The 72,089-nt window shown below is 41.1% G+C and overlaps 4 protein-coding genes across 7 annotated transcripts in view; 2 read left to right on the top strand and 2 right to left on the bottom strand.

Annotated features, from left to right (window-relative positions):
• LOC123756759 (uncharacterized) overlaps window positions 1-6,109 on the top strand; it is a 6,834-nt gene extending 725 nt beyond the window's left edge. The window contains exons 1-6 of one of the 2 annotated variants that reach the window (XM_045740063.2): window positions 1-35; window positions 1,673-1,944; window positions 3,099-3,249; window positions 3,920-4,083; window positions 4,577-4,803; window positions 5,304-6,109. The exon at window positions 1-35 is cut by the window's left edge and continues 725 nt beyond it. In XM_045740063.2, coding sequence (XP_045596019.1) covers window positions 1-35; window positions 1,673-1,944; window positions 3,099-3,249; window positions 3,920-4,083; window positions 4,577-4,803; window positions 5,304-5,382 — 928 coding nt within the window. In that variant the 3' untranslated portion in view covers window positions 5,383-6,109. Of the gene's footprint in view, window positions 36-1,672; window positions 1,945-3,095; window positions 3,250-3,919; window positions 4,084-4,576; window positions 4,804-5,303 lie in introns of both variants that reach the window. The other variant, XM_045740062.2, reaches the window with a different exon arrangement.
• A 3,854-nt stretch (window positions 6,110-9,963) lies between these two features.
• Window positions 9,964-20,070, bottom strand: Rfk (Riboflavin kinase). Of its 2 annotated transcripts, none has more exons than XM_045740065.2 (4): window positions 19,886-20,070; window positions 17,924-18,075; window positions 12,709-12,811; window positions 9,964-12,225 (listed from the first exon to the last, which is right to left on the bottom strand). In XM_045740065.2, the coding sequence occupies exons 1-4, from the start codon at window positions 19,977-19,979 to the stop codon at window positions 12,020-12,022; spliced, it is 555 nt and encodes a 184-aa protein (XP_045596021.1). In that variant the 5' UTR covers window positions 19,980-20,070; the 3' UTR covers window positions 9,964-12,019. The 2 variants fall into 2 exon arrangements, with proteins under 2 accessions (XP_045596021.1, XP_045596020.1); XM_045740064.2 differs by having other exon boundaries at window positions 12,709-12,829; window positions 19,886-20,069.
• Window positions 20,071-36,802: 16,732 nt separating this feature from the next.
• LOC123756758 (glycerol-3-phosphate acyltransferase 3-like) lies at window positions 36,803-52,271 on the top strand. The gene is made up of 10 exons (XM_045740061.2): window positions 36,803-36,940; window positions 38,746-38,880; window positions 46,374-46,663; window positions 47,081-47,251; window positions 47,677-47,925; window positions 48,227-48,329; window positions 49,483-49,598; window positions 50,189-50,297; window positions 50,404-50,591; window positions 51,962-52,271. The coding sequence occupies exons 1-10, from the start codon at window positions 36,818-36,820 to the stop codon at window positions 52,215-52,217; spliced, it is 1,740 nt and encodes a 579-aa protein (XP_045596017.2). The 5' UTR covers window positions 36,803-36,817; the 3' UTR covers window positions 52,218-52,271.
• Window positions 52,272-52,387: 116 nt separating this feature from the next.
• Window positions 52,388-56,941, bottom strand: LOC123756757 (uncharacterized). 2 transcript variants are annotated; one of them, XM_045740059.2, is made up of 3 exons: window positions 56,838-56,941; window positions 55,559-55,958; window positions 52,388-54,917 (listed from the first exon to the last, which is right to left on the bottom strand). In XM_045740059.2, the coding sequence occupies exons 2-3, from the start codon at window positions 55,805-55,807 to the stop codon at window positions 52,971-52,973; spliced, it is 2,196 nt and encodes a 731-aa protein (XP_045596015.2). In that variant the 5' UTR covers window positions 55,808-55,958; window positions 56,838-56,941; the 3' UTR covers window positions 52,388-52,970. The 2 variants fall into 2 exon arrangements, with proteins under 2 accessions (XP_045596015.2, XP_045596014.2); XM_045740058.2 differs by having other exon boundaries at window positions 55,559-55,815; window positions 56,838-56,937.
• Window positions 56,942-72,089: the final 15,148 nt, after the last annotated feature.

The raw sequence follows: 72,089 nt of genomic DNA, 5'->3' as shown, positions 1-72,089 counted from the left end.
ACCTGCCTCCATCACCCTCCGCCACACCCAGCTAGGTAAGTCTCGGGAGCCACACTACCTCCCTCCCCCCCTCACGTGTCACTCGTTTGAGTTTCCTGTGCAAGAAGTGATTTATTTACTCAGAGCTTTTAAAGCTGCAGTATGTTGTAAAAAAAAAAAATGTGCTAAAATGATAAATGGAGGACCTTTGACAAGCCATTGTCTTCCTGTCCTCATTGAGGGCTCTAGTACTCTCAACAAGGGCCCTCGGGTAAATTGAGGTAAATTCATAGCTACTCTTTAACACAGACCTATTCTAACAAAAATAAAGAGTTTTGTTTTATGTGTGCGATGTCACAGACACCTGACATCATTTGCATTTGGGGATCTACGACTGTGATAGTGCACGAGTGTCACCTTAATGATTATTGCATTTGCTATGTGGTTTGTAAATCCTGACATATAGGATGTTTGTTTGGGCCTACTCACTTTTTGGTTCTCTTTTACTCAAATCTGTGAATTTACATCCCTGTGGCAGGGGCCAGGATTCAGCAAGCATTTACACAACTTACAAACCTGTACAGCTTTCTTCAATCTTTGGTGGCTTTGTTTACATTTATTGATTTGGAGATGTTGTTCATAGTTTTGCAGGCCAGACACTGACAATGGGCCAATTGTGCTACAGGTATTATCTGGTGATATTGTTCATTACTTACAATGCACCTTCCTAGGTAAGCTAAACCTATTTATATATTTACTTTGTCTCTTACACTTCTCTTGTCTCTACACACTTGTCTCCTGCACTTCACCCCCTGCTTATAGGTGGCAACCCTCTGACGTACCCAAAAAAAAAAACATGGAGCCATTGGCCCATTAGCTCCTAGCCAGGCATGGGGTAGGAGTTGCCGTGAAGATATTTTTACATACTGTACTGTATGTCAATACTGTATCTGTTTTTTTTATTAATAATATTATGTATCAGAGATTGGACATCGGAATGGTCAAATATATTTGTGTCACTAATACCGTATATGCGCCATATTATATTCTTAGCATGATAAAATAGAGTTTTGCTGTTATTAAAATGTACAGTACTGTACTTGTATACACACTTTCTATATAACTACATACAATATCTACAATGAGAAAATCAGTAGAAGCCATAACAGAATTCCAAAATGCCCAACAAAAAATTGTCACATGCGTTTGAAGGATTAAGCCACATAAATGTAAGATCTCTGTTAGGTCTTCCTTTTCTTAACTCCTGAGTTATCACCACAGTTGGTGTTGGGAAAGTAGCACAATTTGAATGCAAATTCATTCAGTTTATGTACCTGAAATGACCATGTTTCCTTGAGAGAAATTTACTTTGATTGCCTACGTAATTTGCTCACATAAAACTCGCTTGAATTATTGGTCTGACACTTATCTGTTGTATTTAGATTGCGGGCAGTCTGCATTCATTACGTGAAGTGCTTCTACTGCCAGGATAGATAGAGCACATGTGTTACCTGCAAATACCAGGCCAAAATAGTGGTGTGAGGTTTAATGTGGCAGGTTTTGTTTCTAAATTTTGTTATTCATTTGATTTCTAGTATCATTACTACCATTTTTCACTTGAAGGCTCATACTGTTCATGTTAACTTCCAAGAGATTATGTATTGTGTAATAAGTGCTATATTGTACCCCACAGGCAACTTGGACAACTGGTCAGCAACAATCAATCTGCCGTCTTCGTTTCTTTCTCCGACGCCCTCGCCAGATGAACTTATCATTCGAGGGCGTGGGAGAAGATCACTTCCCTTGGAATGGTCTCCAATTCCAATAGAGAGTCCTATTAAGAGATCAGAAAAAACTCCAATCAAGAGGTCTCCTGGGAAGGGTATGATTGTTCTACGGTCATCCCCAAGGAAAAGGCTGCAGTTAAATGATACTCCACCAAAAGACTTGATGGAACACCGACGGGTAGGCCTGTTATAAATCATGTTTTTCATTTTTTTTTTTTTGTGACTTGTCTAAAGTGTGTGTATCAAACACAAAATACAGCAGCCTTATTTGTAAATAGCTTTATGAGTAACCATTGAAAAATACTTAAAAGTGTGTGTTCATTGCAAAATTGGTTGAGGAACAGCAGATTCAAGATATTTTGGGGTTGTGCACCTGATCCACTATTTAGAAAACAGTACAGTATATAGTGAATAAATAAATATGTATTGTAGATTCCTCCTGAATATTTGAGTATTTTTTTCTACCATCCAAGATTTTTTTTATATACTCTGTAACCTTTAATAAAGTATACTTTATTTTAATTTGTTACATTACATTACAGCTTACAGAATGCATATACTCTATATGGCAATCACTGTTCAAAAACCTCATCCAGCTCCACAGAGGTGGAGTGTGTGCCTAAGATACAGTGGGCATTTTCACCCTGGCTTACACCATTGAGGTGCTGGAGCAGGAACAAACATGGTCACTCTTGGGTCTCGGGTTTGCCTAACGAGTTCCTTTCCCACCTCCTTCGGGAACTTAAGTGCATAGTTACCCCAGGTGTGCAGGGTCTCCGAGTGTATTGGCATGAACTTGTAACAATCATTCAAGTTACTATACTGTACAGTACTTGTTTTCTGGGTCTCTGAAACTGACAGTTCCACCACAGCAAAACGAATTCCTAAAGCTCGGTGGTACAGGCGGGAGCACAGGGAGGGATTGGGAAGAGCCATCAGGAAATCCCCAGCATTGAGAGGTTGGCATAACAAGAAATCATGCTATATCCACTTCAGAAACTGCTGCTACCATAGTTAAGGCAATGTTCTCCATGATGGTGGCCATCCCAGTTGGTCTGTTTGCAGTCATTAGAAGTTAGTTGGGGTGAAGGGCCTGCAAGTCATGTCCTCTTGGTTAACTCCTTCAGTGAATTTGGGTAAATGAATCTCACTGGAGTTTCTTAAGTACTCTGGTGGATCTCCCACTAATATACTCACAGCACTGGTACATAAACACACAATGCACATTTTATGTTTACTTAACTGAACAGAAAATAACATACAGTACACAGGTATGGTGATGATGTCCAGGGTTATTCAACTTGACTTCCAGTTTTTTCTTTGATGCAGAAGATGATGCAGATGTCTCCTATTGTGAAGAAATGCCGTAGCTTGACTGTATCTCCCATGCAATCCCCACCAGAAGTGGCCATTAAGGGACTGTCAAAGAATCAGTTGGTTGAGGTTCTCAATCGCGTTTTGACAAAACATCCAGAGCTTAAAGGTAAATGTCCTGATAAACTTCATTTGAAGTGTCAAGTTACATTAATATATAGTATGACCTTCACCAAATTATATGCTCTCACTTTCTGCCAGATTCATATTGCTGAAATATCATTTAATATATATATATATATATATATACAGTATATTTATTTTTATGAGCATTACAAGTAGAGTTGAAGGTATTGCTGTAAGTTTGTGAAAAGAGAACCTTACACATATAGGCTAGAAATGTGCACGACTCCTAGATGGTAGATTGTAACTTGTTCGACTGTATTGTCATAAATTCTTATTCTTTTAAAAGGTATATGCAAAACTGAAATTAGATTAGAAATGAGCAATTTAGTGTTGATGAAGTAAAAATGAGGAAATTTGTGTCTTTCCATTGAAAGATGCGTGGCTTAAAACTGCATTATAATGTAGATTTATGGAGTGGCAGTTTGTTAAATTTTTATAGCTCTGTGAGAGGTAGCAAAATTTACTTTAAGTACCGTTCATAATTATGAGTAATATAACCATAATTGTGACAAATAATATGCTATAAAAGTTGATCAAAGTTTTATGGGTTTTTATTACTAATTATAATAATGCAATGTGTGTGTAAGCGTGTATGTGGGAGTGATTAAGATCAATAATGAGGATAAAGTTAAGAATGCCTGGTGGTTTTGCAGATGAAATATCAAACATCTTGCCACAGCCTGACTTAAAGCAGATGGAGGAGAAGCTCAACTTTCAGAAGAAGTGCATATTCAAGGCTCTCCCGATTTCACGTCTTGCATCCAGGACAGACTCGCCGGCCTACAACAAAGCTGCACCTCATCTCGCCAACTTCAAGGTTGGTCTTCATGCTAGGCAGCTATGTTAGATTCAGCACTTTACGGTGTCTGAGAAAATCTGGCCTTATGGCTCGGCCTCCTAGATGTTGTATCTGTTGGGCATAGACATTCTAATGCTGTTATGTATGCTTTTGAACTTGTGGATAGAGGTAGCTTTCGTGACAGTTTTACTTCAAGCGCTACGAGAACAGTGTAACCCAGGCCTCGGTTATTCTCATTAATAGAAAATTTATACTGATAAAAATCTAAACAGTCAAGTTAGGACATGAGCCACATGTATTTCAAACTATTATTCACAAGGCAATGAAAGTAAAAAGTATGACTATGTAATAGGAATTTTATTGTTCCTTTGAATGTTCAGTACTTTCTGAACATTATATATTATACATTGATAGTATTGATATTAATACATTTCACATTGATATTATACACTTTGTGTATAATATACATTTTTTCTTGTATGTAAAATACTGTATACTTGTTTTCATACAGAAAATTATTGAGGAACAGTGCAACCAGCTAATGGAAGCTGAGCAGTGGGTGAGTGTTGTGGACTACACCCTCCTGGCATGGTCTTATGTACGGGCCACTCCAATTTGGGACTCCAACCAACACAACAATTGCCGCCGATCGAGTTTCAAAATTCTTGCTCGACACTGCCTCCAGGGACTTAAAGAAGTGCACTGGAGTCCAGAACAGCTGGAAAGTCTTTTGAAGAAGTAAGTTACTGATCTTGAATAAATATGCAAGTTTATGTTGTATTATTGTGTTTGGGTATTCCCAGAATGAATCCATGTTTTTCATAGTAAAGGTCCTGCTGTTTTCTTGGAATTAAAGTATTCACAGTCGAGGGCATGTCAATATTTCGTACTGAAACAGTAGGAATCTCTTTAAATGCCCCCACTAGGGATTTCTCAATCTGGCCTAGTTTTTTTTTTTTTTTTTTTTTTTTTTTTTCTTCTGTCTCTTTTTAGTGGCCTGGTTATTGAACTATTCAGTCATCACAGTTTGAAAATGTTTTGAGTATGTTAGGGCATGTTAATTTAACAACTAAAAAAAAAATGATGAAAAGATTAGTTTTGTTATTTTGTCAAAAACTACTACTGTTGCTTGTAACCCTTTCCACCACCGGCCACAGGATGGGTATGGGGCTCATAATATAGAAATGACAAAACGTTGCCCTTGGAAAGTGTAAAATGATATTTTCTCTCCATTTCAGATTAGAGCAGTGTGCTTCAGACCACGAGGAAATGTTACACTGCATAGAGCACGTGCGAACTGTCCAGAGCAATCTCTGATGAGTTAAAAGAATATCTGAAACTAATATTTATTTTGCTAAATTTGCAGGCGCATTGATGTGGGTAAAGGAAAAAGAGGGTAAGATAACTAACTCTCGGTAAGAGTTATGCCCTCTTTTATTTTTATTTTCATTTTTTTAAAGCTGTTTACTTATGGACAAATAATCATTAGTTTTCTATAAACATTTTCCTATTGGTAACCAAATAACAGGAACAGAGTAGTGTCAGTTATAACACTTGGTTGTTAAACTTGCTGATGCAGAGTCTGTGATCTTTCACCAAATGTTTGATTTTAGGTTTAGGGTAAATCGTTTGTTTGCGTGATGGCAGCGCGTGGTTTTGCTCGAGGTAAGAATATGTTTGATGCGTCTGGTGTTTGTAAAGAGGAATTTATGCCCTGCATAATGCTATAATATTCAGCATATGGAAATTCTTCCAGGATAATTTTTAGTTTTAAGCCTCCCCCCCCCCCCATATGTTTTTATTTATTGAGTGTAGATTTGTCTAATCAGCAAAAGGTCATTGAAGGCTTTCTGATTTTGTTGCTTAGAATGATTTACTGTACGGCAACGAAGGTTGTGTGCTATTTTTAGTGATCGCTTCGTCTACAAAGTTATAAGTTGTTGATATACTTTGCAGGAAGTTGGGAGAGGACTTAGTGTCTCCATCCCAGTAATGATTAATCTTTTGGAAGAATTTTCAATTGCAAGTGTTAAAAAAATAAAAATTCTAATAAAAATGATTCAAACTTTTAAATTACACGGATTAAAAACAGTTGAGAGCTCATAAAGCTTTCCTGTAATGTGCCATTTTTGGATACATTGCCACAGCCCGTCATAAATATTATATCCATTCTTTTATTACAGTTTTGAAATGGGGGTGGGGTTGCAGGTCAATAATTTTAACAACTAATTTTTTTTTTTTTTTTTAACTTGGATGTCAAATATTTATCATAAAATTTTTATAAATCATTTTTTACTTTTTAACAGTTGATTGTCAATACATACATATTCAATTTGCTTAATTTGCATACTAATAAATACATCTTGGTAATATTTGCTTTCACAATTTCTGTGTTACTCTCTGCTATCTTATTTTCTCCTCCAGAGAATCTGTGTATTGTATTCATATGCAATATTTGTATATGATTATACAATCATTGCCCTCTCATTTGAACATGTTGGGGTCGAGCTTGTATAAAAATCCAAACTTCTCATTCACTTAGGCACATCTGGATGAATAATTCTGTTCTTACCAACAGTTTTGTCTGCTCTGGCAAATGAACACATCCACAAGGGCCGTGCTGAGGGGTTCGAACCCCCTCATCACGGCCCTTGTGGTTGTGTTTATTTGATGCATCACGCTATTGTGATTTGTGTGAGTGTATTATGGCAAAGCTCGTAGTTTTCCAGTGGGTGAATTTGATGCAATGAGGTCTAAATGTATCGCTTTTGGTAGTGGTAAAGTATAAAATAAAATGAGGTTAGGATTACTTTTTTTTTTCTTTACCACTGCTTACCTTTTGTGAGCATTGCAGACAACACAGCACTTAATGATCTAAGTTTTCTGCATTAGTGGGAATTATACAAGTTTCCTCTTCACTGGACTGCTAGTTGAAGCTTAGATCGACACAGTCCATGTGTTTTGTGCCAGTGTATTCCATTTTTTTATTATTATTATTATAAAATCTGGAGATTGTATAGCATGTCATGTGCCGTTGGGCAGCATAGCTGAACAATTTTTTTTAGGCCTTTCCCACAATTTGTCCATAGGAATAACTGCATGTTATTCCTGTGTGCTTTATTATGAAATTGATGATTGTATACTATTGACAGTTTTTTGTTTGTAATATTTTCCATAGTTCCTTAGAGCTTGCACTTCCAGCTTGGGTTGGAAATGCACCCTATTTGTCTAAGACTCAAGTACAGAAGTGTATATTCAGTTTCAGTCCTTTGGGAATTAATAAATGTGTCCTTTACCTTGTCAAAGTACAAAATTTACTTGTATTATGGATTTAGTACTAATACATTGCCTTGTGCATGAAGTCCATTCTTTAACATTTTTTGTAAATTTTGCCATTTGTGCTCATTACTAATATATAATTGGGATGGTATTTTAATCATCTAATTAGCTATGATTACAAATTTCCTCAAAATGCAGCAAGCCTTATCAAACTTCATCACACCATTCATTGAAGGAAATGTATTAGTAGATGTTGATACTTGGGATTTTAATTGCCACAATAAGGATTGAGGCATCAGACACGCTGTCCAATACAGTTATTGCGTTCGTCTCCAAACAGGCCTCGTTCACCACACACACATTGTAGGTGTGTGTTGCACGACAACGTAAGGCAATTGTTCTGATCAAATCGCATGCTAAACCTTTTACTCGCCGCATACCCTGAGATGTACAAACTTAAATTATAAAATGAATAGAGTATAATTGAATCTATATACGTAGATGTGAATATGCTTGTGTGTATTTGGAAACACCTGCCTTCTCTGTTTGAGAAATGGTTTCATTTTTAGTTAAGAGAGAAAATTCAACTTTGAAATAATTTTATAAGTTCATAATATAATTATAATGGTTTTTATTTGTTGGGGAAAAAAAATGATTAAGCAGCAAGTAATATTTAAGCTTCTCAAGTAGTAGTAAGAGGTTAATGCTAGTTTCTGCTGCATTAAAATTTGCCATGATTTTAAGTCTTGTAATTTTGAGTTACTGAGAGTGTAGCCACTTGTAATATTACGTGAAGAGTCGGTGAAGCAAGCTTTTTTATTTGGGTGTGATTACATTACAGTAAAAGTTAAGAGTTTCATTCTTGCTATTATTCAATAATGGAATTCTCATTGTGCCAGGTCCACTGGGAACAATAGTGAACGTGGTTGCTGAAGTGCCTTGTATTAGGGTGATAAATAATTTGTGCGTTCAACGTTTTATTTAAGAATTGAAATAGTTTGTATGGTAAAATTATTAATTTTTTTAAGTGAAATAAACGAGCATTGCTTCTGTAAGTTACTCTGTTTTTGGCTGTTTTATACTTGTAGTGAAAGGTTATCCTTAAATATACTATGCAGTGTGTAAAATATTATATATGTATATATAAATATGTATGTATATATAATGTATATTATATAATACATACCCATGTATACATACTGTGTACACGCATTCTGAATTGTATCTAGTTTTCAAATAAAACCTTAAATAATTGATTAATTTTATTACAAATTATATATATGTGAGGCTTGCCAGGTTGAGCAGTGCACAAATAATGTAATATATAATTATCAGATATCTGTATGGAAAAGGAAAACTAATATGAAAGCCAAATTAATATTCTGACCATATCACAGGCACAACAGTGACAAGGCAAGGAGGCTGCTGTGTGGGTTTTCCAGACAGTCGAGTGTGGTTTCTGCACTCCAATGATGGGCCATTGTGTAATGGATATACTTGCCTTGTGTCACGAGAATCTTGTATGGGTCCTTGGATCCACCTTGCAGCGGAGGGTTTTTATCGAGCTTGAATTCTGATGAATGGACGAGTATCTAAGCTGGAGCTCCAGCATGGAGGGGAAGCTTTTGCGCCAATATAGTCATACTGGGCATTTTATCTGTGGATTACACTTGGCCTGGACTTGAGCCTGGATATAAATAGAAGCTGCTTCGTATGGGGTCAATAGGCTTTCTGCAGGTACCTTCATTCTTATGTTCCTCAATGCCCTGGTATTTGGAGTCTATTGCAGGGGTGCAATATTAGGATATGAATATAAAATTGCCATTTTGTTATTAATTCTTTTGATTGTTTATAATGGGTGCATACAGTAAAGAAATAAGAACTGCCAATGTAAATGTACCAAACATGTCACAGAATGTTAGTGTGCATGGCACGAGTGAGCAAGATGCTGTAAAGACTCCCATGGGTATAATGAGGGATACAGGTACAGTATTGGTTATACAATGGTACCATATAAAGATTTAAGAGACAGCTGGTTACATGAGGCCACAAAGTAGGGATCACTGCCACACACGTGGCAGGGAATCTTGAGATGATTTCAGGGCTTAATGTCCCCACGGCCCAGTCCTCGACCAGGCCTCCACCCCCAGGAAGCAGCCCATGACAGCTGACTAACTCCCAGGTACCTATTTGCTGCTAGATAACAGGGGGCATCAGAGTGAAAGAAACTGCCCATTGTTTCTCGCCGGCACCCGGGACCACAGGATTAAGTGTCCAGTGTTCTGTCCGCTAAAAGGTGGTAGTGGTAGTCAGATGTCAAGAGCTATTTTGCCAGTAGAGTATCCCTCCTTTTAGGAGGAAAAACTGATCTTCCAGAGGCCCAATTCAACGGCCTGCTTGTCTGCCACAAGAGTCGGAAAGAAAAGTGGCAATTTCCAAGAATAAGATTCTGATCAAAATACCACAGTAAAATAGTTTCTACTAGGATGCAGAGCCAATGCTTTTGCCCGAACATTATCTACTTGAATTCCTGCAGCCTGTGTTTCGTTTCGCTATACATTACAAGATATATTTCGTTTGGCTATACATTACGGATAAATTAGGACAATAAATAATATGGGTATCAAAATATTTATTATCAATTTAAGAATTACATTTTTTTAATGGACATTGTATTGCCTATATATTATTTCTGTCCATTGTTCAAGAAACTTATCACAATATCAAGGCAAAGCTACCATATAAAACTTCTCTACCGACACCTGAATGAAGCAATTGATCGACCAATGCTATCACTGTACCACATGATATTATAGAAGTACTGTAATTCCCCGATTTAAATTTTAACAAGAGCTTTGGAATAAACTATAAAATGCATCAAACACCAATTGGCAATAGATAATGTACCGTGCGTCCCAAGTCTACTCGTTTAGTGCCGATAAGCATCCATGCGTGCACTGGCTAAGTACAGTAGTTTAATTGTGTATTTAAAACCAAAGTTGCAATCATGCATTAAGATCAATACTGTACTGTATATTGTAATGAGAATATCAACGGAAACTAGAATGCTATAATCATCTAGAGCTTGCACAATTTATTCTAAAAAAAAAAAGCCTTTGACAGCCATCACCGTACAAAGGTAGTTACTACCTATGACAGCCATATTTTAATAGAGGCCAATTTGACAAAAGACATTTTGGAACAGTCATTTCTAAACAAAATAATTTGTATGAAAAATATACATCACATGGCCCATGAAATAAAAGAAGTCAAGGCCATTTAATTTGCCTCCAATGCACTGTAAATTCATGGCTTTCAAACATTTAAACAAGCCACATCACAGCATTTTTGTAATATAGACAGTATGAAATTGGTTTTAAAGCCCAGAGGCATGAGCAGGTTGCCCCTGCAAGGGCAACTGTACTTATCCTTACAGCATCTGTACCGCCATTTCTGTAAATCAAGTGGATTGTGCATGCAGCCTAGTGTGTATGTGTTCCTCTCAAGTATTAACATACTTTATATTGCCCTTGGAAGCTGTGTAAATGCATGTTTATGAAGATCTGCAATTAAAAGGCATTAAATAAAACCCAAATCCAATCCGTGTACATTACAATACTTTCACTAACCCATAAAATGGCTATCACTATCTATGATTATGCCCTGTGCTGTAATTGCCAAATGCTATTTTTGTTATAAATTTTGCCAAGTACTTTTTGTTATGTGCACCAAAATAATAGGATTTAATTAGCTGGCCATTTAAGGGTTAAACAAGACGTTCATATATTTTTCCATCAGCATTACAAAAATATAAGCCTATATATACATGTACTTTCCTGGACTTTGATAATACTGTACTACTTAAATTATAATGTACATCATAAAAATTGAGATTGTTAAAATTGCATTAAACATACACATTCAGAAAACAATACTTTCACCCAAAATCAGCTATATCCCTTCACATACATGTATACGGTTTGGTCCTCCAACCTTAAACCATTGCAAAATATCATATGACATGCATAACATGAGGGTTTTAAATTCTAAAACCTACTGCAATAGCGGTCTCTAGTACAAGCTGCAAAACCACGATAAACTATATATTTTTTTTTTAATTAATGAGGACTGCACATGACATTGCAATTATAATACACCTCAAGAACCTTTAAGTGGCAATACTTAGTCCTCAAACTCTCAAGTTCACCACTATGTTTTTTTTTTTTTTGAGGAATTAAGTCATTGATGGACTAATACAACATTGTTGCGTCGAATTTGCAGTTATCGTCGTCCAACAGTAATTTAAACTAAATTGTTATGCCTTAACATTTTGTGAGAGTATTTGATAAATTGGCAAATCTCCAACTTGTAAAATAATTAAAACTTTAATATTCATCCTATTTATTAAACAAAAATAAAAAACTGAGTAAATTTTCTGTCCAGTTAAATTCTTATACAGAGTAAATCCATTCACATTCTGCATCTGGTTTAAAAGTTTATTCGGATTTGCTATTCTCATTGCATTTAGAATTTTTGGAATTGTGGTATACATTAAAATAAATGGCAAATCATAATGTAGGAATAAAAAATAAAAGTCAAAGCGATATGTCACTTATCAAAACCATACAGTACCAATAATTTGGCTGTATGCTAAAAGACTACATGAAACAAAATCTCAACTAATTGAGGTTCCATTATTACTTTCGTCATCATGCCCATTGCTGATGCCATTCGAGATTACTCCATTACTTAGAGAACCATTGCACCGAGGGTCAGATTTCCCAGTGAAAAATGCATGCTGTCTATAGTGCAGATTTTCTGGCAGAGTTAACTGCTTGTCCGATTCGGAAATATCATTGCGGATGGCGGTTATAAGTTCATCTGAAATAGTGAAAAGCAGACATCAATAGCTGAAGCAAGCTGTAGCTATCTACAGAGTAGAATAAATACACAATAGCAAAAATGAAAGTGTGCAAATAAACACAAGTTAGATATGGAACCTAAGATGGACATACTATATGTTTTACAAGGCATTGTACTTTAAAAGCAAACAAGCTATTGAAGAAAATTCTTGGGGAAAAGTAAGCCAAAATAACGACAAGCAACGAGAACAAAAAGTAACATTAAATGACGCAAGTATTTATGTTCATGTCAGATTTTTTATTTGTAACTGTACAACTTATTAAATGAATGAAAATTACGAACTCGGTAAATCAATTCATATAAATAGCTACAATATACCTGTAGTTTAACTTGTCCAAATGATAAAAATCAGTCTGCACTGCAATTTAAGTATTTCACGGGTACAAACTGGCAAAAACTCGGGCAGGTAGCAGCAAAATATCACCAAACCTCTAAACCCACCTAAAGAACTGAAGTTCTTCTCTGGCCTGATGTATCCCAACATCACAACCCTCAGTTCAGATCCATAGAAGTCTTCATTAAATACGTGCATGATGTGCGTTTCCTGAAAGAGATAAGTTTCCTGTAATGCGTGCACATGGGTGCGCACGCACACGAGTATTAGTAAGCAGTTAATATAAGCCAATTCAATCTGCCATGCATTAAGGTATCTAGCTACTAAGGAGTACATTAATGAATGATGATTATTATAAATTAATCTTATGCTGAATACTGTTACAGTACTGATTTTTTATCCTATTTCTATACAGAAAACTTAAAATACTGTATTGCAATTTTTAAATATTTAATTTATTCATCAACATTCATATGCAGCATTTAAAAAGCAAAGCATTAAAGATGGCAGAGAAAAAATGATTTAGACACATCAATACTGAAATAAGGATTAAGAAAACACAATAGTAATTCCATGCATGCAAAGCCGAATAATTTGTTAACATTGGCTGCAATGTTACCAGAAAAACAAGGGAAGAACATTTATTAATAAATGCTTGTCCCTTGTTTTTCAGGTCTAATGATTAATCAAGTTCTCAGTTCAAGTATTTTGCTTCACTACTGAATATCAAACAATGCCAGTATTGTAAACAAAAAAATAATAATAATACGTAGAAGCAATTTAAAGAAATGGAACCTTTATAAATATTAAGCCGCAGGTTACAACAACTATTTAACTATCACTACCAGCTTTCAATGATGAAGTGTTCTCTGCAAAGCACTTACAAGAGAGTTGTAAGTGCTTCAGTTGGAATGAATATAATGTACTTGTCTGATCAAATTTGCCATGCAACAAGTGAATGTTCCCTAACTACCCCAAGGACTCTTCCCCCATGCTTGATTGTACTAATCAGCACATACTTAGTCAAATGTACCAGAAACTTGTTCTAGCCATGCATTATATTAATCTAGGGGAAAAAAATAAGTGTCATAATGCTGAATCAATGTCGATTCAACTTTATTCCGACAGTTTACCTGCAGAGACCCACTCTTCTTCAACACTTGTCATGTACTCTGTCTTTCAATAATTATATTCTGCAATATCAAGCACATTCAGTATACTGTACAGTACATGTATGATGGCAATCATACGAGTATTTAGGGAAAAAAAATCAAAATTCCATGGGGGATGACTGGGGGGTGGGGGTTTTAACTCCCTTTGTGAGTAACTGTGACAGGTGCTTTTATCCACCTGGCCAATGCAGTCTACAGTGGTTGACGCACGCATCACCGTCGGTCAAATTAAGGTCAGCTCTAGATGACTGAATGCACAGCCTAACCTTTTGCTAGGGACTCCTAACTGCCAATACTTGCAGACAATGCAAAACTAACAAGCACAGTATTAATTGAGGAAGACCTTGGCAATCTACAAGAGTTGGTAGACAAATGGCACTATTTCAACACTAGGAAGTTTAAAGGTATTGAAAGGAAGGAAGGTAAAGAGGCAAGAACAGAGAAGAAAGCTACACAAAACTAAACGACTACAGGTATCAAATCAAGAAACTTTTGAAACGGACAATACCATAACTGGCAATCTGTAAGTGGGATAACAGCACCAGCACATGGGGAGCTAGAAATATAAGAAAATGTTCAAAAAAGCAAAACCAAGGACCCTCTTAAAACTATTCAGTACTGCAACTCACAATGTAGCTCCTCTATCTTCCTTGATGCTTCCAAAATGTTTGTCAAAGTTAAACATGCTAAACTTTAAAGTACTGCTTAATAGACAAGTCCTGTCATTTCTAGATATCTATATATTTCTTATCAGGTATGCAAATTAGCTGTATTATGGAGTAATGTCCTCTCTGAATATTTCTCACTAAAAAATGAAGTCAAATATGAAGCGGTTTATAGTCCTATATTATTTGCTGTCTACCTTCATCCATTGTTGAAAATGCAAAGAGCCAGTCGAGCTAGCTGTTGCATAGGCAGCACTAAAGCCAATTTTTTCCATTATGCTGATGATCTAATTCTACTCGCACCAATTGGAGACATGGAAACCTTGATAGAACATGCGATATATATGGTGCAAAATATAACCCTACTTTCAATCCAGCCAAACCTGCTGTAGTTCTCTAACTCAACATTCATTTTATATTGATCCTAAATTAAAATTACAGTACTAGGCATAAGGAATTCCATTTATCTGGTAAGTATTAAAGGATCAAAGTTCCTTAGTACTCTGTATTAGTTGACTGGTCTCCTCCCAAGTCAAATAGCCTAATTATTAAAGTTCTAGGAGTGGAGGCAGCCACTCCTAGAACTTTGTTTTGTGAGTAACCTTATCCTCCATCTGGCCTGTAGTAATTGTAAAGATATTTTCAACATCTTGGTTATTTCTCCCCCACTTCCTTCCATAACCGGGTTGAGCATTTTCTACTGTGAGGGTGGACTCTTCCCAGTTCTTTAAGGTTATCTCAATGCAATTATTACAGCCCATGGGTTACAAGTTATAGCAACCATTACAGAGTGTTACCACAATCATTACAATGGTAGCAGCAGTGTTTATGACAAATGTTATAGGCGACATCAGTATCATTACAATGGTGACTTCTCAATTTGTTACACTGTTTAGCTTTATCAGGGCCACTTTATACCCATCTGCCAGCTGCAGTGTTTGGGTATGTATCACCGAGGCAAGACCACCCTCTTTCCACACACTGAGTTTACCATAATATGCTCGAGGGCCACAATCTATTAGCCTGGACAGGACACAGGAAGCTGATTACTTGTCAAAGGTCCCCCCCCTCCCCCCACTTATTCCTTATTAAATGTATATGATACAATGACAAATACAAGAATTTAAATACAGTAAAATTAAGGAAAGAACAGGTGATGGCAACCAATTCACCTCCCCAAGGTCAGATCAGGCCAGTTTATACATGGCTCAAGTTACATGCCTGCACATTCCCAGACTGTACACTTGTGTTAATACATTATGGATGGGTGGTAGGAAATCAATAATGAGGTAGCGTTGGCTGCATAGCAGCACGGAGCCAACATGACAGTTCTATCCCATGAGAGTAGCTGTGAAAAAGTACCATTCATTCAATTTGGGGAAATGTTATAGTATATATTTTTAATATTTAAATTATTAAAACATTTGGTACTACCATTTTGCAATTAATGCCAAATACTAGTAATTACTATTACCCCTACCATCTTTGTCTCTTCTATGGACACTTGGTCACATACATACATGTGACTTTTATATATAACTTCTGTAATATTTATCTATAAACAGGCAGCATAAAACGGGTATATTAATAGTAATGTAGAGAGTACTTGCCACGCGTGAAAAACTAAAAACTGAAGGGGGACTGGCATTAATGTTGCTTGAATATCGAATATGTTACCATAAATTAAGTGTGGTAACCAAAATTCTCAGTGGACTCCTGGTAAACCAAATTATTTGGGTTGAAAGAAACCACATTTCTGGATGAAGAGCAATGGAGAATAAGAGTGATACGAGTGATGGGGTAATTTCATTTTTTTTTAAATTTAAAAAGGCACATCAATTTCCATTGCGACTATCTGTTCATGGGCTCAACGTTCCCAGAAGTCTTACTCAACACTTCTACAGTACAGAAATAGTTTTAAAAACCATACTAAATTATTCTGTACAATTTTGGGAATAATGACAAATGGACAAAATAGTTCAGTTGCATTTTTTTTTAACGTTAATGCGGTTCTTATTACCGACAACGACTTAAACAATCCATGTATCCTCAGTGGCACTACTTACTGCAAGGCATTTTAGTTTTGCAGGCTTGTTTTGGCACTTTTTTCAGATATGGCAGGCATTAAAAAACTGAACTTTGGATCAATAGTACTTTTCGATACTTTAAGAACCGCTGTATGATAAATCTACCTTATACCTGTAAAAAAAAAAAAATTACATGCTCTTTATTAATGTATAAAGTGTTTCCCAACTAAATGATACCCATCTAAGACTGCAAAAATATATTATTCAATACAATTTACAGACCACATTTATCTCTCGACATTCTACTAAATAAAGTATTGTACATTTTTCTTCCTCTATAGAGTTTAACAGCTTCAGTCTTATATAATTACAGTATAATAAATTAAATGTTACTATATAAACTATCCTTAGGCAAATGCTAAAGAACCTGTTTATAGAATCTAATCACATCTCTCAACTTCAAGCAAGTTCTAAAGCTCCATTCTTTTACATATTGTATATGCAAAAAAAAAAAAAAAAGCTCAATGTACCCCAGCGGGAAATGGCACCTCTATCATGACTCGTGAAATTCAATGATTCAACTATTCTGAACCTTATGTTCCAGCTCATAAGGTTGTTTTGTGTTCTAGCAAAGAAAAAAAACTACACTTCCAGCCTCAAAGCCCATGACGTGGCTATTACAGTAATCGCAGACTTCCCGGATGACCTCCGAGTGAAAATATCCATGGAGTGACTTTGCACTTCTCAGGTGCACTTAGTGTATGGACAAGCGATGAGAAAAAAAAAAAGCTACTACAATTTACTTTTTTTTAAGGTAGGATGAACAACAAATAGTATGTGATCAGTAACTGCAAGCTAAACTTTAGTTCTTGTTAGCACCCGTTCTCTTCCTCTCTAATACTGCAAATTATACAATATACTCTATATAGTATCGTGTCCCAGTATTAAGCTACAGTGCAATGTTGTGTAGAGCCACTTGCACACCTGCTAAGAAACCATTCTTGTGTTGTCACTCACATTCCATTCAGAACAAAATGAACAAGCACTTTATATTTTAATGATATCAAACATTCTATCTTCTACAAAGTGCTGTATTTACTGTATTCTCAATATTTTAGGCAAGAATATGTGGCTCATTTTTGGCAGACCAACTACATATATACTGAATTGTTGACCCAGAAAAAATTTCTCACAAAATGTTGAACAAGAGAAGACCTAATAAAGTTTTATTTGACAGCCAAAAGGTGGCATATTTATAATTATTGATCATAAAATAATGACAATCAACCTTGGTGTTCTTGGTTTTGCCCCATTAAATTATTGCATTTCTCAATAGGTTCCTTCTTCATAGGTACAAACTGCACGAGTTTGTACTGTACGGCCAACACTCAAAGTCTGAGACTTTCAGTCTACATACTGCCAGAAAATATATTAAATTTTACTCTCATTAATACTTACCATTGATTTTTTCTTGTTATTATAGTAAGGATTCCAGCCAATACTCATGACCATCTTGCAGGTGGGGCCATCCTCAACTTTTGCCCATCCGTAATATATTCCTGTCGTGACCTCTTCTGGGAGTTGCTCAACAACGTGTTGAGGAAAGTTTGCTGGAAAGTACAAGATACAATCAAATAAAGAAATTATTTATGACATTTAAAAATGGTTCTTCTATTCCATCTTCAGACTTAGACTAGCCTCAAGACCATACAAGCATGAAAAAAAAAAAAAATAATGTATACCTTTAAAGTTCTGATTGTAGTCAATACAGATTTTAATATCGATCTCTGCCAACATGATAGAAAAGTTGCTAGCTTCCTCTACAGTATGGATTCCTTTAAGCCAAAATGCCCACGATCACTAAACTCCCCGAGAATTACCGAGACTATGCCTCCACCTTTGGCCACATTTCCATTACTATGATGCTTACACTAACCTCAGTAATAATCATTGATGGTACTATTGACCACTATCCTACATTTACTGTAACAAACTTTATCAAACCACTGTTAGAAACTATGAAGATTAGTTTTAGAAATATGTTCACCATTTCTATCCTGCACGGGGTTCAAACCTGGGATCCTCGATTGCAAGTCAAGAACATAGACCTTTGTTTGCAAAAATACACATGTACCATAAAGGCTGGATGACTGTTTAATTATAGCACAAGAAAGGTAAATCTAGTTAAACGTTTCTGCTCCCAGTGAATTATAGTACCGTACTTAACAACAAGGGTTTCTGCTACAAGAGAAAAGACTGTACTGACAACTGCTTGCACCACACCTAATCTAAACAAAGCCAATTAATAATATATTTAACCCATCCTATTCTTCCTTATAAAGGAAGTAAAACAAATTAAATGCATGTTTTATGCAGCATAGCAAACCTATGTTACTTCAAACAGCCACCTTGGTGTTTGTATACAATGTTATGCTTATACAAATTAATAATAATTTTGATTTAAAAGAAGATACATTTGGGTTGGTGAGATTACACAAGATTGGTATTTTTACATTCTTGCAGTCAATAACATGCATTGCATTTTGGGCAGGTCCTTAATCTAACATATCAGGTAAGATGAAAAGGCACATTGTAGCAAGGTGTTATATCAACATAGAATACAGGTACAACTACAATGTAAATTGACAAGAGGTGATTACACTAGTGATAATGTATGTCTTAAGTACAGTGTACCAATATTGGAGAAGTGGGTAGTACAAGATACAGTGTGAGTTTGAAGCACAAGACAGGAAACTATGAGGATGAAAGCAGATACTTTTTGAATTTTACTTCTGAATAAGGCATAGGTTTGACAATTTGTTAATTAATCAGGGAGTGAGTTCCATAGATTGGGTCCTTTTATGTGCATGAAATGTTTGCACTGATTTAGTTTGACTCTGGGGATATCAAAGATATATTTACTTCTGCTGTGATACTCATGGGTTCTATTACACTTATCAAGGAAAAGTTCCAGATCAAGATTAGCATTTACATTAAGATTAATGACCGGATTCAATCGCATTACATGCACAAGGGACACAAATCCAAATGCCTAAACTTCCAATAAAGCAATACAACAGCTGTGGCATTTCCTCCCCAGCCTAACCCAGTCAGAGTGACGCAAACCTTTCCGGGAAATTTCTCGTCGAACGTTATCAGTGACGCAATATAACACCCTCATGGGTGCCGGCTGGGGGCACATACCCCTTCACGTCCTCCACATACCCATACCCAACAATTACCAAAAAGGCTTTTTTGGGGGCCCTGGTCAATCCGTTGTACTAATGGTTACCACTACGGTCACTCTGGCTGAGGTATACTGGGAAGAAATCGTAAACTTTCACCCAAGAAGCCCGTGAGTACATCTTGGTAAGGGTCGGTCAGCCACCGGATTGAAGGGGGTTCCACCTTGACACTCACCTGTAGGGATCCCCAGCTCCTTAGACCCTCGGCCGAAACCCTTAACGACGGTGCCGACGGCGAAGTGCGGCAGTCCTCTCCTCAGGGCGGCCATCTCTGCACTGGAGTATACCTCAGGGAGGTGTGTGTGTGTGTGTGTGTGTGTATACCGCCCAGCTGGTGTACCGTCGTCTGCTGCAGGGTTGCCAGATACAAATTCCTGAAAGTAGCGAGCTGACGGTCTAAAAGTAGCGAATTTGTAATAAGAGTAGCCCAATTTTTTGTTTAGTGACTGATACGGGTTTCAAAGTAATATATTTTGATATATAGAGTATACTACACGATGTTAATTGTTTTATTATTATTATTTCTGCACACACACACATATATATATATATTTTTTTTTTTTAACCTAAAAGGGGTACCACCTCAGGTGCAAGTGTAGGGCCTCGGAGAAGAAAATAGAGAGTACCCAGAGAAGACCTTGTGGATCCTCACTGAACACTTTTATATTTTCTTCGCCTACCACCCCTATTCTTTTAGTATGTGTGTATATATATCTAACTTTATTTTAAAATTTCATTACACAAAGAGGGTAATGCACAACTTGAAGCCCAAGTGATACCCAGGAACCCGACCAGCTGTGTAACCGGAGCCCGACCAGTTGCGTAACCGGACCCCGACCAGTTGTGTAACCGAACCCCGACCAGTTGTGTAACCGGACCCCGACCAGTTGTGTAACCGGACCACGATCAGTTGTGTAACCAGACCCCAACCAGTTGTGTAACTAAACCCCGATCAGTTGTGTAATGCAGACCCCGACCAGTTGTGTAACCCAGACCCCGACCAGTTGTGTAACTGGACCCCGACCATTTGTGTAACCGTAAGGCTAGCATGAATGAATCGAACAACATCCGAAGCACAAACATACACGAACCGAAGCCCGACTATGTACAACCCGAAGCCCGACCAGTTTTGTAACCGGAGCCCGACTAGTTGCGTAACCGAAGCTCGACCAGTTGTGTAACCAGACCCTGACCAGTTGTCTAACCTTAAGCCTAGCAAGTATACATCTCATCCAACCCCCACCAAGCTAAACAGTCCCAGAGCACAACCAAACTCCATTCCTAGCTCGACCAAACAATTGAACTATAAACAAAAAAAGAAACCCGGATTTCAAGCAAACATATAAACATAAAGCCTTAGCAAACAAACCTGGAGCACTAGTACACAAACAACCGCTGAAGCACAACCATGCACGAACCGAAGCCTGACCATGCACAACCCACAGCCTAAGTGACACCCCCGGAGCCCGACCAGTTATTTAACCGGAGCCCGACCAGTTGTGTAACCGAAGCTCGACCAGTTGTGTAACCAGACCTCGACCAGTTGTCTAACCTAAAGCCTAGCAAGTATACATCTCATCCAACCCCCACAAAGCTAAACAGTCCCAGAACACAACCAAGCTCCATTCCTAGCTCGACCAAGCAAAAATCTCATTAGCCTTACCTAAAATCCTCCATTTGCCCTAGACACCAACTATTGACCCATAACAAACAATTGAACTATATACAAAAAAGAAACCCGGATTTCTAGCAAACATATAAACATAGAGCCTTAGCAAACAAACCTGGAGCACTAGTACACAAACAACCGCTGAAGCACAACCATGCACGAACCAAAGCCTGACCATGCACAACCCACAGCCTAAGTGACACCCCCGGAGCCCGACCAGTTATTTAACCGGAGCCCGACCAGTTATTTTACCGGAGCCCGACCAGTTATTTAACCGGAGCCCGACCAGTTGTGTAACCGAAGCTCGACCAGTTGTGTAACCAGACCCCGACCAGTTGTCTAACCTTAAGCCTAGCAAGTATACATCTCATCCAACCCCCACAAAGCTAAACAGTCCCAGAGCACAACTAAGCTCCATTCCTAGCTCGACCAAACAAAAATTTTCTTAGTGCTACCTAAAACCCTCCACTTGCCCTAGACACCAACTATGGAGCCATATCAAACAATTGAACTATATACAAAAAAAAGAAACTCGAATTTCTAGCAAACATATAAACAGAGCCCTAGCAAACAAACCTGGAACACTAGTACACAAACAACCACTGGAGCACAACCATGTACGAACCGGAGCACAACTATGCACAACCCAAAGCCCAAGAAGTCACATCCCTGGAGTTATGTAATTGGAACCCGAAAAGTTGTGAAACCGGGGCCCGACCAGTTTTCTAACCGCAAGCCTAGCATGAACAAATCAAACAAACAACCGCTGAAGCACAACCATGCACGAACCGAAGCCTGACCATGCACAACCCACAGCCCAAGTGACACCCCCGGAGCCCGACCAGTTGTATAACCGGAGCCCGACCAGTTATTTAACCGGAGCCCGACCAGTTATTTAACCGGAGCCCGACCAGTTGTGTAACCGGAGCCCCACCAGTTGTGTAACCAGACCCCGACCAGTTGTGTAACCACAAGCCTAGCATGAACGAACCAAACAACCTCTGGATCACAACCATGCACAACCCAAGTGACACCCCCGGAGCCCGACCAGTTGTGTAACCGAAGCTTGACCAGTTGTGTAACCGGACCCCGACCAGTTGTGTAACTGCACGCCTAGGTCTACTTAGACTGTAGCTGGTGCGCCCCCACATGAATTATTGCATCCAGGCATGGAGACCTCATCTTCAGAAAGACACAGCTGCTCTGGAGCCATGTCTTACCAGAGCGTAGTCATCTGTTGTATCAGGAACGGTTGAGGGCCACAGGGCTAACAACACCACAAACCAGGCATGACAGGGTAGACTTCATAGAAACCTTTAAAATACTAAACAATTTGGAGAATGTCGATCAGGACAATGTCTTCAAAAGGTCAGATGTTACACGAACAAGGAACAACGGGTTCACACTCAACAAGCCAGAATGCTTTTTCACCCACAGGGTTGTAAACCAGTGGAACCGCTTACCCGCCGAAGCAGTAAACGCCAAACCTCTGCTGGGTTTTAAAATAAAGCTGGAAAAGATCATCAGGACAAATGAGGGGACCTTTGACAAGCCGCGGGCTTACTGCCCTCATAGAGGCCACTAGTGATAGTGTTAAATGCTTCACACTCCACATACTTCAAGTGAAAATAATTGCCAACAGAACCTAAATACCGAACGTACTATACGCCTAATTAATTATAGAATAAAATTAATTTATACACGATAAAAACTATTTTTAATACACAGTACATGAAAGTCGATAATAAATGCGTCTTGGGATGTGCGGGGGAGACGACCGCCGCGTTAACGAGCCTAGCCTGACGACGGGATAGTTTAACAATGGGGAAGTGTATCCTACCCATATAATGTTGGCAAATCATGATCCTCAAAATCTTCCACAATATCCGAGAGAGGACAGACTATTTAGCATTAGTCGAATACAAACATTTGAATACTGCAGAACCCGGATAATTACAAAACTCAATGTTATAATAGCGAGCAAATGTATAATGCATTAAGCATTGTAGATGCAGGTAGACTATATATTCATGCGTACCTCCCAACTGCTCAGATATATTTGAAAAAAAAAAACTATCAGCCTTACCTACACGGGAGCGACGCACCTCACGCCGCCGCTGCTTCTTGACGACTGGCGGGTCGGCGTCAATGACCCGTAGCGTCCAACCGACCCAGGGACTCCCTTCCCTAAAATTATTTGAATGCTATATTGAAATTTCCAGCGTGTAGCGCCAGGAATGTGTAAATTAATATTTATATGCATTATAGGCCTTTCTAAAGTAATTTATATATCTGAATATCATATATTGTCTAACAAACGAATTATTTAAGTTAAGATTTTAATTATGCCAGATGCAATTAATCTCATCGAGGCACATAATCGGTTCAGGAATTGGCCGTTAAGTCTCATCGCACACAACAAGATTCGTCGGCGGATTTTTTTTTATTTTTTTTATTTATATATATAAAAAAAAAGTTTTTAAATTCTTGTAAAGCCACTAGCACGCATAGCGTTTCGGGAGGGTCCTTAATCCTAATTTTTTCCCCGGAATACGACCCGCCAAATCGTTTAACAGCCTATTCACTGCTGGGTGAACAGTTAAGGATTGGCGCCCGGTCAATCGTTCCCGGCCAGGATACGAACCCAGGTCAAAGGGCTGGCGTAGAGCCGGGCGCGTGCTTTACCACTGTGCCACAGAGACTGCTCCGTTGCGTAGTGGAATTTTGAATTTTGAAACCTGACTAACATAGCTCAACCCAACCTAACGTAACCCAAATCAAACCAATCTAAAAATAACTAATAAATAAATGTTTATTTAGGTAAGGTACATACATACAAGAGATTTTACAAAGATTGATGGATTTATAGATAGAGCTAGTACATACGATGCCTAAAGCCACTATTACGCAAAGCGTTTCGGGCATAAAATCTAATTCAACCGAGCCCAATGTAGCCTAACCTTAATAACATAGCCTAATACAGCCTAGCATAACAATACATCCGGATTTAAAACAGAAAATGAGTTTAGCCGAATCGTTTCGTGTCCGAGTGTAACAAGAACCCGACCAGTTGTGTACCTATACTGACCTAGCAAACAAACACCTGCAGACGAGGAGTCTCAATAACGTGGCTGAAATATGTTGACCAAACCACACACTAGAAAGTGAAGGGACGACGACGTTTCAGTCTGTTCTGGACCATTCTCAAGTAGATTGTGAGAATGCACAATTGACTTGAGAATGGTCCAGGACGGACCAAAACGTCGTCGTCCCTTCACTTTTTAGTGTGTGGTTTGGTCAACAAATCGGGGTGCTTGTTTGTGTTGCATCTGACCATAAATAATCATCATTGAGTTGCTTAACATTAATTGCCCAAATTAGCCCAACTTGCTTTTAAATTAGCCCAAAAAGTAGCAAGTAGCGAAATTAAAAATTTGTCAGGGCTCTGGAAAGTAGCCCAATTCGCTACTTGTAGCCCAATCTGGCAACTCTGCTGCTCCGGAGTCTCCCACCACCACCACCTGGCCTTATTTACACATAATTTATTATCTCCCACGGCACGTGTGGGAACATTATTTGTGTGTAGAAGAGTGACCGTGAAATGCTGATAGCGATGATATTGGTTGTTTCGTGGTTATCATGTTTGCTTTATGCTTAATAAAAATATATAGATATATATATTAGCTGGTTACTGTCTTCATCTCTTGTTCTCGCGGGTGTCAATAAGTCGAAATACCGGTAATACATCAAATATTTATATAACCTAGCAACAGCCTGCGCTGCACTGCATGCACTACTGCGCTGTGGTTTCTATACTCTCCATATATAAGCAATTTCAAGACAAAATACTACTTGCCCAAAACGCTGTGCGTATTTGTGGCTTTAGGCATTGTATGTACTGAATGAATGAAACATTGAATGACCTTCCCAACCATGTTAAAGACTGTACCTATCTCAACCAGTTTAAGATAAAAACTAAACACTACCTAATAAATTCCCTGTAATCTACCTCACTCCTCTATTGTCAACCCATGTCTGTTATTTTCTTTTTTTTTAATCAACACTGTTTGTCAACCTATTGTATTTGTGCTGCTTTTTCAGTCATGTTCCCCCTTTTTTTTATCTTTATTTGTATTTGTTCTCAACACTTTTTATTCTTTATGCTCAATTAGTATTAAGTTCTAGATATTAATGTTTTCTTGCCCGAAACGCATTGCGTAATAGTGGCTTTAGGCATTGTATGTACTAGCTCTATCTATATATCAATCCATTAATGTAACATCACTTGTATGTATATACCTTACCTGAATAAACATCTGAATCTGAATCTGAATCTAAACATCTACTAGCTCTTTCTAGAAATCCAACATTATGTTTGTAACTCATCTTGCATGTATGTACTTTTACCTGATTAAACATTTGATTTGAGTACCTGGTAGGGTTCGGACGCGCTCCAGCTCTTGTCCGTCGCCTCTCAGTCGCAGGTAGCCTATTGCAATGGTATATTTAGCTCATTCCACTTTCTCACTACCCTATCAACGAAGAAGTGCTCTCTTACATATCTTAATTGTATGTGTAACAATTAACATAACATCTTAGATCCTTTGTACACACATTCTTATGAATAGAATTATTATTATTATTATTATTATAAGTGCCTTCCTTTTATCGAATACTGTCCATGCAGCTTCCTCATGGTTGTCCCTAATATCATTACCTTGAATTTGCTTGGATAAAAGTCCATTAAGTCTGTAATCATCTCATATTCTGATTAGTCTAATCAGTTTTCCATTATCGATATTACCGACATATGTCCTTGATATATTTCCGAAACATCATGGATTCTTGTATTGATTACATACTTATAGTGCTTCTCACATCATACCCAGGGATGCAGTGCTAATTTTATAGGTGCCAGAGCTCTGGTGGACCTGACGAAAACCTGTTATTTCCTATCCTGTTTCTATATACAGCATGTCACACGATTTATTAAGTATTTCGTGATTATACTCACTAATTATCATATCATTATCAAAGAAAAAAATATCAATCATGTATTTATCAATTTAAAAAGGTAAAATACTTACTGCTCACAAAATACAACCAGTGAGACGTTTCACAATAATTTCCACAAAGGGTCAGGTGTGAAATGTTCTCGGGGGATGTGAAGCAACTCTGAAGTGTTTATCTGCCGATCTGTGGTACCCCAGCCATGATATGACATATATTTTCCACTGAATAAATAAATAAATAAACCAAATAAATACGTCAGAAAACGTTTTGTGGTTACTAGGCTAGAGGAGGTCCATGTAGTTTAACAAACAGAAGGGCTGAGACATGATATATGAGAATTCTTGAGCGTGTTACTGTTATTATCAGGGTCATGTGACTGAATCCCCTCTCGCACTCAATAGTACTGATAGGACACCCCGTCCTCTGAACAAAGGTCTAAAGTCCATTCCATGCATCCCGCCAAACCCCAGCTGTTTATGAATGATAAACGGTTTACACACGACTCACAACTGATTTCGTTCGAATACTTCCGGAACAAGTGCTTCACTGTCGAATTTTATTCGAACCACAACGCAATAAATGCTTCACCCACGTACTACAAATACAAATAATCGTCAACAGAATCTAAACACCTAATCTAACCTATGCCTATACATGCTCTGTATGCTAATATATTATAATAATTTATATTTGAGAACATTCCTGATGGAATGAACAGCATGTTAAAATGATGAATGCGTCTGTGGGGTCGACCGCTGCATGGAATGGACTTGTGTCGAGGACGGGTTGCAAAATTCGCTGACAAGATCCACAGGATCTTGTGGGCGGCAGTGGAAAGTGTTATAGATGCACATAATGGGCTCAGGGACTGAGCCCCATAATTCATTTAGCTAAGCAAGTTATAGTCTTGATGAGCTAGTTACAAAATTCAATACACATCGTCACATGAACAATGGGTTCGAGACCGACCACAAGTACACTTTCTAAATTAAGCAACTGACTTATGTGGAGAACTAGTGTCACAATTGATATGTTTGTCCTGCACACCGCCCCCCATCCAGTTGGCAGCGGTGGATAGGTTACAATCACTTAGCTACTACCTACAGTTAGCAAACTGGGGATATTTTGCTAAGACTTCTGGCAGCAGATAATTTTGAATTAAATATTTACACATCTCTTTAACATTTGTTATAGAATTGTCTCTGAATTCACAATTCAGATGAAATTTTAACGTATCTTTTCGCACTCCATCACATAGTGACGGAGGGTGTGCAATTAATTTTGTGGACACAGTTTACATTTGGTCAGGTCTACATCAGCAGATAATGAAAATTCCCAGAGATACTTGTAACCGAGTCTAAGCCGAGCAGCAGTACCATCTAGAAGTCTGCTGATTTTATTGGATGAACCATAGATGTGTGGCTCCTCTTGCATGATAGTATGATGATAGATGGAATTACTGGTGTCGATTTCACTTTGCCTCAGATCTACAAGATTTTATTGAAGTTCTTGATTTACTATTGCTCCCAGACTGCTTATTGACAATCCAAGGTTACACTCAATGTCTCCTGTAAAGGCAGATTCTCTGGCTAACTTATCAGCTCTATTATGCATTCGGAGGCTAACATGAGATGGAGACCACATGAAATGGACTCTGTTACCATCCTTAATAATTTTGTTGTATTTGTGTCTAGCTTCAGACACGAGCATGTCCTCGACAAAACAAATTATTATTATTGATCATAATATGCAGATGAGAGAATAATTCACTCTAAGAAACTACAACGTATTTCATCCAATACGACATTACTGAAACTATTAGCCAAGATTACATAGTGTAATTACCGTAAAAGTTTAATTACCGTAAAGCTCCATTGTCTGCTATAGCTAATGATCAAGAAATGTGTCAGTATTTGATTTAAAATAATCTTCAAGCAGAAATTTGTGTTAATTATCTCCAGTGTAGAGATAATTGTAACCTGTAGGTGGCTGTAACCTTTCGACCGCCAGCCCTGTACTGGGTGTGGAGTGCATGATAGGCAAATTACAACGGTGTATAATTGGCTCGTACGAACTTTCACTCTCTCTCTCTCTGTTCATGTCTTTTGAGGTCACGGTGATGTTTAGTTTCACAAACTTTGTATATATACTGTTGGTTTATACATGTTAACAAACTATGTAACTAGCTCATTAGTGTTGTAACTTGCTTAGCTAACTGAATTTTAATTGGGTTCAGGCCCTGAGCCTATTATGTGGCTCTTCAACATATTTTCCTCCACCACCCACAGGATGGGTATGGGGTGCATAATAAATGAACACAGGATGGGTATGGGGTGCATAATAAATGAACTTAACCGAAAACTATTACAGTTAAAATCCTACCGTTTGTGTTTCATTTCATTCACTGTAACCTTTACTATTATTAATAAATCATTTACTCTGTAACTTGCTTAACTAACGAACTCATTATGAACTACAATAACGTGATATCACGTTATCACGTTATGGCGATCGATATATCCTTGTGTAGGAGCGGTATGGTGGAGGACCTACTCCAGAGTGCAGGCGGGTTATTCCTATAATCTGTTTGTGGCAACTGGCCTACGGAATCCTTAGAGGGCACAGCAGTGCCCCGAGTTGTATAGCTTTTAGCATGTCGTGATTCAGGGGGATGTATGGCTCGCATCTGGTCTTCACCAAGATATGCTGGTTCGATCCCCCCCCCCGCTCTGTTCCACCGATTTTCTCGTTATCTACCACATTATACGAACTCAAAATCCCTCCTCGCTATATCTACTGGATGAACTTAAACGAACTGTTTATCACTAAGTTGCTCCACTAAGCGTGCACTAGGTTTCAGAGCCTCTAGCCAGTGGATCTGAATCCTTCCACTGTTGCCCTCGATATGGGTGTGTTGGGGGGAGGGGGGGGTCCGTGTTATTCATCAAGCCGCCGGCTTCCTGTCCTCGTCGAGGCCACTAGTGTTAGTGGCTCTGAGGTCAATTCAGGTAAAATACGCCAGAGGTCCTTGTGTCAGAGCCTAAGCTCAGGTGTTATAACGTCCAGTAGTCTGCTGACTTAACTAGATGAGCCATAGATATGTGTCTCTTCCTGAATATTAATGTGATAGATGGAATAGACGCGAGGCAAAGTAGAGATTGGTGTTAAATATTTCCTTCCAATTGTCATATTACTTTGTAGAAAGAGCTGCAAATCTATGGATCTTCCAGTAAATTCAGCAGCCTACTACTGCTAGGCTCAGGTACAAGTATTTATGGGAGTTTGCATCACCTGCTAATGTAGAGCAAATGTAAACCTTGTCAGCAAAAATCGTAAATGCCCAACGTCCATCACTAAAAAAAAAAAAATCAAGAATTTATTTTTAAACTCCCACTGTCTCTTATGAGCTACTCGCAGACTCTTGGAGTTGCGTAATCTTCAATCATTACACTGCCTGCAAGATTCTTGCTTCACACGTTCACTCCTTAGTGTCGCAGTGGTAACACAGGGGGGGGGGGAGGAGGGGTTAGGGTGTTGTACATGCTGCTATGGCGGTGTGTTCACTCATAGGATGAGTGGCGCTGCCCAATACTGTCACTATGGCGGTGTGTTCACTCACAGGATGAGTGGCGCTGGATAAGGGACGCTGTATATCTCAAACACGAAGGGAAGGAAGTTCTCAGAGGGAAAGCCATTACAACTATATAGCACTTGTAAGGGATCAGGATAAGGATTTGGGATGGGACGATGGGGAAGGAAAGAATTGGTGCCCCAACCACTTGGACGATCGGGGATTGAGCGCCTAACCTAAGTCCGTGTTGCGAACTTTAGTTTCCAATATCAACCACAAGTTAGACGTCCCCAGCGTGGCGTGACGTTGCTAACTGCGGGTTCAGGGACATGTAGCTCCTGGCGATGGCGTCCACCGGACGTTGTCTGGCTGGTGACAAAGATTTACGGACGTCGCCCAGAATCTTCCCACAACAAAGTCACCTTCAACACCAGTATAAGCTTCAGCATATACGTAGGGGAGTTGACATCAAACAAGAGACGACTGGACAAATTACTTTGAAAACATTTGTCTGATGATGGGCAAACTGAGCCATGACAATTTATCAACGAGAATATTATCAACATCTAAACGTCTAATCAACGAGAAAGAAATAATTAAAGAGCGTTCAGCTGCAGTATAAAGATACACAACAGCCCGGATGTTGGTGATGACCGTCTTGGAGGGTCCTTGAGCGGAGACAGGAAGTGTGCGACGTCGCCCGAGGAGTTTGTATTGTGTTACAGAGGCAGGCATTGTGTCACGCAACCGCTTCTGTCGCCGACGTGAGTGCGTGTATACACGCAAGCGCACCCACAAACAAACAACTTGTCCATGTACATTAATTATCGATTATCACCTGTTAAAACAAGTCTCTTTCCCGTCTCCGTGCTGTCTACATATTTACAAATGCGATTTCAATTAAAGAAACCAAACCATATAATTGCTTTTAGTGTCGACCTGAGTTCAAAATAAACAGTCAATAATAATAATACGCGTAATCCATCCCTCGGTGACCCTAGGAAGGCTCAAATATAACAATTATTAAATGAATTGTTGTCAACACTTTTCGTATTAAAATGTATGGCCCTGATGAGGTCGGCCATGTTGACGGGCCGTATCTTGACGTGCGCGTGCCTCCGATGGAAGGCGACGAGGGTCTCCTCCGGGAGTTTAAACTTGACATCGCAATACGCCGTATGGTACTCGACCAGAGTGAAGATGGAGGCTCTCCTCACCACCTCCTGCAGGTCAGAACCGGTGCAGCCCTCTGTTATTTTGGCCAACTCGTCCAGATCGATGTCGCTGTCCGCATTGACTTTGCGCAGCAGGATGCGCAAGATCTCCAGTCGGGAAGCCGCAGTGGGTTTGGGAATGAGAAACTTAACTGATAAACGGCGCAGGATGGCGGGATCGATGGCCTCCAGCCTGTTGGTTGCGGCTAGAAATATCACCTTGGCCTCGGTGTCCGTGTTCATGCCGTCCAAGTAAGTCAGAAAGGTCGCCACCAGCCCGGCTTCACTGCTAGTGACTTCATCGTCCTTGCGATTTCCCAACAGTGCGTCGATCTCATCCAGGAAAATGACACACGGCTGACTCTTATAAGCCAGGGAGAACACGGCGGCCGACAGCTTCTCCGACTCCCCCACCCATTTACTCCTCAAGGTAGACACATTTAGCGACATGAAATAGGCGTTGACCTCGCCGGCAACAGCCTTGGCTATCAGCGTCTTCCCGCAGCCGGGCGGTCCGTAGAGGAGGATACCCTTGGGGGGACTGAAAGCCGCGTCTGTGCCGTGGAACTGGCTGTGCACCAGCGTCATCACGACCTGTTCTCTTATGTCCTGCAGGACTTCGCAGCAACCTCCGACGTCTGCCCACGTCGTGCCAATGGTGCCTGGTGCTAGCAGGTAAGGCAACAATTGGCTCTCGTATTCTTTGGGCTTCTGACCAATTGGGTTCTTGGGCTTCAAGTGGTTGCTGTCGGTCCAGCTGGTGTCGAACTCCGGATACGAGGAGAACTCCGGATTCGATGAGAACTCCGGATACGAAAAGAGGTCCGACCGCACAAATCTCGTCTGTAAGGCCTTCCTCGTCTTTAAGAAGTCTTTCGTCTCCGAGTCGGCTTTCGTCTCCGAGTCGTCTTTCTTCTCCGAATCGTCTTCCTTCTTCGAGTCGCCTATCTTCTCCGAGTCGTCTTCCTTATTCGAGTCGTCTTCCTTATTCGAGTCGTCTTTCCTCTCCGAGTCGCCTTTCTTCTCCGAGTCGTCTTTCTTCTCCGAGTCGTCTTCCTTCTCCGAGTCGTCTTCCTTCTCCGAGTCGTCGTTCTTCTCCGAGTCATCTTCGTTCTCCGAGTCGTCTTCCTTCTCCGAGTCGCCTTTCTTCTCCGAGTCGTCTTCCTTCTTCGAGTCGTCTTCCTTCTTTGAGTCGCCTTTCTTCTCCGAGTCGTCTTCCTTCTTCGAGTCGTCTTCCTTCTTTGAGTCGCCTTTCTTCTCCGAGTCGTCTTCCTTCCTCGAGTCGCCTTTCTTCTTCGAGTCGCCTTTCTTCTCCGAGTCGTCTTCCTTCTTCGAGTCGTCTTTCTTCTCCGAGTCGTCTTCCTTCTTCGAGTCGTCTTTCTTCTCCGAGTCGTCTTTTTTCTTCCTCTTCCTCAGGTCCTTCCTCTTCCTCAGGCATTTCCCCTTCATCAAGTCATGGTCCTTTAAGTTTTCGTCCTTCAAGTCTTCGTCCTTCAAGTCTTCGTCCATCTTCTTCAAGTCTTCGTCCCAGGTTGTGGTTGCAACTAGATGTTGCAACCACCGCTGGTTGCAGCATCTCTGGCCCTGGTTGCAACACTTTCTGGACGACCTGTTAGAGACTCCGTGTTCCTGCTGGGGTTGGCGTTCCTCCAGGGATCGATCTTCCTCTGGTGATGTCTCCATCCCATGGAAGACCTCATGGAGGACCTCATTCGCGTGCAGCTCTTCGGCCAAAGAGGATTCCATGGTCAACGATTTGAGTTTCCCGGTCGACGAGTCCGACTTGCTGGTCGACGAGTCCGACTGTCCCGCCGACGAGCTCATCTTGCTGATCGACGAGTCCGACTGTCCAGCCGACGAGCTCATCTTGCTGGCCGACGAGTCCGACTGTCCAGCCGACGAGCTCATCTTGCTGGCCGACGAGTCCGACTGTCCAGCCGACGAGCTCATCTTGGTGATCGACAAGATCCTCCCCTTCTTGCTGTTAATCCTCGACTTCATGTTCCGGTACCACCTCCAGCGCGCCGGGTCAAGCTTGGCAAGCCGGACCATTTTCATCAAGTGGGCCAACATTGGTATTATTCCTGGAAACATAATGGTGGCATGTAAATTTTGCTGACTAAACAGACTTTTTAAATTTACACGACTACACGATGTCTAGTTTGGATTTAACTGATAATTCGGAGATGTGAGAGTAAGTTTCCCTGCTGAGAGGTGCTCCATTGCGCCAGATATACTGAGGAGGGAATAACACATGAGAAAAGTTTGGCCTGTCTACGTCATAGCTACTCTTGGAGTAAACTTAACCAAACTTAACATAACGGGAAGCAGACGAGACAGAGACAGAGAGAGAGAGAGAGAGAGAGAGAGAGAGAGAGAGAGAGAGAGAGAGAGAGAGAGAGAGAGAGAGAGAGAGAGAGAGAGAGAGAGAGAGAGAGAGAGAGAGAGAGAGAGAGAGAGAGAGAGAGAGAGAGAGAGAGAGAGAGAGAGAGAGAGAGAGAGAGAGAGAGAGAGAGAGAGAGAGAGAGAGAGAGAGAGAGAGAGAGAGAGAGAGAGAGAGAGAGAGAGAGAGAGAGAGAGAGAGAGAGAGAGAGAGGAGAGAGAGAGAGAGAGAGAGAGAGAGAGAGAGAGAGAGAGAGAGAGAGAGAGAGAGAGAGAGAGAGAGAGAGAGAGAGAGAGAGAGAGAGAGAGAGAGAGAGAGAGAGAGAGAGAGAGAGAGAGAGAGAGAGAGAGAGAGAGAGAGAGAGAGAGAGAGAGAGAGAGAGAGAGAGAGAGAGAGAGAGAGAGAGAGAGAGAGAGAGAGAGAGAGAGAGAGAGAGAGAGAGGAGAGAGAGAGAGAGAGAGAGAGAGAGAGAGAGAGAGAGAGAGAGAGAGAGAGAGAGAGAGAGAGAGAGAGAGAGAGAGAGAGAGAGAGAGAGAGAGAGAGAGAGAGAGAGAGAGAGAGAGAGAGAGAGAGGAGAGAGAGAGAGAGAGAGAGAGAGAGAGAGAGAGAGAGAGAGAGAGAGAGAGAGAGAGAGAGAGAGAGAGAGAGAGAGAGAGAGAGAGAGAGAGAGAGGAGAGAGAGAGAGAGAGAGAGAGAGAGAGAGAGAGAGAGAGAGAGAGAGAGAGAGAGAGAGAGAGAGAGGAGAGAGAGAGAGAGAGAGAGAGAGAGAGAGAGAGAGAGAGAGAGAGAGAGAGAGAGAGAGAGAGAGAGAGAGAGAGAGAGAGAGAGAGAGAGAGAGAGAGGAGAGAGAGAGAGAGAGAGAGAGAGAGAGAGAGAGAGAGAGAGAGAGAGAGAGAGAGAGAGAGAGAGAGAGAGAGAGAGAGAGAGAGAGAGAGAGAGAGAGAGAGAGAAGAGAGAGAGAGAGAGAGAGAGAGAGAGAGAGAGAGAGAGAGAGAGAGAGAGGAGAGAGAGAGAGAGAGAGAGAGAGAGAGAGAGAGAGAGAGAGAGAGAGAGAGAGAGAGAGAGAGAGAGAGAGAGAGAGAGAGAGAGAGAGAGAGAGAGAGAGAGAGAGAGAGAGAGAGAGAGAGAGAGAGAGAGAGAGAGAGAGAGAGAGAGAGAGAGAGAGAGAGAGAGAGAGAGAGAGAGAGAGACAGACAGAGGGGGGATAAGAAGGGCGAAGCGTGTGGGAGAGAAGAGGGAAGAATGGTGACGGTAAACATTTAGTGATGAGGGAGAGGGGAAGAGAGACCTCGGGCACCGCTGGGTATCCCATCTATAGTAATGAATGAAATACATATACCAACTACTGCAAGTTTCCGAATCGGGTTTTATTTGAGTCTAGGGTATTTTCGTTTTCTTTCGTGTTTCAGTGTTTCCATTTTTTGTCTCATTAGGTTGAACTCGCAGGGCCAACTCTAGTATTCTTTTCGCTCCTGGGCCAATGATCATTAATTCAGCCTCCCGGCCCCTTGTTTATAAAGGAAAAGCACTTCACACACGTCTTGCATCTGTTGTACCGGATAAGCTAATTGCTAAACTTTTTTGGGGGAGTGAGGGGACCGGGGGGGTGGGGCTTTTGACATGACGCCGGCTTCCTGTCCTCGTCGAGTCCGCTGGAGATATAGTGGCCCTCAGGTAAATTCAGGTAAATGACATGGATTTACATCGCAAACTCAAGAGGAAATGATAACAAGAAATGTAAACTTTATTGATATACAATAATTCATTTCGTCGGGGGACAGGCAGTCAGTGTATATATACATTTTAGGCCTATGTCGTCCAGCCCAAGTGCCCAACCACTTGAGCTGGACGGTAGAGCGACGGTCTCACTTCATGCAGGTCAGCTCTCAATCCCCGACCGTCCAAGTGGTTTGGCACCATTCCTTCCCCCCCCCCCTCCAGTCCCACCCCAAATCCCTATCCTGATCACTTTCCAAGTGCTATACATAGTCGTAACGGCTTGGCGCATTCCGACACAGCACCGCTCCTGTGCCAGATAAGTCCACTACGGGCTCACCATAGCCCGTGCTACTTGGAACTTGTTCCGAGTAGCTGAATCTATAACAACAACAATTAGCGCATTCTCCTGATAATTCCTATACCTCCCAATGCCCTCCCTCTCCACCCCACCAAGGTTAAATTACTGACCCACCGCAGAATGGAACCCCACATCAAGCTAACTCTTGGACGCCTATTTACTGCTCTAAGTGAATAGTTGATATATAAATCCCGGTATTCCCGGTAATCCCGGTAATCCCGGCAGTACAGTCGGGAGTTCGTTCTCGACGCACAATTGACGACTCCGGGTTCGAGTTCCGGACGGGACAGAAATGGATGGGGCACATTTCCTTTCACCTAATGACTCTGTCCACCTAAAGTCAGTAGGTACTCAGGAGTTAGCCAGCTTGTTGTGGGGTCGCATCCCGGACGGGGTCAGTACTACGACGTTAGGGTGGGGGGGGGGAGGAGACGATTGGTTTGGCTCGATAAAAGCCAAAACGTGTATGAGTGCACTCTGGCTTCCTGTCCCCCTGATACAATGAATTATAATTATATTAAATAGTCTAGATTTATATATCTAGACGACATCGAGGTATACTTTCCCAGTGATTTATTTTCCCAGTGTTTGATTTTTATGGATTTTTAGCGACGAATATTGTTGAGGCTTCAGGTGCTTGTGCTGGTAAACAAGATATGTCTAAATCTCAGACTATGGGTGCCTTCGCACGGCACCTGGCGGTCACATATGCAGGGTCGTTCACTTGAGACAGTTAAGGAAGTCTCAGCTGTGTCTGGGGTACAAGTGACAGGATGAACAACCCAGCGGGTTTTCTTTCTATTGGGGAGTGTTGTACACGCTGCTATGGCGGTATGTTCACTCAGGCGCCCACATGCGGAACACCGCAGCCGTCATGCAATTCACAAACAGGAGTCTTCGAGGCCCAGCCAAGTCCCCGGCGATGTTGACCAGACCACACACTAGAAAGTGAAGGGACGACGACGTTTCGGTCCGTCCTGGACCATTCTCAAGTCGATGTTTACGTCCCCGGCGATGTTTACGTCCGGCGTCGTTGATGCGACAGCAAAACAACGCAGCCGTTGCGTCTAGACACGACCCCCTCGATGTGTATGATAAGACCGACCCATTCTGCTGAGTCGTATAGACCACCATCACGCTGTGGCTGGTCTAGAGTGTTGCCAAGATTGATTGTTTCCTCATGTGTGTATGCTTTCCTTTGTCGATAACAGGTTTAGCTAACGCTGCACTCGCGACTAAAGGATCCCGTGAGCAGGGGAGAGAGAAGACACTAATCGTACACACTGATGTCGTGAAAGTGAACGTGAGCCAGTCTTACTGTTACTGTGAAATGATATCACATTATTCACATTATTCTGCTTTGCTTCATACTTACGAAGAGTCAGCATGAAGGACTGCCAGCGAATATTATTTATATTTATATTTGGATGTATAAACTTAGGTAGTCAAGTTGGTATTAGATTATAGCTTTACTTTAACGCACTTTTTTGTTTTGTTTGGGTCATGTAAGAGGGTCTCTGGTTGAGCTCCGATATGTCATATCCGTTGACCTTGCTTGAAAGGTCATGTGTACAATGGGGTGAAGATCTATGACGTCATACGTCAGCCAGACCACCGCCCCCCCCCCTATGACTGGGTTACGGCACGTCCCTTGCTTGTTTGGCACACACACACACACACACACACACACACACACACACACACACACACACACACACACACACACACACACACACACACACACACAACAGGATGATGCAAAGTTGATGAGAAGAGTTGTGACAGATGAGGATTGCAGGATCCTCCAAGAGGACCTGAACAGATTGCAGAGATGGTCAGAGAAATGGCTACTAGAATTCAACACGAGCAAATGTAAAGTTATGGAAATGGGACTAGGAGATAGGAGACCAAAGGGACAGTACACAATGAAGGGGAACAGCCTACCTGTAACGACGCGTGAAAGAGACCTGGGGTGGACGTAACACCTAATCTATCTCCTGAGGCACATATTAATAGGATAACGACAGCAGCGTACTCTACACTGGCAAAAGTTAGAACATCATTCAGAAACCTAAGTAAGGAGGCATTTAGGGCGCTTTACACTGCCTACGTAAGGCCAGTCTTAGAGTATGCCGCCTCATCATGGAGTCCCCATCTGAAGAAGCATATAATGAAACTGGAAAAGGTTCAGAGGTTTGCAACGAGACTCGTCCCAGAGCTACGAGGGATGGGGTATGAAGAGCGCCTGAGGGAACTGTGCCTTACGACACTAGAAAGAAGAAGGGAGAGGGGGGACATGATAGGAACGTATAAGATACTCAGAGGAATTGACAGAGTGGACATAGACGAAATGTTCACACGGAATAGTAACAGAACGAGAGGACATGGATGGAAGCTTGAAACTCAGATGAGTCACAGAGATGTAAGGAAGTTTTCTTTTAGCGTGAGAGTAGTGGGGAAATGGAATGCACTTCAGGAACAGGTTGTGGAAGCAAATACTATTCATAATTTTAAAACCAGGTATGATAGGGAAATGGGACAGGAGTCATTGCTGTAAACAACCGATGCTCGAAAGGCGGGATCCAAGAGTCAATGCTCGATCCTGCAAGCACATATAGGTGAGTACACACACACACACGTTTCCCGCCAACTCGTCCCCCTCCCGTCCCCTTTCTCACTTCCAGAAAATGTATATTAAGAAGTACTGAAAGAACTGAATAGGTCTTTCAGACAATATATATTACCTGTATTATTATCAATACAAAGTCTTGGGGAATCACAACATATATTTCACACTCCTTGAAAATCGCATTGAGGTGGCGGTAAATAAATGATAATATATACTAAAGCATTTAACTTAGCCCGACCTTAATCAACCTATGTCCGTCCCATACCCAAGACCACTCCCCATGCAAAGTCATGTGAGCCGAACACCCCACACACATCTCAAGCATCTATAGCCTCCACCTTCGATCCAACAGACATTTTCTCAAATAGTATAGCTCAGCGTAAGATGCAGCATAACAATTATCGTAATCCAACGACCTTAATTCATATTACGTAATTATATGAATAAGTGTGATCTGATATAGAAAAACTTATCTCAAGTGTGTGAAACGGACCCCAGACTTGTGGCTCCACTCACACCAGACAAGTCAGTCACCCGCGTGGTGTCGTCCCGTCAAGGTCGACTTGTTATTCATTCTTCCGGACTCTGTCGACACTTCAGTTACTCTTCGTGTGGTGAGTATTATTGTGTATAACTCAGCGCCCCTCACCTTAATGGTTTACTGTATTAACTTGCTTCTTAACATTTGTGTTAATAGTTGTTTTAGAGATATATAAAATGTTTATTGTCTAAGACTAATCCTGGGAGTATGTTTACAGTGGATGGATAAGTCATTCTGGCCTGGTAACGCTTCTATAGCCATGCTGGCCTGGTGAATTTATAGTCTTGCTGAGTTGACGGCTGAGTGGACAGCGCTCGGGATTCTTAGTCCTAGGGTCCAGGGATCGATCCCCGGCGGAGGCGGGAACAAATGGGCAAAGTTTCTTTCATTTTCATGCCCCTGTTTACCTAGCAGTAAATACAAATAAAAAAATCAGTTGATTAACAGTTGAGAGGCGGTCCCAAAGAGCCAGAGCTCAAGCCCCGCAAGCACAACTAGGTGAGTACACACACACATGACACTGGTAGACAGAAGAGTAAGGGGAGACATGATCACAACCTAGAGAATCCTCAGGGGAATCGACCGGGTAGACAAGGATAAACTATTCAACATTGGTGGTACGCGAACAAGGGGACACAGGTGGAAACTGAGTACCCACGTGAGCCACAGGGACGTTAGAAAGAACTTTTTCAATGTCAGAGTAGTTAACGGATGGAATGCATTAGGCAGTGATGTGGTGGAGGCTGACTCCATACACAGTTTCAAGTGTAGATATGATAGAGCCCAGTAGGCTCAGGAATCTGTACACCAGTTGATTGACAGTTGAGAGGCGGGACCAAAAAGCCAAAGCTCAACCCCCGCAAGCACAAATAGGTGAGTACACACACACACACACACACACACACACACACACACACACACACACACACACACACACACACACACACACACACAGGAAGTAGCTCCGTAACATCTGTCTAACTCTCAGGTACCTATTTACTGCTAGGTGACAAGGGCATTCAGGGTGAAAGAAACTTTGCCCATTTGTTTCTGCCTGGTCCGGGAATCGATCCCGGGGCCACAGAATTACGAGTCCTGCGCGCTGTCCGCCTCAGCTACCAGACCCCAGGAAGAGGCCTTTGTGGCCTTGAGGAAGAGCTTCTGCCTCAGGCTCGTTGGAGTCGACAGTTCGAGTCTCCCTGTGCCCTAGTGAATGAAATATATACATACGTTAGGCTTATATCTTTATATTTTATAGGTTAGGATGTAACTCCCACAAACGTTGACTAACTCACGGGTGTATATTTACTGCTAGGTGAATAGATGCATTAGGTGAAAAGAAATATATTTAACCGTTTCTGTCCCGACCGGGATTCGAACCGGAGAGTCCCTATTGCGAGTCGAGAACGGACTACCGAGATACAGTTGTAATAGTACTGTTTTAACTCATTCCTTATCTGAAATCCTAAATGCGATCAGTCAGCTGTGACCCTCGACTGACAAAACGAATTCCTTTAAAACACAACTCATAGCCCAGTCGATAGTGCCTCGGCCTCACAAGCGTAGAGTCCAGGGTTCGAGACCCATACAGGTGATTAAAGGAAATAGCAACACGCCTGTTGAATCAAACAATCAGGAAATACCAGAACGGGTTTGGGATCATAGGAAAAGATGACAGACTGCCCAAGCGTTTCTGTTGTTGTGTGTTGGTGATCCTTGGATATCTACCTCAACGCCTATCTACACTCCGAGGGTCATTAGTGTGTGTGGTGGCAGTATTAATCCCACGTGACGAGCCTGTGACGCGATGGATTGTCATGGAACATCAGTGAGTGAGTGAGGCGAAAGAGCCTATTCAGCGGTGATTAGTTGTTGAAATCTGTAAACTATTCCTAAGTCATCCGGGCGTGCTAAATCCATGAAATATTTCCTCCTCTCTGAGTGTGTGTGTGTGTGTGTGTGTGTGTGTGTGTGTGTGCGTGTGTGTGTGTGTGTGTGTGTGTGTGTGTGTGTGTGTGTGTGTGTGTGTGTGTGTGTGTGTCTCGATATAATTATATTCTCATTGGTGGCACTTGTGTTGTCTCGCGTCGATCAGGCTGGAATGTTTATACCGCGGTTACTCTTAAGAATCTGGTGACTGAGCATTAGCGCACGCAATCAGTGACTGATTTTTAAACAGATTGTGAGGCAGACATGACTGGTCTTTTTTTTGGGGGGGTGGGGAGATGAATTAGAACAGATGATGAGTCACAATAACGTGAGTGAGGATATTGATGACCAAATCTCACTCACCAGAAGATGAGAAGGCGGCGACGACGTTTCGGTCCGTCCTGGACCAAGTCGATTGCGGATAATGACTGCAAACTGATAATGGACTTGATAATGGTCTAGGATGACCCGAAACGTCGTCGTCGTCTCGTCATCTTCTGGTGTATGTGAGGTTTGGTCACCATATCCTCAGCCACGTTATTTGTGACTTATCGTCATTTCCACTGCCTGCCTACCTCCGGTCATTACCCTGAAGATGTCATCAATATATCCCAGTTATATTATCCATCCCTGGTCTCTCTATACATTCAAACTGTGTCAAAGACTTATGTGTGGATGAAGATTTCTGCTATCGCCACACTGCTTGAAACTCCGAGTGCCATTCTTCTTTAATCTGTCTGTAGATTCTATTGTCAAAGCTTAGGAAGCTGTCCCCTGACCATCACAAGAAGGCTTGCTTCTTCAAAGGCACTACGGGCTCACCATAGCCCGTGCTACTTGGAACTTTGTTCCAGGTAGCGAATCTTTAACAACAACAACATTGCTTCTTCAAGTAACTGCTTAATTGGTGGTCTGAAGACTCTTGCTTGACAAAATGACTGCAATACATGGCTGTGCATCACCCATTCTATGCCTTTTAAATCCAATCCAATCAAATGTTCCTTCAGGTAAAAGTACATACATACAAGGAGCCACTAATATGCACAGCGTTTCGGGCAATTTATTTTGTATCTGTTGCTGTATGATTTTGTTACAGGAGTTTCAGAATGACGTGGAGGGTTTCCCCCCTCTCGCCATTTCCAGTTGAGACTGTATTTGGCCTACAACCACTTTTATAATTCATGATCTGTGGATGAGTAATTTTCAAATGCAGTTTGAAGGTAGAGGCCTATATTGATCTTGTAGGTCTGTGTTCAGGAGTAAAATGTATACTTCGCTGGTTGGTTAGTGGTGACCCTCCACGGGTCACCACTATAACCCTCCACGACAGATAGAAATCAAGACCAAAATATCAGTTTTAATGTATACCTATGTATTAATACAATGTATACTTACATGTATGGTTGAATTATCACCACAGTGTATACGCGATGATCAGGAAGTCAAGGTTTGATCAATATGACTATTATTATGCTAAACAAAATCAAAGCAATACTGCGGCACTGATGTTTTCGACGAGATAACAAGACTGCCTTCTGAGCAGTTTGTCCCCCGAGAGTGATAACGCAGTTCCTGCTATCTCTTCCACCCGCGCCTCGCCTCAGTGGGGCTGCCTACACCCAGAACTGCCTCCTAACTGCGCCTCGCCACAGTAGCTCTACCAACTCTGATAACCTGTTATCTATCCAACCTGGTCCTCGCCAACCTATCCAGGTTATCTATCCAACCTGTTCCTCGTCAACCTATCTATCCAACCTGTTCCTCGCCTCACTGAGCCTATCCACACACGTTTTTGGCTGTGAAGATATCGTCTGGACACAACCCAATGGTCCCGGATTCGATTCCTGGACAAGACTTTAATTTTGGGCACGATTCCTTACACCTGATGCCTCTAATCAATCAACAGTGAAGAGGCACCCTTGCATTTGGGCAACTGTTAAGGAGTTACGCAAAAATGTGAGAGAAGCTAGAAAAGCAATGCCGATAGGTAGGGCTACATTTACTACTAATAATAACACACTAAGTTAAAAATAGTTAAATTCTAACGAAAATGACTTGGATTGTATATCGAAACACTTTGTATTTTCTAGTCGAAGTGTGTATATGATACATGGAGAGGGTATACTTTATTAACTTAATATGAGGAAAATCCAAAATCCAAAGATAAATGCGTCAATAAATCTACCTATCAGTTATTGGTCCCGGGAAGCAATGTCCCCCGTGGTCTCTGTAACCAGGCCTTCTGGTTGGTGGTAGACATATATATATATATATATATATATATATATATATATATATATATATATATATATATATATATATATATATATATATATATATATATATATATATATATATTTTGAGTGAGGTGGGAAGGGTGATGTGGCATTAACACAAGACAGAACACTAGGGGATATTAATAGGGTATTAAAAGTATCAACACAAGACAGAACAGAAACAATGGGTATTGAATAGAAGTGTTTGTAGAAAGCCTATTGGTCCATATTTCTTGATGCTTCTATATTGGAGCGGAGTCTTGAGGTGGGTAGAATATAGTTGTGCAATAATTGGCTGTTGATTGCTGGTGTTGACTTCTTGATGTGTAGTGCCTGACGTTTGCGAGGCACTACACATCAAGAAGTCAACACCAGCAATCAACAGCCAATTATTGCACAACTATATTCTACCCACCTCAAGACTCCGCTCCAATATAGAAGCATCAAGAAATATGGACCAATAGGCTTTCTACAAACACTTCTATTCAATACCCATTGTTTCTGTTCTGTCTTGTGTTGATACTTTTAATACCCTATTAATATCCCCTAGTGTTCTGTCTTGTGTTAATGCCACATCACCCTTCCCACCTCACTCAAATGTAATGCCACATCACCCTTCCCACCTCACTCAAAATGTAGATATAAAATCAGGGAAACGCAAGTTCTAATCAGTTATATATATATATATAGGGGGGTACCACCACTGGTGTAATTATAGGGACCCACAGCCTCAGAGAAGGGAACACAGAGCACTCAGGGAAAAACTTGACATTTAACACTGAATACGAAAGAGTGTTCACTTCTCCTACCACCCCCTTTTTTTTTTTATTACGATGTACACTTTATTATGCAAGGTTATACAGTTACATATCTGATTTTATACAAAAAATGAACATTAAGAGGACACAAGAAAAAGTTCGCTTCCTAGAGGCTGTAGATTTCCTCGAACTCCTCCGACGCCGGGCAGGAACCGAGGATGCAGCGGGCATTTCCCCTCTGGATCGCGACACTGAGGCGCTGAAAGAGAAAACTTGCTGCTCTAGGGTCTCTTGTGGTGTCAATGAGCTTGGAACCAAGATCCTTAAGAAACCTTCTTGCACTCTCACCCCATGGGCCTAGGGTCTCAGACCCTATTGGAACGAAATTGTACCTTTGATCTAATTGCCTGTACTTGACTGACTTTTGTTTTTCTCTGTGTGTCGCTGCGGCTCCTGCCGTGCCGGCAGAGAGGGTGATGTATGTCGGTGCCAGGGTGGATACGCAAGTATAGTCCCATGCTAACTGCCTGCCACCCTTCCACGGAAGCAGTGTGATTCCGTCTGGTCGGCCGGCAAAGCTAACAGAGTCACGGTTCAGTAGGTTGCGGGGCTCTCTCTCCGCTGGACACTGAGCAGAGGCAAGGCTTCTTTTAATGATGTCGTTGACTTCGTCGTGTCTAGTGTGCCAACCACCCGATTTTCCACAGTGCAGGCCATGCAATCCATATTCGTCAGCATCTGCCTCGCCGCAAATACACCTGTGAACAGTGTGGATAGGGGCAGCAAGGCGGAGAGCGACTGCAATACGGAGCTCCTGCGGATCAAGACGTGTGCCTGTTGCAGACATAGGGACTGCCAGAAGGAAGTCCCCTGCATGGGGAGCCTGCACAGCTGTGAGGCGTGCACGATCACTGGGGGTTGTTGCTGCCTCCAGCAAAGCTGTGGCTTCTTTGTCTACAATGGGGCTGTCCCAACTGGATTGTTTCTTGGCTTTCGGCATGGCTGGTCTGAGTGCTGGGTCTGTCATGGCACCCCATTTCGTGTCACATTCCGTGTAGTGGGGGTCCTGTATCCCCGCTACATCACTCAGGGTGTCAGGTAGAATTTCCTTAACCAGGTCATCTGATGCTGAGGAGGAAGACAGGAAGGCTGGGACTGCAATTTGGGTGGCGGTGCGGACACCCAAGCCACCGAGCCTGACAGGAAGAGTGGCTTGTTTCCACTGGCATTCGTTGAGAGAGAGGTTAACAACTTTTTCCAGCATGGTCTTCAGTAGGAGGTCATACTCGTCAAGCTTTGGGTTGTTGTAAGATGGGGCGCACCTCAGAAAGTAGGTTAGCCTCGGAAGGGATAGGCATTTGGTGAGGAGATAAAAAGCATCGTGGGCATCGATGTCACCTATTCTGTCTTCCATCCTCCTAAGGTCTGCGATTTTCTTGTCGAGGATCTCCTCAATGGCGTTAGACCCGAGGGGAGCTCCAAGGAGGGTGCTGTTCTCGGCCCTAATGACATGGGCTCCAGGCAAGGCAGACCTTATTCTAGCTACGATGTCTGGGTTGGAGGAGACTACTTCACACTTGGAAGGGTTCAGGACGAGACCCAGGCTTACTTCTTGCTCCCTTATTTTCCTGATATCTGACAAGAGGTGGTCTACGGTGCCAGCTATAGTGCCATCATCCAAAAACCAGATGTTGAACTCGCTGGACAAGCTTTCGGTGATTTCTTTTAAGACTAAGCAGAAAAGAAGGGGAGCAAGAGGATCACCTTGCTGAACACCTTCACATGATCTGATTTCATGTTCACCAAAGAGCAGTTTTGACTCGCCACTGTAGCACGATAGTATGAACGGGTAGAGGGGCCGGAAATGGCGATGTACGGCACAAAGTACTGCATCTCTTCTTACCATGTTGAAGGCATTCTTAAAGTCCAGTTTGAGCAGGGCCTTTTCATCAGAAATGTTTGTGATGTATGCTCGTGCTGCATGGGCAGCCGCTTCATGGGTGAGGTGCCGCTTCATGGGCTTCTTCATGGGCATGGGCAGCCGCTTCATGGGTGAGGAGCCGCTTCATGGGCTTCTTTCTGAGGTGCTGCTGCATGGGCAGCCGCTATATATATATATATATATATATATATATATATATATATATATATATATATATATATATATATATATATATATATATGTATATCTCCATGTATATATATATATATATATATATATATATATATATATATATATATATATATATATATATATATATATATATATTTCTAGTCGAACTATGTATTTATGATACATGGAGATATACATGGAGACATGATACTGTGTAATACATATATAATAAATTATTACACTTCATTACAGGTAGGCACAAGGTTCATAACATCCATCAAAACAATTTTTTACTCTTGTGAATCACAGGTTATATATATATATATATATATATATATATATATATATATATATATATATATATATATATATATATATAATTTTGGTTTGATATAAATAGTAGCTGCCTCGTATGGGCCAATATAGGCTTTCATGCAATTTATATTATTCTCCTGTTCTTTTTTTTTTTTTTTAAATTTTATATTTCCAGGTGATAATGGTTTGGACCGTGTTGCTGGACTACTGGAAAGCTCTGCCATGGTGGGACTACTTGGACTTGGGTCAGGTTTGGGGCACTGTGAGGCCCTTCGTCATCTGGGGCCAGGTAGTGGTGTTCGTGTGTCTCCTGCTGGTGGCCACCATCGGCCGGCAGCTCAAGCTCAGGAGGAAGTATGTAGAGCTCTTGGATCGGGTCTTCCAGTTCGCAGCTCTCAAGATTGTCGAAGAGCCGCTGGCGGAAGAGGAAGGGGAGGAGGAGGAGGACCTTTCAGAGAATAATGGGTGAGTCTGGTAGACATTATTTATATATATATATATATATATATATATATATATATATATATATATATATATATATATATATATATATATATATATATATATATATATATATATATATATATATATATATATATATATATATATTTCTAGTCGAACTATGTATTTATGATACATGGAGATATACATGGAGACATGATACTGTGTAATACATATATAATAAATTATTACACTTCATTACAGGTAGGCACAAGGTTCATAACATCCATCAAAACAATTTTTTACTCTTGTGAATCACAGGTTATGACAGATATCTGCATGTAATGCAAATATCTAATCAGTGAGTATTGTGATTTCAATCAAGATAGATCGATAAAAAGACGTGTTTGCTCTGGAACGGTTCTTCCTCTCTTCTTTCAGGGTAGTTATCTGTCCAGAGTCTCCTCGGGCAGAATCCGCCTCTTCCACGGGGTCCTTCAGTTTCCAGGACCCGATGCCCTACCTGGCGGCAGGGATGAGGGCTATCGTCGAGGACTGCGTCAGCAAGAGCTTCACTCCCGCCGAACTGCGTACCTGGAATATGCTTTCCAGGTGGGTACGGGCCCCAACCACAACTGGAATATATTTTTCAGGTAGGTATGGGCCTCTGACCATACCTGCAATATGTTGTCCAGAGAGGGTTTGAGTTCCTAATGGCATGGCATGTGCTCTAGAGGTGGTTCTGGGCCCCTCTAACCGCACCTGGAATGTTTTCTAGCCATAACCCTCTAAGATTTATGTAACTGTAACGCTGAAATATTTTTGTTCAGAGTTATACTTCAGCTTCAGCTGTAATTACCTGCTTAGACATCTCCACTCTTAAACTAAGCTCAACAATGGATTACAAAGGAAATTGAAACAGCAGCAGACCATTAGATCGAAACTAGGCTGTTTCTAGAAAACATGCGGTTGCAAAGACAAGGTGAGGCGCGGATAATCAACACATGGAATAATCCGTGACGCTCTCTCTGGTGCAGAACCAAGAAGAAACGATACCTGCGCGCGAGTCCCTCCCTGACGGTGGTGTGGGCGGTGGGGTTCGTGGTGCGGTGGGTGTTCCTCATGCCGGTGCGGGTGTTGCTGCTGGTGCTGAGTCTGGTCACCTTGAGCGTCCTGTGCTCCATCGTCGGCCTCCTCCCCAACAACGACTCCAAGCGGAGACTCAACGCCCGCGTCGTCGTCTGGTGTTTTGACTTCGTCGCGTCATCGCTTTCCATCGTTGCCAGGTATACATGCTGACCTCATCCAGAGAGGCGTGTTGTTTACATAACTGCAAGTTGTTGAGTTAGACAAAGCTGCAAGAATTCATATTCATCACAATGTAACGGTTTGCAATCAATTATATAACAATAATTGTATATAGAGTAATATATTGAGTACTGGAGCTTCGTCTCTTTCACCTGCAAATGGAAGACACAGGCATCTTGCACAACCCTTTGGATGACACGGAATATTCCGTGAAAATATATTTTGTCGCGTACGTAAAAAATTTGTCTTCTGTACTAATGACTTCATTTATCTTGATAGATTTCACGACACTGAAAACAGGCCGAGCCACGGCATCGTGGTGGCCAACCACACCTCCCCCATCGACTCCATGGTCCTGGCCACCGACCAGTGTTATGATATGGTGAGTTCTGGCCATCAACCAGTACTGGGAAATCGTAGCTATAGGGCCCTTAAGTGGCTGCTAGCACCAATTTTTCCCTGAGAGGCTTTTCTTCTGTTTTTCAATTTAAAGCATGTCGCGGTGTTGATACAATAATTGTGGCGTTCATTGGTATCGCTTATGAGTGAGAACGTGATTTCTTTTGTAACATTAAATAGTATTTGACAGTGTTTATATTCTGTGGAGTTCGTATAGATCTTTCTCCAATTTCTCAACTGGGGTAAACAACTGAAAATGGAGATTTTCCTTAAAATAAGAACTTGCGGCACTCCACTCAACATTTACGCAATCACATTATTATCTCTTATTTCTCTTAGTGGGCCAGCTAGAGGCTTACAGCCCGCGCAGGAATATCCCTGCAAAAAAAATATCTTATTTACCCTGTGTTTTTCAGTGTTTTAACAATTGTATTATCCATTTCATTACTTTTTCGTCTACTCCATGTAGACTCTGGGTCAGTACTTCGTGCGGCTCCTCATCAGAACCTTCAGAGAGATCATTGTACACTACAACAATTGGAAAAACTTTGATTACTGTTTTCAGAATCATAGCAGGCGTGTTAGCCAGGAATTTTGCTTCTTTATATATAGCAGTATATATATATCTTTTATAAAAAATGTTGCAATGCTTTTAAATGGTAGTGCACTGTTATCATGCATGGAGTTAGCATATATATATATATATATATGTTTTTGTTATAGTTGTTGAATGATACTGAAAGTTTAGGCTATCATTTAGATTCATGTCTCTCAATTTACTCACATAACATTCTTCAGCTTTACGATACAGTGAAATGACGTAGAAATAATGCACTGGAAAGGCTCCAGGTGATATTCACTGAATCCAGTTCGTAAAAGAGGACTCCAGTCCCCCTTTAAGAAGCTCATTATATTAATACAGCGTAATGAAGAGTTTCAGATGCTCTTAAACCAGATCCAATTACAAGATAATGGGTTCACACACACACACACACACACACACACACACACACACACACACACACACACACACACACACACACACACACACACACACACACACAGGTAACATTTTTAAAGCTATAGATGGAAGAAAGCCTCTCCTGACGGCGGTGGTATCTTTCACCCCATAACAGGTGGGGCAGAAAACTAGGGGCATCCTTGGGATGTTCATGATGGCGCTGGCTAGGTCGTCCCACCACATCTGGTTCGATAGATCTGAGGCTCGTGAACGATCCCAAGTCTCGAAAATGTAAGTTAAAAATGTTAACATGAAATTGTAATCGTATTCTCATGTTTAATAGAATAATTATCATTACTATTATTTTTATTATTATTATTACTTGAATTATTATTATTATTATTATTATTATTATTATTAATATTATTAGTATTATTTAAGAACAGTGTTACCAGAGAGGCAATACCGCCCTCAAGTCCAGTACCCTTAACTGTAAAGTGTCAATATTGCCTTTTAAGTGTGAGGCTCTCAAGTATTCTTAAGTGTGAATGAAAGTCTGAGGAAAAAACCCATATGTGTGTGCAAAGACACATGTAGAGGGAATTATCATTTGTTTACGTTCTCTCTCTAAATATATCGTTTAGAAGCATACATATATATATATATTTTTTTTTCATATATATATTATATTTTTTTAAATATATATATTTATTTTTCACGTAAAGTGTGATAGCTCTTAAACCAACACGAAATTAATAACCCTACTCTTTGTCTCTCTCTCTCTCTCAACGAAATGAATCTGTTCACCTGCACTTCCGGGCTATTCATGCCCGTGCCACCTCTTGGGGTGGCTTAATTTTCACCAATGTGCTCACCTGTAGGATCGAGGCGCACGCACAGGACCCGGCCAAGCCCCCGATACTCATCTTCCCTGAAGGGATCTGTAACAACAACACCGTTGTCCTGCAATTTAAGAAGGGCGCCTTTGAGGTAATGACTTTCTGTCCCGTTGAAAGTAATCTAAAAGCCTTTTGTGATGCTCTTTCCCCCACACACGTTAATCGCTATTCCTCTCGCCCCACACACACACATATAGCTGGATAGCGACATCTTCCCCGTGGCCATCCGGTTCGACTTGAGGTACGGGGACCCCTTCTGGTACCAAGACACCTTCGGCGCCTACCTCTTCAGTATGATGACCTCCTGGGCCATAGTGTGCGACGTGTGGTACCTGCCCAAGACCAGGCGAGCACAACACGAGTCGGCAGTGGCCTTCGCAAATAGGTCAGTGGAGCTCACGAGATGCTGGGAGGGTAATTGCTTCTTTTGCCATGGTCGGGGGAAGAGGAAGTCTGTTGAGTAACTATTTAAGGGGAAAGGTCAACCTGGAGACGCTTCTCAGTGTGTATATATATATACATTCAAGAGCATACTCTAGTACTGGAGTATGTTCAATACAAAAGCATATACTTGCTGGTTGGTGTATATGTTGACCAGACCACACACTAGAAGGTGAAGGGACGACGACGTTTCGGTCCGTCCTGGAGCATTTTCGACTTGAAGAATTGTCCAGGACGGACCGAAACGTCGTCGTCCCTTCTCTTTCTAGTGTGTGGTCTGGTCAACATATTTCAGCTACGTTATTGTGACTCCTCGTCTGTATAAATATTATTATTTATTATACTCTCTAAATGATAATAAATAAGATAAAGACGGACCGAGAAACCTAAATTTACATTATCCAGAAATGCGAAGAGTTAGAATGTTTTCCTCAAAACTTAACTAATAGATGAAAGGCCTTAAATTAGTTAATAAGACTAAATGTTAACTTTGTTACCCCCAACATTAACTGAACCTGCAACGTTGAGTAACGAATTTAAATTAAATTTAGACTGAGAGATTAAATAGGTAAACATTAGATCAGAAATAGGTTAGGAATCTGAAGACTTGGTTGCTAACACGAAAAATAGCTAACATAATGAGAAATGTAAACACCAATGTAGCTAACAATGTAACTAATTTCATGCACAGGAGAGATGAGGACACGAGTGGCGGTAGTTAGGTGAGACGATGAGTAGTTGAGTGCATAAGCGGAAGTAATTGAGATCATGGATTCCATTGTCGATGACAGGAAGCCAGATGCGGGAATTTGCTATCATATAATAATTCTCTCTTATAAAGTACTGTGATATTTGTCTCATAAGTATATTTACAAAGTATATACACCTATTAAGAACATATATATATATATATATATATATATATATATATATATATATATATATATATATATATATATATATATATATATATATGCATATATATATATATATATTTATATATATACATATATACTTACCAGATACACGCATTTACGAAGACGAATCCACATGTAACCAAAAATTACATATTTACGATGTATACATATATAAATTGAGATTTATATATGTATACATATATGTATCATACATATATATATGTATGATTTATGTATGTATCCTCTCCCCACAAGCACAAATCTTCACACACACACACACACACACACACACACACACACACACACACACACACACACACACACACACACACACACACACACACACACACACATCACTCCTCTAATGTCCGACATGTTGGTTTTCTCCTCGAAACAGGGTGAAGGCGCAGATAGCCCACCGAGGGGGGTTCGTGGAGCTGGTGTGGGATGGGTTCGTGAAATACTCGAGCAGTCTACAGATGAAGCAGACCCACTGGAGAAAGAGGCAGCAGGAAGAGTTTGCCAGACACTTGAGTGAGAGCGAGGACCTCGAAGTGAAGGAGAGAGAAAGAGAGAGAGAGAGAGAAGAATGTGAGAGAGTGAGAGGAGAGAGAGAGAGAGACAGATGTGAAAGACACATCAAAGAAGCTTGAGAGGGTTTCGTCATTATATCTACCATCGAATAAATATATTTAAAGTCAAAACTATGCAGAGTTTTTATATATTATTTTATAGTCAAGAGCTAAATATATCATAATGCAGGAAATGAAAGTCGACATTATTATTTCCGTTCATTAACAACTTCCACGTGTGTCAACGGTACACTAATATGCACATGTCTGAACATAGGTCGTTACTGTACAACAATTATCCTTTGAAAAGGCGTTTATGTATAGCCTTAGGACAAAAGTAGCTCATGTATAACCATTCGGTCCAAAAGGGGTTTAGGTATAACCCTACTGACCAAGGGTTTATCTACTGTCATTCGCACAAAAGGGGGTAATCCCTTACCCTCGGGGAGGGGAGGGGGGTTATGTTACTAAAAGGTAATGACAAAAAAAAATACAATGGTATACAATGGTCTATTATAATTATTTCATTATGATTACAAAACTCGTAACTGCCCGAGCTGCGTTCAGATTCCAAACTCTTGATCGGAGGTTCGGAATCTGTTGTCTGGCTGTTGAAATTCACCCTTATTGACAGTTTGGAACACCTTACAGCAATTAAAATGGTTTTGGGGGCTTTTATTTGTAATGCATGGGAAGAAATATCTATATTTTTTCTCTTTGCTGTTTCCAGAAGCTATAATATTTGCACTGTGTGTTATAGTTGGTTATATGTCTTATTCTTGTTAATGCGGCTTTTTGATCATATTACAGACGTCATCAGTCTCATGGCGATTCTTAGCCTGAGGACTGGTTTAACAGACTGTCATCTGTGTGGCCCCCTGCCAGGTTCTGCGCGGGCAGCTGTGGCAATTCTGCCGGTGGCTGGTCGGCTCCTACAGGAAGTTCCTCGCATGGAAAGTCCAACATTTTCCTCACCAGTTTCACGTTGAATCTCAAGACATACTCGAGCATCGACAAAATATTCTCCACCTCGTTAATGTATTGCTTCTGCAACTGCGTTGTGCGATTGAGGTGAGCGAGTGTGAGTTTGTGGCCCGATCTCTCGCTAAGAACTTCAGTCTGTTCCAGTCTTTGTGACAGAGTTAGGACGTCGGTTCTGGAATCGTAAAAGGCTTTCAGTTTCTTTCGCTTGATTTTTGAGGCTTCAGTGGTCTGGGTTCTATTGGCTAGATTAAAATGTTCCATTTTGTATTTTGTGTTTAATTCCTCTAACACTTTGTCTCTCTGTTCCTTCAGGCTATTTAATTCATGGTGCATTATATACTGTTCAAGTTCAGCCTTCGTTTCTGATTTATGGATAATGTTTACGAGTTCTTCGTTGAGAGACTTGACAACGTGTTTAAACAAGTCGTCCATGGCCACCAGGTCAGGGTGACATTCGCCAATGGAACCGCGCGAAGTACGCCAAGTGGCCAGCGATATCTGGCCCACCTTGTTGAGGGCCTTCAGGAACTTCATGTTGGCCTCGTTGAGCTTGGCTGTGTACTCCACTTGCTCTACTTCCTCTTCATTTCTGGTGTTGTATAGCGCCTCTTTCGACGTCTTTAAAGCTCGTATTTGATGCAGGAGTCGCGTTAATTCTTCCCAGTTTTTATCCTTGCGCTTCTCTTCGCTGTGATATTTAGTTTCGTGATCATGGAGTTCACTGTTAATCAGATCTTCTTCTATCTGGGATCGATTATGTCTTCTGTCATCAATTTCCTTTAGTTTTGCCCGGCACTCTTTCTCAACAACTTTTAATTCATCTTCTAACAGCGATTTCTGCTTCTGCATCGAGGTGCAAACTTCTTGGGTGAGGCGTTCCAGATTGTGTAGGTACGACTCTGCTTGCTTTCCAGACACTTGCTTTAGAAACGACTTTTGTTCATCTTCTTGGTCATAGCTAAGTAAAGGGTCACTTGTAAATTTAACATCTTCTTTGTCAAGTGGCTCAGGAGAGCTCTGTCTTAAGTTGGAGCGACTCCAAAGTTCTGATTTCCTCCTCAGGTGAAGGAGTAAGGTAGCGACTGTAAATGAGAGGATTGTAAGGAGCATTAAGACTAGACAAGCAACATATTCCCTAAAGTAAGTGACAATGAGAGAGCATTCCTTGGCCGTCGTTGGTGCGTATGTGGCAGTCAGCAGAGTCGGTTGTTCCCTGACCGTAGTTACCTTCAAACTACCAGTGTAGTTGTCCAAAGTCAGTGTGCTTCCAGCCGCCATGACTATACTGTCCTCGGAAGCCATTCTGGTGAAGGAATCTCTCATAACTACGTCACCTCCCTCCACGACTAAACATCTGACCAGGAGATGACCAACGTGTGTGTTTTCAAACAGAAGCCGCGAGCCACGGCTCAGCTGCATTTTTTTAAACGTGTTTATCCTAGTAGAGTGAAAAATGGCATGGATGCTGTCCAGGAGAGGAGCCCGCACTTCCAGGACGTCGATAAGGGAACCGATGACGGTAAGGTGCGTTACGTCCACCGACGCGAACAGCCGCGTTATCTTGCTAGCCTCCAGGTAGATCTGGTCGGCCCGGCTCGGGAGCTTGTTCAGGCTCGAACGTTTGGAGGAGAATTCTAAGGTGGAGTGACAGCCTTGACCACCAGACACCACCGTCACGTTGGTCACATTCGTCACGGACAGGTTCACGCACAGCGACTCGCTGATAAGCAGAGTGTCACTATTGTACACGAACACCTTGTGCACTCTCTCGTCCACTGGGCCTCCTATGTGCACCGCCTGTGGGAAGGGCAGTGAGTAATAAGGTTACAAGGATAGAAGATACAACAATACCCCCTTACTGTATTCTGACCCCCCTTAAAAAATCACCCCCCTTCCCCCCACAAAGGATAGCCTTCCATGCACGTGAGATAGGATTAGTGAGCTTGAAAGAATGCAGAGAAAGAAATGTTCTTATATACGAAAACTGATGTGTTTTAAAGATGAATAAATTCACAAAACAGATACAAGTGGAAAGCCTCGATCCACTCACAGAGACGAAACTCCCACGAATGATAAATTACTTTTCCTCATAACCATCATTTAGCAAGAGAGAGAGAGAGAGAGAGAGAGAGAGAGAGAGAGAGAGAGAGAGAGAGAGAGAGAGAGAGAGAGAGAGAGAGAGAGAGATAAGATTGACTGACTGACGTAACTTTATTCATAACTGATCTATACAAATCACAACAGTTGTAGATGAGCTGAGAATGCAACGATTACAGGCGGCACTGAGGCGTCAAGAAAAAGATGGAGACTAAAGGAGACAGGTGAAGCCAGGCAGTGATCGAAGGACTCCCAAACTACGTAACAAGCACCGCAACACTGGAACGACTCAAGATAATAGTGTTTGTTGTTGAAAAAAAAATATTGCACTCTGATAGTACCTGATGGGAGTTCCTATAGTCACAGAGGAGTGTCACCCCCTTGTGTATGCACTCAGGAGCCTCCAGTCCTACTCTGAGTGTCTGGGTTGTGGAGCCCTCAGCTGGTCCTGCTGCAGCTGCTGCTGCTGCTGTTGCTGTCCACACCACGGTCACCCACACAACTGCTTGCCTCGTGGAAACCCGAGCTATTGCTGCTGCAAGCACTCCTGACACCCACACAGCTGCTTGTCCTACAGGCAGCGCCTCCATCTCAGCTACTGTTGGGCGTTGAAGACAAGTTCACAGCGACGCGAAGACAAACTTACAGCAACGCAAGCATTCTCCATGTCACCAATCATTCTTTGTTTTTTTTGTCAATGACCGGTGATAATTGATGGTGTGGTCCAGCATAGGTCAGAAACTGGTGAAGTTTGATGCAAAATATGTATATTGTTTACTGTTCGATAATTTTACATTTATAAGTGTTATAAGTAAAGCATAAAACTATTTTTATGGGACATATAGACCTAAGGATATAAATGTATTGCTTTAAATACCATAACAGTGTGTAAAAATCACTATACATAATATGTAATTTTTACACATGATTATAGAAATATGCCAGCATCACCCCACAAGTATCAGGGGGCAACCCTGGATCAAACTAACTATTGTTATGATACTCAAGTCTTTCTTAACAGCACTCTTTGAGAGCCATATACTCACTCGTTATAATTACATAGGACTGATAGAGAATATTTGATATAATGTTTGATATTTGGGCTAGGGGTAAGTTTAGGTTAGGTTAGGTTAGGTTAGGTTAGGTTAGGCTAGGTTAGGTTAGGTTAGGTTAGGCTAGGCTAGGTTAGGTTAGGTTAGGCTAGGTTAGGTTAGGCTAGGTTAGGCTGAGTTAGGTTAGGTTAGGTTAGGTTAGGTTAGGCTGAGTTAGGTTAGGCTATTTCAGTGTTCGTGCTCAGCGTTGACTTTATAAATATCCAGTTTGAAATCTTAAGAAGAAAGATATTCTAGTCATTAGATAGTTTTGACGCTCACCCGCGGCCCGGTCCTCGACCAGGCCTCCACCCCCAGGAAGCAGCCCGTGACAGCTGACTAACACCCAGGTACCTATGTTACCTAGCAGTAAAATAGGTACCTGGGTGTTAGTCAGCTGTCACGGGCTGCTTCCTGGGGGTGGAGGCCTGGTCGAGGACCGGGCCGCGGGGACACTAAAGCCCCGAAATCACCTCAAGACAACCTCAAGATAACCTATTTAGAAAACGGGATGCACAGCTATACGTACCAGTGTGAAGATGAGAGGTGCTGAGCACCTGAGCACACTTGAGCACCGGGACTACCACCACACACCACCACATCTACACACTGAGCCTCCCATGCACACGCCATCCCCCCCCCACCCATGCACACGCCCCTTCACGATAAGGATAAAACAATGACGCAAAGTTAATATGATATCTGTATTTAGTTTTGTGTATATTTTAACCGTTTAGTTCCCGATGTTCTGATATACAACTGGTTATGTATTCATCTGGCGAATTTTTTCCCCCTAGTATCTTGTATGTCGTTACTACGTCTCTCCTGCTCCTTCTAAGCTGGCGTGCGGTGAAACCCGGTTCCCTCAGTCTTTCAGCATAACGCAGTACTTTAACGTACTTGGGGGGGTTGAGCTTCGGCTCTTTGGTCCCGCCTCTCAACGGTCAATCAACTGGTGTACAGATTCCTGAGCCTACTGGGCTCTATCATATCTACATTTGAAACTGTGTATGGAGTCAGCCTCCACCACATCACTGCCTAATGCATACCATTTACTAAATACTCTAACACTGAAAAAAGTTCTTTCTAATGTTTCTGTTACTCATTCGGGTATTAAGTTTCTACCTGTGTTCCCTTGTTCGTGTTCCACCCGTGTTAAATAGTTTGTTTTTTCCACCCTGCCAACTCTTATGCGAATTTTATAGGTGGTGATCATGTCTTCCCTAACTCTTTTGTCTTCCAATATTGTGAGGTTTAGTTCCAGTAGTCTTTCCTCGTAGCTCATGCCTCTCAGCTCAGGGACTATAGCCTGGTGGCATACCTCTGTACTTTTTCTACCTTCGTTTTGTAGTTGAATACTCCAATACTCCCGTATTGGAGCCGCATACTCCAATATTGGAGTATGCGGCTCCACGCTGGAGCTGCATACTCTAGTATTGATGTGTGTGTGTGTGTGTGTGTGTGTGTGTGTGTGTGTGTGTGTGTGTGTGTGTGTGTGTGTGTGTGTGTGTGTGTGTGTGTGTGTGTGTGTGTGTACTCACCTAATTGTGCTTGCGCGGGTTGAGCTCTGGCTCTTTGGTCTCGCCTCTCAACCGTCAATCAACAGGTGTACAGGTTCCTGAGCCTACTGGGCTCTATCATATCTACACTTGAAACTGTGTATGGAGTCAGCCTCCACCACATCACTTCCTAATGCATTCCATTTGTCAACCACTCTGACACTAAAAAAGTTCTGCATGAAGCGAGACCGTCGCTCTACCGTCCAGCCCAAGTGGTTGAGTATGATACAGGAACATCACGGAGAGACCCAGCACAGGAAACATACGAGTATCGTACTGGTCTTTCAGGCCCTCTCAAGAACAAATATACCTCTGTTCTCCACTCACACACTCGAGAATTCCGGGTTCGAATCCCGGGGGTGGGACAGAAATGGTTGGGTGAGTTTCCTAATCACCTAATGACTCTATTCACCTAGTAGTAAATAGCTGGTACCCAGAAGTTGGTCAGCTTAGTTGCAATCTGAGAAGGGTCAGTAATTCAATCTTAGGAAAGGGGCAAGAAAGACCTCGATATTAGTCTAACATGTATAAATACACTGGCTTCCTGTCCCCCTGACACAATCAATTATTAATTATTATAAATTGCAATAATTATTATATTGTGAATTAATTATTATAAATTGAAAGAAAACTGGAGAAAACCTCTACTATAGAAAACGAATATTCATTGCATGTAAAACTATATTAAATTAAATGCAGAGCAACCACATTTTTGTTAAAAAGTGGAAAGGTGATTCATTTGCGTTTAATAGATTAGCGATTATCAATCTCAGTGCTTATTAAACTAACCTATATTGCTAAAGTAAAGATGTGTAGTGCAAATCGGTTGATGTTACGGTATCGTTAGGGAAAACAAATATATAGTAGATTTAGAACTCTTTGTAGCGAGTAAACCTTATACAATCTCTTATAGTAAACCGCTCCAATCTCATATTAACTTGACAAAAGAACAACAAATAGTCAACAGTGCAATTTCCATAGTGATTCAGTTAACTTCGGTACAAACGCTCGGGAGTTACCACACCTCTTTAACCTCAAGAATGTAGCACTCGGCGCATGCAGTTCTAATCGACCCTTAGCTAAATGAATTGTGGGGTTCAGTTCCTGAGCCCATTATGTGCCTCTGTAACCCTTTCCACTACCGCCCACAAGATGGGTATGGGGTGCATAATAAATGAATTAAACTAAACTTCGACACAGAGCAGACAGCAGACTACAACTGCATCCAGCTACAACGCTCTCGTTCCCCATCGAGTTTAGACACTCACGATTCCCCATCGAGCCGCCACGCTCTCCCACATAGAGCTCCGCGACTCCGGCCTCACTCAGCTCTCTGCTCTGCTCCAAGCTCCGTCTGAACGTCTAAGACAATGCCACCAACCGACTACTGTAATCAAGACTACTAAATAAATATGAAACTCACTAAACAATGTGTATCTAATCTACCCAACAACGTAACATAATCTTACGTTACATCTTCATCAATTCTCACCCCCACCCCAATGCTTATAAAATATTAAATTAATAATAATAATGATAATAATAATAATAACAATATTAATAATAATTTATGCAGGAATATGCATAAAAATGAGTTACAAACATAATGTAGGATTTCTAGATAGAGCTGGTACACACTATGCCTAAAGCCACTAGCACTAAGCACTAGATAAAGCTAGTGCAAGGGCTATCGTGGTTCGTTAGAGTGTATATAGAGATTGCAATAGTTTCTGCATCGTGATAAGAGAGAGAGAGATTAGAGCGATTACTCTCGTAGCAATGATTATATTTCAAAAGGTCATTTTTTGAGCGCTTTTGGGTGAAATATGTCATTCGCTTACACATGTACTATCGAGTAAGCGTCGTTGAATGTGCCATTAGTCAAAGTTTTCATGAATTCATGTGTGTTCATTAATTATACATGATTGGTTTTGAATAATTCTTGTATTATATATGTCATCATATCTACCTATATGGTGATAATTAACCTAATTAGACGTATTGAGAAGAATCTTAAATTACTGCTTATTATTCACTAGAGATTATATTACATTATTTTATACATTTAGGATTACTGATTAGGGGGTAATGCATATTATTCATTTATCTCGTGTGGTACAATAGCTGCAGCGCGATAAGTTCGTTGCTAGATATCATTATAATTAATTATAAGCTAACCAGATATATTGCAGAATCTTTAGAAGATATCCGATGAGGTCTGATTAAGGTGAGTAAGCTATCGCTCACAGGATGAGTATGGGGTGCACAATACACTACCACTCACAGGATGAGTATGGGGTGCACGATACACTACCGCTCACAGGATGAGTATGGGGTGCACAATAAACCAGCAACCACTGGCGACCAAAAAAAAGTGGACCTCTCTGATTGGCTGTTGCTCACTGCTAGTGGTAGTTGAGTGGGCACGTACGTCAGACACGGCCACGTCCACCCCGTGTCCAAGAGTTATTTAATAGTTAATTATAAATCCACATGAGCCAAGTCAACACGCAGCTTATTCTGGACAGTAATGTTAAGCCGGTTTAATACTAAGTGGTAACAGGGGACACACACACACACACACACACACACACACACACACACACACACACACACACACACACACACACACACACACACACACACACACACACACTCACACACAAGTCATATGGAAATACAAGGAGGCTGAAGAGAGATTTATTCCAACAGTAAAGGAAAAACGCAAGAGGGACTATAATAACCCATGGTTTAATAGACAGTGTCAGGAAGCAAAGGTGAGAAGCAGGAGGGAGTGGAGGAAGTACAGAAGACAAAGGACAGAGGACAACAGGATTAGATGTAACAGAGCTAGGAACGATTACATTAACATAAGACGAGTGTCGGAAAGAAATTATGAGAATGATATTGCAGTCAAAGCGAAAACTTCATTCAGAAACCTTAGTGAGGAGGCTTTTAGGGCGCTTTACACTGCCTACGTGAGGCCAGTCTTAGAGTATGCCGCGCCATCATGGAGCCCCCATCTGAAGAAACACATAAGGAAACTGGAGAAGGTTCAGAGGTTTGCGACGAGGCTTATCCCAGAGTTACGAGGGATGGGATATGAAGAGCGTCTGCAGGAACTGAACCTTATGACACTAGAGAAAAGAAGGGAGAGAGGAGATATGATAGAGATATAAAATACTCAGGGGAATTGACAAAGTGGAAATAGATGAAATGTTCACACGTAATAATAACAGAACGAGGGGACATGGGTGGAAACTCAGATGCGCCACAGAGATGTTAGGCAGTTTTCTTTTACCGTGAGATTAGTGGAAAAATGGAATGCACTTGGGGAACAGGTTGTGGAAGCAAACTCTATTCATACTTTTAAAATTAGGTATGATAGGGAAATGGGACAAGAGTCATTGCTGTAAACAACCGATGGCTGGAAAGGCGGGATCCAAGAGTCAATACTCGATCCTGCAAGCACAAATAGGTGAGTACATATAGGTGAGTTCACACACTAATCCTCTAACAACAACTACAAGACAAATGAAAACAATGAAACTAATGAAAACAAAGCAACTCCCAAACAAAGATGCGTATATACACACACACTGAAGTTAATTCCCGTCTATGTTATTATTATCATTTCCCGCTGACAAAGGCTATAATCGCTATAATAAAGCTCTATTATCAGAGCCAGAAATAATACTCGCCGCCTTCAATAATTAGGGAAAGGTAGTATCAAAAGCCTCAGTATTATTAAGTATTAATGAGAACGGATTCACTCAATGATAAACGCCTTTTTAAAGCTGCTGATTTTATCTTGCTCTCTCTCTCTCTCTCTCTCTCTCTCTCTCTCTCTCTCTCTCTCTCTCTCTCTCTCTCTCTCTCTCTCTCTCTCTCTCTCTCTCTCATCATCATCATCATCATGCCGTCTGAGTCACACTTTCACGCTCATAAACACACTTGAGATCGCCTTTGTACACACTTATAGCCTCCTACACACTTGGGATCGTCTTCAACCACACTTAGGCTTGTTACTCATCCACATACTTAAGTAGGCACATGCTCATTTCACACTTAAAATCGTCTTAATTCTCCCTCAAGCCCTTGTTCATACATACACGTATCCTGGTATACACATTCGTATTCATACTCATGTGTATTTACTCATACTGGTATACATACTATTACTTGTTCATGTATTCAGCCTCACACTTATCAGTTTTATAATAAGTATCGCTCATTTTATTCATTTATCATTCATTAATAAGTATCATTCCGCAACTTTGTCATACATTTGCTATGTATGATGAGTATTGTTGCAGTATTCATAATTATTGATAATTATGCTCAATTATATAAAGTTCTAATTGCCCTACAGATGAAAATACTCATGCCCAGAGAGATAGAGAGACAGGAAGAGAGAGCAGAAGAGTGAGGAAAGGAGGGAGAGACTGAAGGTGGAGGGAGGGAGGAAAAGAGAGAGGGAGTGTGAGTGGGAGGGAGGGAAGGAGTGAGAGGTGAGGCAGGAAGAGAACGGAGGGAGGTGTAGATAAGAGTGTACTTAGTGAAGTGCGATGGGAGAAGAGATAAGGAACCGGAAGTAACAGGAAGCTGCGATGCTGAAGTGGTGGAAGAGGAGGAGGAGGAGAGTGATGGACATGGAAGGGGTGTGTGTGTGTGGGAAGGAGGGAGAGAGGCAGAGGCAGCCCACGTGATGCCTCAGTGTGTGGTGGCTGGTGGTCGCGGGCGGACGTGTCGTCTCCGCCGCCTCTGACTCGCCAGCCTGGCCTGTGCGCGCTTTCTTGTCGTTCCTGCGTCCTCACACCACGTTGTGTGAGTGTCGTTCCTGCGTCCTCACACCACGTTGTGTGAGTGTCGTTCCTGCGTCCTCACACCACGCTGTGTGAGTCTCATTCCTGCGTCCTCACACCACGCTGTGTGAGTGTGTCGTTCCTGCGTCCTCACACCACGCTGTGTGAATCGTTCCTGCGTACCTGACACGAGACGTTGTGAGCGCGAGAAGGCACTATATGCCAGGGTATTTTCTTTTGTCAATTATAAATACGTAATTATCTACGTATCATAGTCTATCACATACTGCGTGGCCTGTGTATACTATACACCGGTAAGTATATATGTGTATTTTACTCATCAATCCATACAGAAGTATTTGTATAGATATTACGATTATTGGCATATCTTAAATTATAATTATTTAAGGTATTATTTAATATTAGTCAAATTATTGTGTGTATCAATATATATAAGGAAAAGTTACCGAAAATATTTTTCAAAGTCAATTTGGTTTGTTTGGATGTTGTGCTTTTGATACGTGACACACACACACACACACACACACACACACACACACACACACACACACACACACACACACACACACACACACACACACACACAAAATGCAAAAGGCAAAAATTATGAGGAGGATTAAGACGGAGGAAGATAGTATGAGGCTACAAGATGACCTAGACAGACTGAATGGATGGTCTAACAAATGGCTACTAAAGTTCAACCCAAGTAAATGTAAGGTAACGAAACTAGGCAGTGGAAACAGGAGGCCAGACACAGGATACAGAATGGGAGATGAAGTCCTTTATGAAACGGGCAGAGAGAAAGATCTAGAAGTTGGTATCACACCAAACCTGTCTCCTGAAGCCCACATCAAGAGAATAACATCTGCAGCGTATGCGAGGCTGGCTAACATCAGAACTGCCTTTAGGAACCTGTGTAAGGAATCATTCAGATCCTTGTATACCACATTTGTAAGACCAATCCTGAAGTATGCGGCCCCAGCATGGAGCCCGTACCTAGTCAAGCATCAGACGAAGCTTGAAAAAGTTCAGAAGTATGCCACTAGGCTAGTCCCAGAACTAAGAGGCATGAGTTACGAGGACACACTGCGTGAAATGCACCTCACGACACTGGAAGATAGAAGAGTTTTTTTTTCTACCACAGACGTGGCCACACATTTACAATGCTAACCAGCATATATACATTTTCTTCTGTCCTCTAAGGACAGGGTTAGAGATGTGTTAAACATATAGTTCAGGGGTTTATTGAATAATCAACCACAAAAGGTGATTCGGTGCTTTTAAAATGCTAAGCTAATCTACATATGTAAATACATAGATACACAGATTTACGTATGCCCTACATAAAGTGTTCGATATGTCTTTTACATAGTGTCATTAATGTGCATTTGCAAAGGTGAAATGTAATTCTGATCAGCTTCCATATATACTCTATACACACACACACACATATTCTGCCTCACACACACACAAACACATGTTTGTGCGTGTATATATATATATATATATATATATATATATATATATATATATATATATATATATATATATATATATATATATATATAAAAGGATTACAGGGGGGGGGGAAGACGACTGTCATAGTCTGGTCGGGGTCAGCCCAAGTGTCCCGATTTAAGAAAGGTCGGCTCCAATTGCGACCCCCATGCAATCTGAAATGGCGTTTTTTCAGATATCTGAAATAACATTTTTCTAATGTTTAGAAGAGAGAGAGAGAGCGAGAGAGAGAGAGAGAGAGAGAGAGAGAGAGAGAGAGAGAGAGAGAGAGAGAGAGAGAGAGAGAGAGAGAGAGAGAGAGAGAGAGAGAGAGAGAGAGAGAGGAACACAAGAAGAGAGTAACATTGAGACATACAGATGGACAGTCAGAGAGAAACCAGACATAGACAGAATAACAAAGACAGATTAAAAATATTTTCTGGTAATTTCATTGGAGTAACCATATTATTTCAAGTACGTTAACAGTCAAACCACATCAGAGGCCTCGTGTTCCGGTGGCAGATTTGCGTTTCAGCCAGTGAAAAGCCTAGTTTTTGGACGAGGATTTTCACAGAGCGAAATTATTAAAGCTCTTTTACCATTTCGCTATGGTTTTCCTTGCATTTCTTTGTCGTGTGGTTTGTGGAATCATGTACACACACACACACACACACACACACACACACACACACACTCTCTCTTTCTTTTCTAAAATATCCCTAATAACACTAAGTGCTCTTGTCTGTATATTTTCATTATTAATGGAATATAATGAATAGAATATTCATTATATTCCATTATTCTATTCAAAGAATAGAATAGCTCACTATTGGTTTTGGAGCTGTGGGAGGATAGTCTGTTTTATGCTGCTATGGGTAAAATATAATTAGAAGATTTCGGTTAATTTTCCTGAGGGCAGTGCATAATGTTTTATATTATTCTACGACAAAATAAATTTGTGGTTCAAATTATTTAGCCAGTCGTAGCCGGCACTGTGCCAGAATCAGTCGTGGGAGTCAATATAAACCCCCACTGTCATGGGGTGGAATCATGGCCCACTTTTCGCTTCTGAAGACCCCGACTCGCCCACGTTGGGCACGGTCCCCACAGGAATCAGGGTGCAAAGTTGGGTGGCTAGCTCGAAACGTCTGGCCCATAACGTCGGACGAACAAGACACATTCAAATACATATTATCATTATGAACACATATGTATAAACGAAAAAAATATTAATTTTGGGTCAATATTTCGTCTATTCTTCATAAAAAAATTACAGTTTCATATTCAAGTAATTATATCTGACGTTTGGAACAAAGGAATAATTGCGCCTCTGATGTGATGTTAAATCTATTTCACACCTGCATGTACAAACCTGAATTTATGATTTAAGTGGACGATGATGTAGATATGTGGCCACTATAGAGAGAGTGAGAGAGAGAGAGAGAGAGAGAGAGAGAGAGAGAGAGAGAGAGAGAGAGAGAGAGAGAGAGAGAGAGAGAGAGAGAGAGAGAGAGAGAGAGAGAGAGAGAGAGGGGGGGGGAGGGTTCAGATTGACGGTCAAAATATAGGTGGGTGTATGGTGTATAGATAATTGCCATACAGAGTGATTTCCATACCGTATGTGGCTGGTGTGAGTCAGTTGGTCAATACACACTAGGATGCCTTTACACACACACACACGTACACACACGCACAAACATACACACACAGGGGTCTGATAGCTGAATGGACAGCGCGTAGGACTCTTAATTCTGTGGCCCGGGTTCGATTCCCGGACCAGGCAGAAACAAATAGGCAAAGTTGTTTTCACCCTGAATGCCCCTGTTACCTAGCAGTAAATAGGTACCTGGGAGTTAGTCAGCTGTTACGGGCTGCTTCCTGGTGTGTGTGTGTGTGTGGCGTGGGAAAAAAAAGTAGTTAGTAAACAGTTGATTTACAGTTGAGAGGCGGGCCGAAAGAGCAAAGCTCTTTCCGCAAGCACAACTAGGTGAGTACACACACAAAACTGTCTTTGATGTGGATTTTAATGACAATTCTCCATGTTAGCAGTGTTGGCAACTCACTCTCGCCTGCATGTGTGTGTATGTATGTATATATGTATGTAGAGCTTATATTCCACATGCATGTATAGAGCCACCAGCTCACATACTTATTGAGCTATTCCCTCCGCATGTACGTAAACGCCTATTGACATGCATATAGAGATTTTCTCTTCTATATAGACACACCTTTGCTTTACAAACCTGTCTGCCGAGCTGCATACACCTGTCATCCGACGACACACCTGCCTTAATTAGATTTTCATATATCAACTCAACCTTTACTACTCCTTTAGTCATTTATTTGAGTTTTTTTCCCTCTTTTCCTTTCCTGTTCTGCTTCGTTTCCCCTCTTCACCCTTTTCCACCGTCTTCCCTCTATATACTCTCCTGCCTGGCTCCTTCCTTCATTTAATGATTCACCCCTCTTCCTTCTTCCCCTTCTCCCTTCCTCTCTTCTTCCTTCCTTCCTGCTTTTCCCCCCTCCCTTCCATTTTTACTTCCCTTCCTTCCCTTTTCTCTCACCTCTTGCCCCCTCTCCCTTCTTCCTCATCTCCGTTTTTATACTTCGTTGCCTGTTTATATGTCTCTTTTTCCTCTCCTTCGTTCCAGATTATGTCCCTTTCATTATCCATTTTTTTTTATCTTCCTGTGAAGATATCTTCCTGTGAAGATATCTTCCTTCCTATCTTTGAGATAGGGGCTCAAATCCTCTGTGTGTCTCAAGTAGTCTAATCCATCTCTTGTGACCATAGGATAGTCTAATCCATCTGTTGTGACCATAGGATAGTCTAATCCATCTGTTGTGACTATAGGATAGTCTAATCCATCTGTTGTGACTATAGGATAGTCTAATCCATCTGTTGTGACTATAGGATAGTCTAATCCATCTCTTGTGACTATAGGATAGTCTAATCCATCTGTTGTGACCATAGGATAGTCTAATCCATCTCTCGTGATTCGCGGATAGTCTGTACCATCTGTTATAGCTCACAAATAGGCTACAGGCTTGACAACTGTTAGAATTTGCGGATAATCTGTAGGTTACTATTATGCCTACCTGATAGTCGAGTAGGAGGGGGGTGGAGGGGTGGCTGAGTCCGCAGTGGGTGGTACAAAGACTATCGGATTGCCCCATGATAGTAATAGTGGAGCAGATTCCTGTAGCTCAGTAGTCTACGTCCGTGACTCGCAATTGCGGTTCCCGGACTCAATCCTCGGTAGGGATGGATAGGGTTTTTCCCCTTTGATGCGTCTGTTCACCTGGCAGTAAATAGGTACCCGGGAAAGAGGGAGGGTTTTAGTTAACTGTTGTGGTTTGCATGGTAGTAAAGGTCAATAATTGATGTAAAAAGGGGGGGGGGGAGGCTTCGGTAAGTACAGGTATATTGTTCCTGTTCAACGGGAGTTATTGGCTTCCGTGCAGCGACTTTGTTCAGCGGCTGAACATCATTGAGTTCTCAGACATGTGAGAACCTTTTCCATCATCTTGTTCTCTCTTGAGAACATCTTTTGTCTGTCCTCTTCCATCGAGTATCGAGCTCGAGCTTGTATTTTTGAAACTCGGGTCTTTAATGCTCTCTCACTGAATTCGTTTTCCAGCCCCATCTTTCCTATATTATTGTGATTCTAGGAACTATTTTGGTAAAAAGTAACAATATGTAGTAATGGACCACCAGAAAATACCAATATGTAGTGATGGACCACTAGAAAGTACCAATAAGTAGTGATGGACCACCAGAAAGTACCAATAAGTAGTGATGGACCACCAGAAAATACCAATATGTAGTGATGGACCAACAGAAAGTACCAATATGTAGTGATGGACCACCAGAAAGTACCAATAAGTAGTGATGGACCACCAGAAAGTACCAATAAGTAGTGATGGACCACCAGAAAGTACCAATAAGTAGTGATGGACCACCAGAAAGTACTAATAAGTAGTGATGGACCAACAGAAAGTACTAATAAGTAGTGATGGACCAACAGAAAGTACTAATAAGTAGTGATGGACCAACAGAAAGTACCAATATGTAGTGATGGACCACCATTGGTCCATCAGTAAAAGTCCATCACTACAATTTCCAATTAATTGAGAGAGAGAGAGAAAGAGAGGGAGAGAGAGAGAGAAAGAGAGGGAGAGAGAGAGAGAGAGAGGGAGAGAGAGAGAGAGAGAGAGAGAGAGAGAGAGAGGGAGAGTTTGTTGCAGGGAAGGAAATGTAGGCAAAAGAAATAGAAAGAGCGAAAGAAGAGTAGTAAAATACAATGGAATGTCAAGGGGAGATACGAAATGGGAGAACATAAAGAGATAAAAAAGGAAGAGAGAGAGAGAGAGAGAGAGAGAGAGAGAGAGAGAGAGAGAGAGAGAGAGAGAGAGAGAGAGAGAGAGAGAGAGAGAGAGAGAGACATTTACTCGAGAAGTAAATCAGGAGAGACACACGTGTCAGAGACAGTTATACAGTTATAATAGAGAGATAATGTAATTGTTTGGCAGTGGCAGCGATCGCGAGGCTCAAGAGCTGTAAATCTGAGGACTGACTGTCTGTACCGTCCCAAACAGTTTACGATAGGCAGTATAGAGTCTCCAGTTCACTGTTTCTTAACTGTACGTAACCCCTCCAACTTACTCCCCCGGCCTCTCCCATATTGGCTGTTTTTCCGTGTTTCTTTTCGGTCATTTCTTGTTTTACCTCCTCGTCTTTCCGTATATTCCCCCGTATTCTCTACCTTTATTTCTTTTTTTTGCTCTTCCCGCCTCCCGTTTTCCCTCTTTCTGCACAATATCGTTTCAGTGTGCGGACGAGAGGCGTGAGTTTAGAGGTGTGTGTGTGTGTGTGTGTGTGTGTGTGTGTGTGTGTGTGTGTGTGTGTGTGTGTGTGTGTGTGTGTGTGTGTGTGTGTGTGCAAGAATTGTGTCATTACGTGTTCGAACGAAAGTGTGATTACGTGTTCGAACGAAAAAGAGCGTCGGGGTCAAATGATGTAATAATCCAAACCATTAACCAAATTGCAATGCAAATGATAAGATTGTAAAACAATGACATTCTTAATACCCCCCCCCCCCCCAAACATAAAAAATAAAAAATAAAATAAAACCTGACTGAAAAACTAATTCGAAAATAAATTGTAATATTTTCATAAAAATAAATGTAAGCATTGTGTTTGTAAACATCACATTGTGGCGTGTGAACAATGCTCCACCGAACGAACGATATTACATTGGTTTATGAATAAATCTGTTGAATTTGGACCACCGGAATAGACTTGGCACTTACGTTTACAAAACCTAACCTAACCTAGCCTAAATTTACCTAGTCTAACCTAGCCTAACCTAATTTAGCCTAAACTTACCTAGTCTAACCTAACCTAACCTAGCCTAAACTTACCTAGTCTAACTTAACCTAGCCTAACCTAACCAAGCCTAACCTTACCTAGTCTAACTTAGCCTAACCTAACCTAGCCTAACCTTACCTAGTCTAACTTAGCCTAGCCTAACCTGACCTAGTCTAACCTAACTAGCCTAACCTAACCATTTTAGGGCGTAATGAATGCTACCTGAGGCCTAGTATAGTACATATATGTGCTATACTAGGCCTATGAATATTCAAGTTTGGATTTTAGCTGTATTTATTTCCGTACCGCATAAAGTGAATAGCACCAAATTCAACTAATTGTCCATTACGTATATGTACGATGGTCCACCTCGTTACTGTAAGTACTGTGTAAACTACTTTGTAAACAGTAGCAAAGTTTACAGTAAACAGGTACTTTGTAAAAGTACTGTGTAAACAGTAGCGGAGGCTGCTATTTTCACCCGACGTTAAATCACGTAAATGAATTGTATATATATGAATTGTAAATGAATTGGTGATGACAATAATTAGCAATAATTTTTACATTTTAATAAAAGATGTAACAGGTATTTGCAAATATTTCCATCAGCTATAATATTATGTAATGTGTTTTTGCCTATTGATGAATCCGATCAAACACTTTGACACTATTACCTCATGGATCACGAAACCGTATGGCAACTTACCCATTACAATTCTCAGAGAAAATATCTAGATTCCATTCTCCTGGGCTGTAGGAGACTCGAACCGCTGATCCCCATGCGTGTGTGGCAGAAGCTCTATCAGCAAAGCATTTTTTATTTAATATCTAGATATATGGTGACAAGTAAATGTGAAGTTATCCCCTTAAGAATGCAACCTAACGCTAAGAAAAGTCAGAACGCTTATGATCGTTCGTAGCAGTATAGGGGTTAACAAAGGACAGCCCCTTGATTATCACAACAGTATGGTGATATGCAAGGAAAACCTCAAGATGCTTCACTTGCTATCTTGCTTGATATATGTATATATATATATATATATATATATATATATATATATATATATATATATATATATATATATATATATATATATATATATATATGATATATGTATACTACGCACTGAGACATGGAAATGCGTACATGGAATCATTAAAATACATATGTGCTAATACGGAATACATGTACAGAAGTACAGGCATACATAAAAACATTATATATATATATATATATATATATATATATATATATATATATATATATATATATATATATATATATATATATATATATATGTCGTACCTAGTAGCCAGAACGCACTTCTCAGCCTACTATGCAAGGCCCGATTTGCCTAATAAGCCAAGTTTTCCTGAATTAATATATTTTCTCTAATTTTTTTCTTATGAAATGATAAAGCAACCTATTTCATTGTGTATGAAGTCAATTTTTTTTTTATTGGAGTTAAAATTAACGTAGATATATGGCCGAACCTAACCAACCCTACCTAACCTAACCTATCTTTATAGGTTAGGTTAGGTTAGGTAGCAGAAAAAGTTAGGTTAGGTTAGGTTAGGTAGTCGAAAAACAATTAATTAATGAAAACTTGGCTTATTAGGCAAATCGGGCCTTGCATAGTAGGCTGAGAAGTGTGTTCTGGCTACTAGGTACGACATATATATATATAATATATATATATATATATATAGTTATATATATTGGTTGGCAGGTGCAGAATCTTCGTCATACACAGGATTACCACTTATTCTCAGTTCTTTAAGTAAGAAACACCAACACCAGAGGTACTGAAACCGAAAGTTTCGACAGCAAAGTGTGTCTGCTACTTAGTGGAATAGCCAGGTGGTACATCAGTAGAAATTAGAATGTGAGATACGAGAGAGAGAGAGAGAGAGAGAGAGAGAGAGAGAGAGAGAGAGAGAGAGAGAGAGAGAGAGAGAGAGAGAGAGAGAGAGAGAGAGAGAGAGAGAGAGAGAGAGAGAGTTTATATTTTAAGTCTGTGTTTCTCATTACTGTGGAGTAAAGACCTCCCAAAATAATTTTCAAATTGTTTTAATATATTTATTATTTTCCACGCTCTAGTGTGTATATGTCCCAAGGTTGCTCAGGTGTTAATATTTCCCAAGGTTGCTCTAGTGTGTATATGTCCCAAGGTTGCTCTAGTGTGTATATGTCCCAAGGTTGCTCTAGTGTGTATACATGTCCCAAGGTTGCTCTAGTGTGTATATGTCCCAAGGTTGCTCTAGTGTGTATATGTCCCAAGGTTGCTCTAGTATGTATACATGTCCCAAAATTGCTCTAATGTCAACACCCATTTTCTCCCCCACCCAGTACTGTCAGCTCTCATATATTATTTTTTTATATTGTCGACATAGATCACACATATATTTTACCTAGTTCTGCCAACGCACATATTTTCCCTCCCCCAGTGTTGCTGGTATTGACATCACTCAGTAGGGGTTTCCCACCTATTTCACCCCACTTGTAAGTTTTTTTTGTCCAGTTGGTC

Source organism: Procambarus clarkii, chromosome 26 (genome assembly GCF_040958095.1).
Source record: "Procambarus clarkii isolate CNS0578487 chromosome 26, FALCON_Pclarkii_2.0, whole genome shotgun sequence".
In the NCBI taxonomy this organism is placed as follows: Eukaryota; Metazoa; Arthropoda; class Malacostraca; order Decapoda; family Cambaridae; genus Procambarus; species Procambarus clarkii.
This window is presented reverse-complemented; position numbering and strand designations above follow the sequence as displayed.

Excerpts from the sequence above, each read along its gene's own strand:
- Rfk (XM_045740064.2), bottom strand. The coding sequence starts at position 19,979 with ATGGCCGCCCTGAGGAGAGGACTGCCGCACTTCGCCGTCGGCACCGTC. Across the intron at positions 18,076-19,885 it reads GGAGCTGGGGATCCCTACAG|CAAACTTTCCTCAACACGTT; the intron begins GTGAGTGTCAAG and ends TGTACTTTCCAG. Across the intron at positions 12,830-17,923 it reads ATAACAAGAAAAAATCAATG|GAAACTTATCTCTTTCAGGA; the intron begins GTAAGTATTAAT and ends CACGCATTACAG.
- LOC123756758 (XM_045740061.2), top strand. The coding sequence starts at position 36,818 with ATGTGTGTATGCTTTCCTTTGTCGATAACAGGTTTAGCTAACGCTGCA. Across the intron at positions 49,599-50,188 it reads CGATCCCAAGTCTCGAAAAT|GATCGAGGCGCACGCACAGG; the intron begins GTAAGTTAAAAA and ends GCTCACCTGTAG. Across the intron at positions 50,298-50,403 it reads TTAAGAAGGGCGCCTTTGAG|CTGGATAGCGACATCTTCCC; the intron begins GTAATGACTTTC and ends ACACACATATAG.
- LOC123756757 (XM_045740058.2), bottom strand. The coding sequence starts at position 56,910 with ATGTGGTGGTGTGTGGTGGTAGTCCCGGTGCTCAAGTGTGCTCAGGTG. Across the intron at positions 55,816-56,837 it reads CACCTCTCATCTTCACACTG|TAGCTGAGATGGAGGCGCTG; the intron begins GTACGTATAGCT and ends AACGCCCAACAG. Across the intron at positions 54,918-55,558 it reads ACTATAGGAACTCCCATCAG|GCGGTGCACATAGGAGGCCC; the intron begins GTACTATCAGAG and ends CCCTTCCCACAG.